Source organism: Oryx dammah, unplaced genomic scaffold, assembly GCF_014754425.2.
Source record: "Oryx dammah isolate SB20612 unplaced genomic scaffold, SCBI_Odam_1.1 HiC_scaffold_5, whole genome shotgun sequence".
In the NCBI taxonomy this organism is placed as follows: domain Eukaryota; kingdom Metazoa; phylum Chordata; class Mammalia; order Artiodactyla; family Bovidae; genus Oryx; species Oryx dammah.
The window spans coordinates 101151082-101222196 of record NW_024070189.1 but is presented as its reverse complement, the minus strand read 5'-3'; the positions used below and the strand labels follow the sequence as shown (position 1 = coordinate 101222196).

Below are 71115 nucleotides of genomic sequence, written 5' to 3'. Positions count from 1 at the left end.
AGGAATTGGGGTATCACCAGACACCAGATCCGATCAGCACCTTGTTCTTGGGCTTTCTGCCTCTACACTCTGTCTTATTTGTTGGTGCAGTGCCAGCAGGCTGAGCCGTGGCGCTCGCTGCTCCAGGTCACATCACGGTAGAGTCTCCTGGACAAAGCTTGGTGAACTGGGTTCCTGGGGGTGTTATAACAAAGTCCCACAGACAAGGTGGCTTAAAACAACAGAAATCTATTCCTTTTAAAAATATATGTATTTATTATTTATTCAATGATCTTGGTTGCACTGGGTCTCAGTCACAGCATGCAAGGTCATGCCAGACCTTTAGTTGCCAGTGGGAGCTAGTTCCCTGACCAGGGATCAAACCCAGCCCCCTTGCATTGGGAGTGCACAGTCTTAGCCACTGGGCCACCATGAAAGTTCTCAGAAATATATTCTTTTCCATTTCCAGATGCTGGAAGTCCTTCCTTGCCTCCTCCAGCTTCCAGGCCATTCCTTGGCTTGGGGCTGCATCACCCCCCCTCTGCCTCCATCATCACATGATGTTCTTCCTATGCGCCTGTGTCCAACTTTCCCTTTCCTTACAAGGACATGTCTACCCTAATCCAGTTATGACCCCTTCTTAACTTGATTAACATCTGCAAAGACCCATTTCCAAGTACGATCATAGTCACAGGTGACAAAGATTAGGACCTGAATCAAACAGCTTTATGAAGAGACACAATTCAACCCCCCATACATGGGTTTGGAGGACACACACAAGGTGGTTAATTCAGTTAGTGCTATGTATAAATATATATGACTTAGTGGGTAATGAACCTGCTTGCAGTGCGGGAGACATCGGAGACACGGATTCAATCCCTGGGTCAGGAAGATACCTTGGAGGAGGAAATGGCAACCCACTACAGTTTTCGTGCCTACGAAATCCCATGGAGCCTGGTGGGCTACAGTCCAAAGGGTTGCAAAGCATGGGACAAGGCTGAGTGACTAAGCACGCAGGCATGACTTTGGCCAAGCCCTTCCTTCTCTGAAACTCAGCTGCAGTATGGGGCTGATGACCAATACCTCCCTCCTGGCCCATCTGACTGGCCCCCACTTCTCCATCTCATTAATGGTCATTCACTCACTAAGCTGTTCAGGCCCCAAACCCAGAGTTATTCTCAATTCCTCCCCTTTGTCCCCAGTTCAACCCATCAGGAGCCTCCCACCCAGTCCAGGCGCTACCATCACCTCTCCACTCATCTTCCTGTCTCCACCTTGATCCACTGAAGTCTGTTTTCCACGTCTCAGCCAGCTGGTGGTATCTCTGGTTAAAAACTATTCAGTCTCTTCCCCCGACATTTAGAGTAAAATCTAGTCTCCTTAAAAAAAACCTTACCTGTCTCTTTGACACTCTATGTATCAGTCACTCTATGTATCATAGACTCATGGCAGAGGACTGAATAGAACGCCCCCCAAAAAAGGTGTGTCCAAGTCCTCACCCTTGGAACATGTGACTGTGACCTTATTTGAGAAAAGGGTCTTTGCAGATGTAATTAAGAATCTTGAATGAGATCATCTCCGATGTTAGGATGGGCTCTAAACCCAATAAGAGTCCTTAAAAGAGAAAGGCAAAGGACTTCCATGTTGGTGCAGAGGATAAGAATTCGCCTGCCAATGCAGGGGATACAGGTTTGATCCCTGGTCCAGGAAGATTCCACATGCTGTGAGCAACTGAACCCCAGTGCCACACTACTGAGCCCGCGCTCTAGCGTCTGGGAGCTGCTAGTCCTGAGCCTGTGTGCCCTAGCTTGTGCTCCACAGCTGGAGAAGCCACCTCGATGAGAAGCCCATGCCCCACAACCAGAGAGGAGCCTCTGTTCTCTGCAACTAGATTAAAAAAAAAAAATTTTTTTTTTAAGAGAGAAGGGCAGAATGGAATTTGGGAGGGATAAAGAGGAGAAGGCCCAGTGAAGACAAAGAGTGGGGTGATGCAGTCATAACCCAAGGAAGGCTGACGCCCCAGAAGCTGGAGGAGACAAGGAAACGTCCTCCCCTAGAGCTCTCAGAGGGAGCTCTATATACTAACGAGGAACAATTCTCAATAGACATAGTGGGGAAAACAAGGTACAAAACAGCAGGTATTTTTAAAAAAGAAGATGTGGGGACTTGTGGCGGTCCAGTGGTTAAGAACCTGCTTTTCAATGCAGGGCATGTGGGTTCAATCCCTAGCCAGGGAACTAAGATCCCACGTGTCACAGGACAACTAAGCCCATGTGTTGCAATTAGAGAAGCCCCATGGTGCAACAAAGCCTGCGTGCCCAGCACAGCCAAAACAAAATTTTAAAAACTATAGAGAGAGAAGATGGGGACACATATATGTATGCATGCTCACATATGCGGTGTTTAGTTGCTCAATCTTGTCTGACTCTTTGCAACCCCATGGACTGTAGCCCACCAGGCTCCTCTGTCCATGGGATTCTCCACGCAAGAATACTGGAGTGGGTTGCCATGCCCTCCTCCAGGGGATCTTCCCAACCCAGGGATCAAACCCAGCTCTCATGCATTGCAGGCAGATTCTTTACCAATGGAGCCACTAGGGAAGCCCTCACATGCTCACATAGGGAAAGAATATTTTTCAAAGGGAGGATAGCAAGAGGCCATGGTGGTGTCTGGGGAGAGAGACAGAAGTTGGGGATGGGGGAGGAGACAGGAACACTGCCCACCCTTTGAAATCTTTGCATCTTTTATCACAGACATAGTCTTTATTTTAAAATGCCAGTTAGGGGACTTCCCTGAAGGCCCAGTATTTAAGAATCTGTACTTCCACTCCAAGGAACACGGATTCCATCCCTGGTCAGGGAACTAAGATCCTCCATCCTCTGCAGCCAAAAAACATTTTAAATGCTGGTTAGAAAGCTTTTGGAGCAGTACTGCCCACATAGAATTTCCTGAGATGACGGAAATGTTCTCTGTCTGTGCTCCCCAATACGGGCAGATATCTACCACACATGGCAATTGAGTGCTTGAAAAGGAGTTAGTTCCATGGAGAAAGGAAACTGTCAGTTTTATGCAAGTGTCATCCGTTTAAATTTAAATGGCTGTCAGCTACCAAATTGGACAGGGCAGCTGTGTAGCATCGTGGACAACATCTTAGGATTAAATATTGGGTGAAAAGAGCCAGGTCCGGAAGTGGAGGTAGAATTTGATAGATATTATGTTTTTTTTTTTGTTTGTTTTTTGTTTTAAAGAAACAGCTAGAAGTACAAGGGCAGGGGGAGGGAGCGGGAATGACAAGAAATAGACTGAAATATAACTTGCATCTGGAATTAAGGGTTATTTTTCTTTCTCCAAATGTTCTGTAATGAGGTTACATTTTTTTTTTAGAAATATACGTATTTATTACTCTATATATAGTATGTTATGGGCTTCCCTGGTAATTAATGCAAGTGGTAAAGAACCCACCTGCCAATGCAACAGACAGAGAGACACGGGTTTGATCCCTGGGGTTGGAGAGATCCCCTAGAGGAGGGCATAGCAACCCACTCCAGTATTTTTTCCTGAAGAATCCCATGGACAGAGGAGCCTGACAGGCTACAGCCCATACGGTCGCAAAGAGTCGGACACTACTGAAATGATTTAGCACTCACCCACGCATAACATGTTATATATGATGAATGTATACAGTTTAGTAAATTATATACAGCATATTAGTTTAGTGTATGTTATGCTATAGTGTGTAGAAATTAAATGACATATATTTCTGTATGCTGTGTGATAGCACATAGCAAATTAAATGACAGATACTATGTTCACCATATGCTAATATAGTACATAATCAAATTATATATAATATATTAATTTATTGTACACTGCTAGAGTACATAGTAAATTAAATGGCATACAATACATTAGTGGGCTTCTCTGGTGGCTCAGATGGTAAAGAATCTACCTGCAATGCAGGAAACCCAAGTTCGATCCCAGGTCAGGAAGATCAGAGCCACCAACACTTTCACTTTTTCACAGTACATTAATGTACTTGTGCTATTTATTCAGTTCAGTTCAGTTCAGTCACTCAGTCATGCCCGACTCTTTGTGATCCCAAGAGTCGCAGCACGCCAGGCCTCCCTGTTCATCACCATCTCCCGGAGTTCATTCAGACTCACGTCCATCGAGTTGGTGATGCCATCCAGCCATCTCATCCTCTGTCGTCCCCTTCTCCTCCTGCCCCCAATCTCTCCCAGCATCAGAGTCTTTTCCAATGAGTCAACTCTTCACGTGAGGTGGCCAAAGTACTGGAGCTTCAGCTTTAGCATCATTCCTTCCAAAGAAATCCCAGGCTTGATCTCCTTCAGAATGGACTGGTTGGATCTCCTTGCAGTCCAAGGGACTCTCAAGAGTCTTCTCCAACACCACAGTTCACAAGCATCAATTCTTCGGTGCTCAGCCTTCTTCACAGTCCAACTCTCACATCCATACATGACAACAGGAAAAACCATAGCCTTGACTAGACGGACCTTAGTCGGCAAAGTAATGTCTCTGCTTTTGAATATGCTATCTAGGTTGGTCATAACTTTTCTTCCAAGGAGTAAGCGTCTTTTCATGGCTGCAGTCGCCATCTGCAGTGATTTTGGAGCCCCCCAAAAATAAAGTCTGACACTGTTTCTACTGTTTCCCCATCTATTTCCCATGAAGTGATGGGACCGGATGCCATGATCTTCGTTTTCTGAATGTTGAGCTTTAAGCCAACTTTTTTGCTCTCCTCTTTCACTTTCATCAAGAGCCTTTTTAGCTCCTCTTCACTTTCTGCCATAAGGGTGGTGTCATCTGCATATCTGAGGTTATTGATATTTCTCCCGGCAATCTTGATTCCAGCTTGTGTTTCTTCCAGTCCAGCGTTTCTCATGATGTACTCTGCATAGAAGTTAAATAAGCAGGGTGACCATATACAGCCTTGACGTACTCCTTTTCCTATTTGGAACCAGTCTGTTGTTCCATGTCCAGTTCTAACTGTTGCTTCATGACCTGCATACAGATTTCTCAAGAGGCAGGTCAGGTGGTCTGGTATTCCCATCTCTTTCAGAATTGTCCACAGTTTCTTGTGATCCACACAGTCAAAGGCTTTGGCATAGTCAATAAAGCAGAAATAGATGTTTTTCTGGAACTCTCTTGCTTTTTCCATGATCCAGCGGATGTTGGCAATTTGATCTCTGGTTCCTCTGCCTTTTCTAAAACCAGCTTGAACATCAGGGAGCTCACGGTTCACGTATTGCTGAAGCCTGGCTTGGAGAATTTTGAGCATTACTTTACTAGCATGTGAGATGAGTGCAACTGTGTGGTAGTTTGAGCATTTTTTGCATTACCTTTCTTTGGAATTGGAATGAAAACTGACCTTTTCCAGTCCTGTGGCCACTGCTGAGTTTTCCAAATTTGTTGGCATATTGAGTGCAGCACTTTCACAGCATCATCTTTCAGGATTTGAAACAGCTCAACTGGAATTCCATCACCTCCACTAGCTTTGTTTGTAGTGATGCTTTCTAAGGCCCACTTGACTTCACATTCCAAGATGTCTGGCTCTAGATTAGTGATCACATCATCATGATTATCTGGGTCGTGAGATCTTTTTTGTACAGTTCTTCTGTGTATTCTTGCCACCTCTTCTTAATATCTTCTGCTTCTGTTAGGTCCATACCATTTCTGTCCTTTATCGAGCCCATCTTTGCATGAAATTAAATCAAATTCCATATAAACCTAGACTATATCATAGTATACTGTTATACTAATGATACTAAATATAATTTAGCTCTCCTGAATTATTGGAGGCATCCATGCTCCGAAGTTTTACAGGCACTGGACTGTCCAGCTCCCTGGATAGTTGCACCTACTCTGTGTCCAAGCAGTCCAGTGTTTAAGCCTTTTCCTGTCCCTCTGGGCAGATGACTTCACCTCTCCAAATGTTAGTTTCCTCATCTGCAAAATGGGAAGGTTATTCATGCCTCCCAGGTGCTAGAAATCACTTCTCCAAATGTGTCCAGCACACCCCTGAGGTCCCCCAGATCTTTTCCAGGACTCACAATGTCAGACCCCCAATCATGACGTTAATGCTACACCATTTGCCTTCTTTTCTGGGGGGGGGGGTGCATTTACCCTAAAGGTACTCAGGCATCACGCTGGTGCCTTAGCAGAAATCAGCAACAGCACCAAATGTACTGGGTAGTGAACAGTTGTGATACTGTTCATCACAGCACCTGTGCAGAAAGAGGGGAGCCATTGTCCCTTGATTTTATCGCTGAAGCTTGGTGAAACAGTAAAAATTGTTAATTTAAGAAAATGTCAACCCTTGCGTATGTTTTCCCCCTCCTTCACTTTCTCATACTATTTTATAATTCATGTGTGGTTGAATTGACTCTTCAATGTGTAGGTCAGCAGACTTTGGTGCACGTGCACGTTAATATTACCATGGCCACAATCAGGATACTGACCCAACTAGCTTTATCATCCCCTCAAACTCCTCGGCAGAAAGTGAAGAACTAAAGAGCCTCTTGACGAGAGTTAAAGAGGAGAGTGAAAAAAGCTGGCTTAAAATTCAACATTCAAAAAACAAAGATCACGGCATCCGGTCCCATCTTTGCCACTTCATAGCAAAGAGATGGAGAAACAATGGAAACAGTGACAGACTTTATTTTCTTGGGCTCCAAAATCACCACAGACAGTGACCTCAGTCATGAAATTAAAAGATGCTTGCTATGACAAACCTAGACAGCATTTTTAAAAGCAGAGACATTACTTTGCTGACTAAGGTCTGTCTAGTCAAAGCTGTGGTTTTTCCAGTAGTTATATATGGATGGGAGGGTTGGACCACAAAGAAGGCTGAGGGCCAAAGAATTGATGCCTTCAAACTGTGGTGTTGGAGAAGACTCATGAGAGTCCCTTCGACAGCAAGGAGATCAAACAAGTTAATTCTAAAGGAAATCAGCCCTGAATATTCATTCATTGGAAGGACTGATGCTGAAGCTCCATTTAGCCACCTGATGTGAAGAGCTGACTCATTGGAAAAGACCCTGATCCTGGGAAAGATTGAAAGCAGGAGGAGAAAGGGACAACAGAGGATGAGATGGTTGGATGGCATCATCAATTCAATGGACATGAGTTTGAGAAAGCTCCGGGAGTTGGTGATGGACAGGGAAGCCTAGTGTGCTGCAGTCCATGGGGTCACAAAGAGTCAAACACAACTGAACAACACAAACTCCCTTAGGCTGTCTGTTTGGACATCCCTCCCCAAGTCCTGGCATCTTCCCATTCCTCTGTCAAGATAAGTTCTCTTGGAGACTTCCCTGGCATTCCAGGGTTACGATTTTACTTTTCAATGTAGGGAGAGTGGGTTCAGATCCCTGGTCAGGCAATTAAGATCTGACGTGCCTCATGGCCAGAAAACCAGAACATAAACAACAGAAGTAATAAGGTAACAAATTCAATAAAGACTTTAAAAATGGTCCACATTATGGTTTTTTTTTTTAAAGATAAGTTCTTTTGGAGAATGTCACATAAATGGAATCATGGGCTTCCCTGGTAGGTCAGATGTTAAAGAGTCTGCCTGCAATGCAGGAGACCCAGGTTTGATCCCTGGGTCAGGACGATTCCCTGGAGGAAGGAATAGCTACCCACACCAGTATTCTTGCCTGGAGGATTCCTTGGAGAGAGGAGCCTGATGGGCTACAGTCTGTGGTGTGGCAAAGGGTCAGACTTTTTGACCGACTAACACTTTCACTTTCTTTTCCATCAATCTCTATATACTCAGCATATTTGGATGATGGATTAGTGTCCTGGGCCTGCCTGGAGGGCTTAGAACAACACGGGTTTATTCCCTCAGGCTTCTGGAGGACAGAAGGCCAAAATCAAGGCATTAGCAGGGGCCACACTTTCTCCCAAGGCTCTAGGGAAAGAGTCTTCCTTGTCTTCGCCAGCATTTGTAATGGCTGTCAGTCCTTGGATGTGTCAGCTTGCACATCACTCCAGTTTCTGAACTCCAATGTCTGAGTTCAGACATTAAATGTGGCTTTCTTCTTCCTGTAAGGACACCAGTCTTACTGGATTAGGGCCCAGCCTGGTGGCTTCATTTTAACTCAATGACATCTGCAAAGACCCTATCTCTGAAGAAGTTCACCTTCTTAGATACTGAAGGTTAGGACTTCAATACACCTTTTGCTGCTAAGTCGCTCAGTCGTGTCCAACTCTGTGCGACCCCATAGATGGCCGCCCACCAGGCTCCCCCATCCCTGGGATTCTCCAGGCAAGAACACTGGAGTGGGTTGCCATTTCTTTCTCCAATGCATGAAAGTGAGTGAAAGTGAAGTTGCTCAGTCGTGTCCGACTCCTAGCGACCCCATGGAAAGCCTACCAGGCTCTTCCATCCATGGGATTTCCAGGCAAGAGTACTGGAGTGGGGTGCCATTGCCTTCTCCAAATACACCTTTTAGGGGGACACAATTCACCACACAATAGGTGAGTCCATGTCTCTTTAATATTTTGTGTGACAAAATGGGAAATACACATAAAGCCCTCCTGTTGAGCATTAAGTTCAATGATCATCCCCAAGAAAAGCACTTGAACAAATTTTGGCATCCAGCTGGCATCCTTTTTCAGGGAACACCATTTTTATTTGAAATATCTGACAAACTATGATTCAGCCTTGGCTGTTTGGCAGACTTTTTCTCAAAAATGAACAAAAGGAGCCCGTTCCTTCAAGGGAAACAACTGTCAGCTCTGTTGCCAATGACAAGATATAAGCTTTCAAGAGAAATCAAAATTTTGGAAATCCCATGTCTGCCACTGTGTGACCACTTCCTGACATTTTTAAAAGGCTTTTTTTCTTGTGACAGAATGGTGGTGATATTAACGAATGTAGCTTTCTGTTGTTGAATAAGAAAGCACGACAACCTCTGCATAATTCAGGGAACCGATATTTTCCAAGTGATCAATGCTACAATATTCATAGGAGGTCCATTCAGACAGACCAAAAATTTTAATGTAGCCAAGCCTATTGGGTAGAATGGGGACTGCCAGAAAGATATATTCATGCCCTAACTTCCAGAACATGTGAATGTGACCTTAGTTGGCAAAAGAGTCTTTGCAGATGTAATTAAGTTACAGATCTCAAGACAAGACCATCCTGGATTACCCAGATGGCCTCTAAATCCCATGACAAGTATCTTTGTAGGAGAAAGCTGAGAAGATATAAACACAGAGCAGCAGGATGATGGAGGCAGGAATTGGAGTAAAGCAGCCCCAGCTGAGGAATGGAGCCACCAGAAGCTAGAACAAACAAAGAAGTATTCTCTCCTTGAGGGTGGCACGTGCAAATGCCCTGGGGTGAGAGACACCATGGCATGTTCAAGAAACTGCATAGTTTGGAGAGGTTCCATATGATAATATAAGATACAACAAATTTAGATATAAGAAATAACAAAACAGACACTTTCTTGAAGTCCAGAGAGCAAATATTTTCAGTTCAGCCTGTGGCTCAACTATTCAGCTCTGTCATTGTTTGAAAGCAGCCTCAAACAGTACATAAACAGATGGTCATGAATGTGTGCCAATAAGATTTTATTTCTGGGCACATGAAACTTGAATTTCATATAATTTTCACATGGCACAAGGCAATTGTCCTCTCTTCCCACTCCTGTCATTAAACAAATGGAAAATCCATTGTTAGTTCAGGGGTTGTACAAAATCAGGTGACTCTAGCTTAAGAAATAGAACGTTTCCAATGCTTGAAAGACTCCTGTGCCCTCCGTCAGTTATGTTCCAAGCATGATTTTGCATCTCATCTTCAGAATTCTCTTTATCTGTGTTTTTTTTTTTTCTGTGTGTGTGTGGGGGTTGTTACCAAACCAAACTTGAGTATGCTCACCAGCACACAAGTCGTCAGTCTACTGACACCAAGTTAGGTCAAAGGAAAGTCCTGTGTTTGTTGCAATCACCAAGTGAGGAGTCTGGGCAGCTAATGCTCAACAGACCCAAACTCCCCAGTGTCTTTCAGGGAAAGGTTTTTAAGGACGGGATGAGGGAGAGGGTTTCAGGGTACGTGATCAGTTCACAGGCATTCTTCTGGGTGACTGATGGTGAAATAATAACAAGTCAACATGATCAGCCTTCTGGTTCCAACTGATCTGTGGGTCTATGTTTGTGGTCAACATACAGTTAACGCCTTCCTCCTGAATGCGGGTTTCAGTATCTGCAAAACAGCTCAAGAATATGGCCCAGAAATCTATAATCCTTGAGAATGAACTGAAAGTCTTTGACTTATTTTGGGCTTCCCAGGTGGTGCAGAGGTAAAGAATCCACCTGCCAATGCAGGAGACACAAGAGACGCGGGTTTGATCCCTGGGTTGGGAAGATCCCCTGGAGAAGGAAACGGCAATCCACTCTCATATTCTTGCCTTGAAAATTCCATGGAGAGAGGAGCCTGATGGGCTACAGCCCATAGGGTCACAGAGAGTCAGACACGACTGAGCAACTGAGAACACATCATTATCTCGTCTTGCTTGACTGTTTTTCTCTGGTTCTGCATTTTCTCGCTTTTCTGATTAAATGTGTTCTTTGGAACTTGGGGAAGGCCTGGAAGTCTAAGTTTTTTCTACAAACAAGAGGCAGGCAGAGGACATGAAAGTGGCTTCCTCTTTGCCATGTGAAAATACAAGAACACAGCTATTCACAGACTAGGAAGAGTGCTCATTAGACGGTGGGTCTGCTGACAACCTGATCTTGGACTTCCCAGCTTCCAGAATTATAAGAAATAAACATTGCTTAAGGAGCCCAGTCTGTGATAATTTGTTATAGCAGCCCAGTCTAATTATGGTCGATTTTTATTGAGGAAATGTGAATACTTGAGGGATGGTGAGATGCCCATTTGTGAGGTGGCACAGAGTTTGATAAAAACTGCTTTGGTTTTACCTAGTTAATTGTACTGTTCATTTTTTCTATTAATTATTAGATTTAGGGATTTAGACTCTTAAATCATCCAGTCCAGGGCTGTCAAACTTTTCCTTCAAAAGGCTAAAGAGTTCATATTTTCAGCTGTGCAGGGCGGTCTCTTTTGAAATTACTCCATTCTGCTGTTATAGCTCCAGAGGGACCATAACAATGTGTAAACAAATGAGTATGGCTCTGTGCCAATAAAACTTTATTGACAAACACAGGCAGTGGGCTGAATCTGGCCTATGATATAGTTTACCTCCCCCTGACCTGGTCCAACATTTTCACTTAAGAGAAGGTGAAAAGCATTTACTCTCAGAACTCATTCTCAGGCCTGGTGAACATCTTGTCTCTGTGCCTTCATTTTTCTCTCTCAGCTGGCTTCTATGGGCTCAATTAGGTGCTTGTATCCTCCGCTACGGAGAAGGCGATGGCACCCCACTCCAGTACTCTTGCCTGGAAAATCCCATGGATGGAGGAGCCTGGTGGGCTGCAGTCCATGGGGTCACTAAGAGTCGGGCACGACTGAGCGACTTCCCTTTCACTTTTCACTTTCATGCATTGGAGAAGGAAATGGCAACCCACTCCAGTGTTCTTGCCTAGAGAATCCCAGGGATGGGGGAGCCTGGTGGACTGCCGTCTATGGGGTCGCACAGAGTCGGACACGACTGAAGTGACTTAGCAGCTTAGCAGCAGCATGCTCTGCTAATTAAGCTGGGACTTTTCCCAGATACCTCCAGGCGGGTACCAATGAGAAAGCGCAAAGTAAACACAGTTATAACCACCCACGTCAGTGGTAACTGTTGATAATAGCCTTATCTTGGGGAAGCACTTGCTCAAGATTCTGCCAGCTCTTCCCATGTGTGTATCTTATGCTTCCCTAAAGGGACTGAGAGTCGTGAAGAGGACAAGGCTGCTCTCTTGGAATGACACAGGTGCAGATTTCAATTCTGCGCCCACTGTCAGCTCTATGTGACTGATGTCAAGTCACTTAGCCACTGAACCTAATTTTTCTCCCTTAGAATGTAAGCCACTTCAAAAAAAAACATACTGTTTAGAAAATACCTGCTTATGTGCTTGGCATGTTGCAAGTGCTTAGCAGAAGATTCTAGGTGTAACTGTGGTTTGCATTTGCTTACGAGAAATAGCAGATAGCTTCTAAAGGGACCCCTGTGGGTCTCTGCACCTGGTGCCCATGATTTTGTATAATTCCCACCCTTGATTCTAGGGTTCTTGGAATTTTCTTTGAATGAACATGATACAACAAAAATGATTGGATGTGATTCCTCTAATTTTTAAATATAGAATTACCATACGATCTGAAACTTCCCTATGAGTGCCTTCCTGGTGTCCCAGTATTAAAGAATCCGCTTGCCAATTCAGGAGACGCAAGAGACATACATTTCATCCCTGGGTCGGGAAGGTCCCCTGGAGTAAGAAATGGCAATCCATTCCAGTATTCTTGCCTGAAAAATTCGATGGATAGAGGAGCCTGGTGGGTTACAGTCCATAGGGTCACAAAAAGTTGGACGTGAGCACACACATGCATCAGAACGTCCACTTCTTGGCATATATCCAAAAGAGCACTGAAGAAAACTTTGTAGAAGTTCCGTATCTTAATTATGGCAGTAATTACGTGACTGTATCCATGTTTCAAAGCTGATTTTTAAGTGGTACACTTTAAATGGGGATGAGAAGTGATAAAATGTCACTTCCAAGATTAGGCTCTAAAAATCTATGACCCAGAAATTCCACTCAAAGGTACATAACTCAAATTCTGAAAACAGGTATTCAAACTGATCTTTATAGCAACACTATCTACAATAGGCAAAAGGAGGAAACAACTCAAGTGTTCATCCATGGATGAACAGATAAACAACATGTGTCGTACTACTCAGCCATAAAGAGCAACACAGTTCCAACCTACACTGCAACGTGGATGAAGCTAAAAACATTGTGAAAACGTTATTCTAAGTGAAAGAGACCAGACACAAAAGGGCACATATTGTGTGATTCCATTTATAAAACAGGCAAATCCATGGAGATGGAAAGCAGATTGGTGGTTGCCCAGGGATGCAGAACTAGGTATGGGGAATGACTGCTAATGGGCGTGAGGTTTCCTTTTAGGGGGATGAAAATGTCTTGCAACTAAATAGAAATGATGGGTATAAAGTATTGCGATTGTATTAAGTGCCACTGAACTGCTTACTTTAAAGTGGTCAGTTAAAACTAACTAACCACTGCTAAGTCATTTCTGTCCTGTCTGACTCTGTGCGACCCCATAGACGGCCTCCCACCAGGCTCCCCCGTCCCTGGGATTCTCCAGGCAAGAACACTGCAGTGGGTTGCCATTTCCTTCTATGTGATGTGAATTTCACCTCAATTAAAAAAAAAAACTACAACTTCCATTTTGCTAACAGGAAAGATGCTGGCTTTGATGAATTTTGCTGGATTGAAGAGGCTCTCATGGGTGAGAAACTGAGGGCAACTTCCTGCCAAAGGCCAGTAAAGAACTGAGGTCCTCAGTCCAACAGACCACAAGAAACAAAACTCTGCCAACAACCATGTGGGCTTGGAAAACAGATTCTTCCCCAGTCAAGCCTTAGGATGAGACCACAGCCTCCTCACCCTCAGTTAATTCTTAATATAGCCCATTGTAGAGGCAAGATGCTTGAATTTCAAGAGGTACACTTCTGGTGGTGAGGTGGATAAGAACCCACCCGCCGATGCAGGGGACACAGGTTTGATCCCTGGTCTGGAAAGATCCCACATGCAGTGGACAAACTAGGCCCGTGAGCCACAACTACTGAGGCTGAGCGCTGCAGCTACTTAAGCCCTCGTACCCTAGAGCCTGTGCTCTGCAACAAGAGATGCTGCAGTGAGTAGCCCCCACTGCCACAAGTAGAGAAAGCCTGCCCAGAGCAGCGCAGGCCCAGTGCAGCCAAAAATTATATTTAAAAAAATTAAGCTTTAAATAAAAGTAATAACAATTTTTTTTAAAAAAAAGAGATAAATTCATTGGCTTCAGGTCACATTTTTACCAAGTTTCTCTGAGACTGAACCCCTGTTCATGCCACCTAACATCTGTTGGAGGTACAAACACCTAATGTACTTTGCTTGATAAATGCTCTTTTGATTCCTCTCTCCCTTTCTTAGGCGAAGAGTGGGTAGAGGTATCACTTCATGGTTTGACAGACAAGATTTTGCAGGTTTCTCCCATTGGAGAAAACTACAATATACTCTGTGTGGCCGAGTGTTGTTTTTACAGTTTGAAGACCCGTGGCGACCTTGTTTTGAGCAAGTTGAGCAGCACCATTTTAACAACAGCATTTGCTCACTTCATGTCTCTGTCACATTTGGGTAATTTTTGTACTATTTCCGGCTTTTTGATTGTTATTATACTCTTCATGCTGATCTATGATCAATGATCTTTGACGATACTATTGTATTGGGCAGTGTCCTTAAAAAAGAAAGGGAAAGAGACAGAGAAAAGATCAGGTAAAGATGGAGACAGAGATATGAGTGATGGCGGCGGCAAGCCAAGGAGCCACAGAAGCTGGGAGAGGCAAAGAGAATCTTCCCCCAGAGCCCTCAGAAAGAGCACGCCCAGACTTCAGATTTCTGGCCTCCAGAACTGCGAGAGAATAATTTCTTATTGTTCCAAGCGACCAAGTTTGTGGTAATTTGTTACGGTAGCCACAGGAAGTTCACACACCCATCTTGGATTGCTGCAATGACCATCCCCTCGAAAAAAAAAAAAAGTACATTTCTAGCCAAAAGGTGTGGTACCAAGAAATAAAGCCCTTGTAATGTGGCCACTGTTCTCTTTCTTTGTAGAACTGGACTCTGGTACCCAGTGGCTTTGCATCCACCCCATCATCTTCGCTATAACAATCTTCCTCTTAATGGAAAGCAGGGTCTCAAAGAAACATCACTTTGCTGACAAGGGTCCATATTACTCAAAGCTATGATTTTTCCAGTGGTCATGTACAGATGTGAGAGTTGGACCATAAAGAAGGCTGAGTGCTGAGGGACTGATGCTTTCAAACTGTGGCTCTGGAGAGCACTCTTGAGAATCCCTTGGACTGCAAGGAGATCAAGCCAGACAATCCTAAAGGAAATCAACCCTGAATATTCTTTGGAAGGACTGATGCTGAAGTTGAAGCTCCAATACTTTGGCTACCTGATGCGAGGAGCCAACTCATTGGAAAAAACCCTGATGCTGGGAAAGACAGAAGGCAAGAGAAGTGGGCGACAGAGGATGAGATAGTTGGATGGTGTCACCAGTTCTTTGGACATGAGTTTGAGTAAGCATTGGGAGTTGGTGATGGACAGGGAAGCCTGGCGTGCTGCAGTTTATGGGGTTGCAAAGAGTTGGATACTACTTAGTAACTAAACAACAAAAACCTAAGAGGTATTTATCCACCAATATTTCAGCAGTACTTTTTCACAACAGCCAAAAGGTAAAAGCAACCCATAGTTTTCATCAATGGATGAGTGGATAAGTAAAATGTGGTCCATGTGCGTGTTCAGTCGTATCTGATTCTATGTGACCCCATGGACTCTAGCTGGCCAGGCTCCTCTGTCTGTGGGGGTTCTCCAAGCAAGAATACTGGAGTGGGTTGCCATTTCCTGCTCCAGGGGATCTTCCCGACCCAGGGATTGAACCCACGTCTCCTATGTCTCCTTTATTGCAGGTGGAGCCTTTACTACTAAACCACCAGGTATGTCCGTACAAAGGAATAATATTTATCCTGAAAAAGGCAGGAAATTCTGACCCACGCTACAACCTGGATGAACCTTGAAGACATCGTGCTAAGTAAAATAAGCCAGTCAGCAAAGGATAGATACTGTACGATCCCACTCCTGTGAGGTCCCTAGAGCAGCCAATGTCTTAGAGAAAGAAAGAACGGTGGGTGCCAGGGCTGGGGGTGGGAAATGGGATGTTCGTGCTTAATGAGGATAGAGTTTCAGCGTGAAAAGGTGAGCAAGTTCTGGAGATAGACAATGGTGGTGATGGCACAACAATGTGAGTGTACTTAATGTCACTGAACTGTGTACTTAAAAATTATTAAGATGGTGGGAATTCTCTTGTGATCTGGGCTTTCGTACTGAGGGTGTAAGATCCCCAAAGCTGCCCAGTGCAGCAAAAAAAAAAAAAAAAAAAAGGTTAAGATAGCAAATTTCATGTTTCAATTTTACAATAATGATAATACCATGTTGTGCATTTTACAGCAATAATAAAAAAAATTTGTGTATTTTACAATAATGACACCGTGTTGTGTATTTTACAATAATAATACCATGTTGTGCATTTTACAATAATAATAATACCATGTTGTGGATTTTATAATAATGATAATAGTGATGGAGGCTTCCCAGGTGGCGCTAGTGGTAAAGAACCTGCCTGCCAATGCAAGAGCCACAGGAGCCATGGGTTTGATCCCTGGGTTGGGAAGATCCCCTGGAGCAGGAAATGGCAACCCACTCCAGTATTCTTGCCTGGAGAATCCCCAAGGACAGAGGAGCCTGGTGGGCTACAGTCCAAAGGGTTGCAAAGGGTTGCAAAGAGTTGGTCATGACTGAGCAACTAAGCACATACAGAATAATAGTAATAGCAATGAAAGAACTTTCCTCTCAAGACCAAAGAAATTATGGAGCCTGACTCCTGCTGCTAAAATTACTCTGGACTTGAGAGCCGGCCATCGGAGTTCCCGCACTACCCCAGATGGCAGAGTCAGCTTGCCCAGCCAATCATCCCCCAGCCAGCTGGTGGCTTGCCCATCCCCCTCCCAAAATAGGCCTAGAGGCTATTTTGGTACAATCTGTTCTCTCATAAAATGAGATCCCAGAACATTCGTGCTGGACTGCAGGGAGCTGGCTTACTACCAGCACCCGGCAGGCGCTAGATGAGCCAGAGCAGACTCTCTCTGGGGAGTCTACAGAGCTGGCCTTGTGATCCAACCGTGGTGCCTCCTGCTGGTAGTCCTAGGAAGAAACTCAGAGTCTGAGAAGGGGGTTCACAATGCCCAAAGCCACGCATCCTTGAAGGTGAAAAGACAGGATAAGAACAGGTCTGAGAAGCTTCCGAGCCTATTCTGGTTTTCCTTTTCTTTTGGATGAAGTAGAATTCTCAGCATAGGTCCTGTGAGTTTTGACCATGATCAAGAATCAGGACAGTGCTGCCACCTTCTCCCCCCTGAAATGTCCCTGGTCCCTTTGAAGACAACCTCTCCTCCCACTCCTAGACCCTGGAACTCACCAATCTGTTTTCTGTCTCTATGTGTTTACCCTTCCTATAGCATCCTGCGGGGCTTCCCAGGTGACTCAGTGGTAAAGAATCTGCCTGCCGATTCAGGAGACACAAGAGTCTCAGGTTCGATCCCTGGGTCGGGAAGATCCCCTGGAGAAGGAAATGCCAACCCACTGCAGTATTGTTGCCTGGGAAATCCCAAGCATAGCAGGACCTGGCAGGCTACAGTATATGGAGTCACAGAGAATTGGACACAACTTAGCAACTGGAAAACAACATAGCATCCCACAAAGGGAGCACACAGGTTGTAGCCCCAGTCCGACTTCTTTCAGTGAACAAACGCATATGTGATTCGTCCACACCGCTGCATGTGTCAAAAGCCCCTTCCTTTTCTTGGCTGAGTAGTTTTCCGTTGTGTGATGGAGTCATTGTGTGATACTCATCCACTCACCAGCTGAAGGGTATTTGGGATATTTCCAGGTTTTGGCGATTACCCAAACCAGCCACTATAAATATTTCTTGTGTGAACCTGAGTTTTTGCTTTATATGGTCAGTGATGTTAAATTTTATACGAAACTACTGTCTTCTGTCTTCCACTAGCAGTGCACGAGCATTCCAGTGGTGCCAAATCCTTACCAGCATCTGGCATTTTCAGTTACTTCTATTTTACTCACTCTAAACAGTGTTGTATTCGATTGCTAGGGCTGACTTAACAGAACACTATTCACAGTCTGAACACCGAACACAGTTCAGTCGCTCAGTCATATCCGATTCTTTGCGACCCCGTGGACTGCAGCACTCCAGGCTTCCCTGTCCATCACCAGCTCCCAGAACTTCCTCAAACTCATGTCCATCGAATCGGGTGATGCCATCCAACCATCTCATCTTCTGTTGTCCCCTTCTCCTCCTGCCTTCAATCTTTCGCAGCACCAGGGTCTTTTTCCAGTGAGTTGGCTCTTCGCATCAGGTGGCCCAAGTATTGGCACTTCAGCATCCGTCCTATAGATAGGGTGACTTAACATAAATTTGTTTTCTGACAGTTCTGGCAGCGAGACATCAAGGCGTCAGCAGCACAGCTGGTTTCTGCCGAGGCCTCTCTCCATTCGCTGTGGAGGGCCATCTTCTCCTTGTGGCCTCGCAGGGTCTTTTCTATGTGCATGACTGTGTTCTAATGTTTTATATGGACGCTAATGTCATACATCTATTCTCCTTGGTGAACTGTCTGTTCAAATCTTTTGATCACTTTTGATCAAGTTTTTTTTTTTAATTTAAGTTTGTTTTACAGCTTTATTGAAATGCGATTGATATATAGCTAACTGCACAGGAGGGCTTCCCAGGTGGCTCAGTGGTAAAGAATCCAGTGCAAGAGATGCAGGAGACCCAGGGATTCGTTCCCTGGGTTGGGAAGATCCCCTGGAGAAGGGCATGGTCAACCACTCCAGTATTCTTGCTTGGAGAATCCCATGGACCGAGGAGCCTGGCAGGCTACAGTCCATGGGGTCACAAAGAGTCAGACACAACTGAAACAACTTAGCACGCACACTTGCACAACTGGTATACAGCCTCGTGAAACCATCACCATAATCAGGAAGGTTAAGACCTCCATCGCCTGGAGTTTTCTTCTACTTCATTGCCATCCCTCCCACCCCACCCCCATCTCTCTCTCTCTCTCTCTCCCCAAGCACCCATGACTAGATGTTACTACAGATGAATTTGCCTTTTCTATGATTTTTTTATGAAGGGAATCATCCCATACACATACTTTCTGGTACAGCTTTTTTCCCCCAATGATGCATTTGAGGCTCGTTCATGTTACTGTTTGTCCCTTGTTATTACTGAGCACCATTCATTCAGTTTGTTTCTTTTTCTTTCTGGCCACGCTGCGTGGCATGTGAGATCTTAGTTCCCCTTTCAGGGAGCACACCCAAGCCCCCCTGCTTCAGAAGCATGGAGTCTTAACCACTGCACCACCAGGGAAGGCCCCATTCACCTTTTGATGGAAACTTGTTCGTTGTTTCCAGTTTGAGGTTATTATCTAAAAGCTGCTATGAACGTTCATGTGTATATCTTTGTGTGGACACATATTTAAATTTCTCTTGGACAAATACCTAACAGTGGAATGTCTAGGTTATACAGTAATTTTTAAAGAAACTGCCAAACTCTCTTAACTTTACTTTTTAAGAAACTGCCAACCTGTCTTCCAGAGTGGTTGCACCATTTTAGATTCCCACCTGCCATGTATGAGAGTTCCAGTTGCTCCATGTTCTTGCTAACACTCAGTGTGGCCGGTCTCCTTAATTTTAGTCCTCTAGCGGGTGTGAAGTGGTATCTTTCCACCCATTTACCTGATGGCCAGGTATGTTGAGCATCTTTCATGCTTACCTCTAGCCATCCTCAATGTCCTTTGTGGCAAAATGTCCACCCAAATCCTTTGCTCATTTTTAAATTGAGTGGTTTCCTTGTTAGTGAGGCTTAAGAAGTCTTCATATATGCAGGATCCACTCCTGTTATCAGCTGTGTGATTTTCAAAGATTTTTTTCCTAGTCTGTGGCTTGACTTGCATTAGCTGGGTTTTGCACAGACTCTTAGCTGCAAATCCCAACCATTAATCCCATTACTCATCCAACCTATTTTGAAGGGTAGTGATAGTCATCATCCTCTTTTTTCCCAAGCAGCAAACAGGCTTAGAGAAGGGGAAGCCTGATGACCTGCAAATGGTACAGTGAGGATTAAACCTAAGTCTACCTAATCCAAAACCCTACAGACTTCACCCACTGCCTCCATCTCCCCCTGGTGACTAAGGGCTACAGTGAGGTTCATTCTCCTAGAAATTCCATGTGTCTCTAAGTTCACACACTCTCATTGTGCCCTGAGGCCAAAAGAGCAAGAAAGAATCAGACAAGCCATCAGGATTCTTTCACAACAAATTTATTTGCTGATCCTTCACACTGAGCCTTGATAGACATGCAAGAGGAGGAATTTGGGGGCCCTACAGCCTCAGAACCCACCAAGCTCCCGGGCATCACCAGATCAAGGCACTTTCCCAATAATTAGGAGAAACCTGGGACCCCAACAACCCAAGGCCTATGTGACACAGCCACAGGCTGATGCCCTGAGCATGCCCTGAGCACCCACATGCAAAGAACAGTCCCAAGCTGGCCAATTCTGGGCCCAAATCCCACCTGAGACTGGCCATGCCCAACCCACCCTCCCCTCTCAAATACCCTGGTGACCCAGGCTGAGGTGAGGGTGGCCAGGAGGGGCGCTCAGCTCCCACCCCCTTGCTCACCCCTAATCAAGTTCCCAGCCTGCCCAGTAGCAGCACGAGGTTTGGCACATAGTAGGCAAGTGTTTGTTGAATGACTGAGCGAGCGGCAATGAAGGACGCCAGCACTGAGGGAGGCCTCATGGAGCTTCTGGAGTCCGACAGTGAGGGCTTGAAGCCCCTGGACTAGAGCCAGATCTTGGAACCCCCACCTGGCCAGCTGCATTTCTTTGGTTTAGGGGGCAACCTGAAGCCAAGGATCAGAACAAGCCTCCCCCACCCCTCCAAGCTCTTAAGTCTGGCCTAGACACATCTACTGAAGGCCTCCTTTGTTCCAGGTAACTTGTGGGGTTCTCCAAGCCACAAACACAAAAGATCTAAAATGCAAAACTGTTTTTTAAGCACGATGAACACCCATCAAGGCCTCACCTCTGGACTGCATTGTGCTTCTGAGCTTACAAAGCTGGTTTGTCAGGTCCAGCCTCACAGTAGCCCTTGTGTACAGAATGGGGTGAGGGGCCGCTATACTGATGGGCACACAGAGCTCAGAGCAGGGGGCAGCTTGCCCAGGGATGCCCAGGAGAAGTTGACAGGAAGAGACGTGGAAATCACAGCAGCTACCTTACAGCAGACAGTAAACATCCATCAAATGGATGAGCCTCAACATGGCTTGAAATTCTTTCAGAGTCAAGGTGTCATTTTAGAGAGGGAGTAACAGGACCAAGAACGTAACTGCCAAGGTTTCTGGTTGGAGCTATTGCTGGGATCCTGTGGACTGCTCCCCCAAAGCTGTAACTCTACGGGAACCTGGCAGAAGGAGAAAGGGACCCCCCGTTCCTACAAATGCCCTGCACCCCCCATATCTCATTTAACCCCCCACATCAGCCCTGGAGGGTGGGCTGATGGCCCCAGTTTGCAGACAGGGAAGCAGAGGCCTGGAGAGGGGAGAACGGAGCCCAGGTCCTGGGTCTGGGTCCTCTCCCTGGTGCCCTGAAGGCCCCCTGGGCTGCCCCCTAATCTGCCTTCTTGGTCTTCTTCTTCCTGGAGCCCTCACTCAGCTCCTCTTTGGACTTAGTGGGCAGGGGTGAGTGTGGGGAGCCAGGCCCGCTGCCACCCTGGGATCCACCATGGTTGTTATGGTGATGGTCGCCCCCCGAGGCCGACCCAAACAGCACAGGGCAGACGTAGGCTTCCAGGACATCAAAGGGGGAACTGTGGGAGTGGGTGGCCGTCAGGAACACCTGAGGTGGGATGACAGAGGGACAGGAGGCAGCGAGAGAGCCAGCGGGAGGGTGAGGCGGAAGCCGATTGGGGAGGGCGGGGATAGAGAGAGAAGGTCAAAAGGTCAAGGACAGAGGGAACCTAGACTCAGATTTCTGGCAGCATGCACCCCCAGGAAGGTGATCAACTATCCTGCCTTTTCCAGGATGCAAAGATTTTGGTGCTTAAAATCCCAGCCACACCGGAACAGTTGGTTGCCTTTTCCCCAGGAATATTCCCCGCCACCACGCGTACACCTGGGCTCAGAGAGGAGCTATGCTTGGTCTGGGGTCACTCACTCCCTTTCTCTGTTCAGTGTGGTCCCCCCCTAGGGAGCCAGCAATGAAGGTCCCCAGCTCCACGGGGCAGGGAAGGGTGTGTGGCCCTGAAAGACCTTTCCTGAATAGGAAGTGACTCCAACTAGCACCATTCCTGGTCCAGCCCGCTCTCCATGCCCAAGGCACAGGCCCCATACTCCAAACAGACTCCGTACTCTCCTGCTTCCATCTTGGCCTTATGGGACCCTCTGCCTGGGAGACCTTGTTCTGCTCACTCTCACCCCCACCTGCTGGACCCTGGTCTTCTCATATCCTGCTCTCGGGCGTGAACCTGCTGACAAGCTCCCCGCCCCCCACCCCCGACCTCGACCTTAGGGCTGTCCTTTCCCCAGACCCTCAAGGTTATCAGCCCAGGAAGCATGGGTCCGCGTTAGCCAGGACAGGAGGACTTACCTTACACGATACCATGAACATGGTGAAGATGAAGATGAGGCTGGCTTTGGACACCGGGAGCCAGCGGGTCTGCTGGAGGGTGAAGAGGATGGCTCCGTACAGGCTGGCCTTGGTGGGGCTGCATGGGGTGGCTCTGGTTATCCAGAGGGTCTGCATGGCTCAGGGCTTTGTTCCTCTGGCCCAGAGCCCCTTCTCCACCCGCCCCTGCTGTGCCCAGCTCCCACCCCAGCTTCTCCAGGGTGCACGGTGGGAAGATGCCCATGTGACATGGACGAGATGGTGCCTCCCTGGGCAGTAAAGAGCTAACTTGGTGCAAAGAGAGCTCTCTCCTCTGGCCTGCTCCTGAGAGGTCCCCACGAAGTTCTGCCTGATCAGAATGTCTTTGTTCACCTGGGGACTCTGGGTCACACCGGATGATCGTGATGTGATTTAGGGTGGGGTCTAGGGCCACATGGTATCAGCTGAACCTCTGGAGGGACTGGAGACTGAGCTTGGCCATCCAGGGTGTCAGTTAGGTCCGTGTGACCAAGCTCCAGGAAAACTCCTGAACACCAGGGCTTGAGGGAATGCTACTGGTTGGCAATCTTAAATATAGACAGTCACACACGGATACCGGGAGCAACAGGTACTATCTACACAGCTCCTTGAAGAGGGGACAGTTGAAGCTTGCACCTGGCCTCTCCCTGGACACTATCCCCTGTGCCTTTTGTTTTTGCCAGTTTTAATCTGTTCCCTTTGACTCTAATAAACTATAACCCTAAGTATAACAGCTTGGCCAAGTTCTATGCCTCTTCCTAGCAAATCATCACACCTGAGAGTGGTCTTGGGGACTCCTGAACAATGCATCCCCTGGAATGTGAGATTATAACACATAATTTTTATTGATTTTCCTTTCCGTCTTTGAAGAATAGGCTTCCGATATTTTGACTTGCCCGTGAGCTGAGTGTGTGAACACATCCCTCATGAGGATAAAATGAGATAATGCCATGTTTTGCAACATATGACATGCGAGGTAGTTTTCACTGGCATATGTTGTTGATGTTCAGTTGCTAAATTGTGTCCAATTCTTTGCAATCCCATGGACTGCTGCAGCACGCCAGGCTCCTCTGTGCTTCACTATCTCCCGGGGTTTGCTCAAACTCATGTCCATTGAGTCAGTGATGCCATCCAACCATCTCGTCCTCTGTCATCCCCTTCTCCTCCTGCCTTCAATCTTTCCCAGCATCAGGGTCTTTCCAATGAGTCAGCTCTTCACATCAGGTGGCCAAAGTATGGAGCTTCAGCTTCAGCATCAGTTCTTCCAGTGAATATTCAGGGTTGATTTCCTTTCTGATTTAGGACTGATTTGATCTCCCTGAAGTCCAAGGGATTCTCAAGAGTGTTCTCCAGCACCACAGTTCAAAAGCATCGTTGGCACACGGGTGAGTCTTTTAATGTTGTCATATTTTAATGGCAACAGCTTTATGGAAGAAAATTTAACTAGCCTGATCCTTTCAGGTCTTTTAAAAATGTATTAGACTTAATGCCTCATGTGGGTCATAGGTTGAGTACTGTATATGACCATCTGGTCTTACCCTTTGTTCTCCACCTAACCCCAGCCACACTCCCCACCACACCCTCACTTCCCATCCAAAATCTGTACCCTGGCCCTGAAAAACCAGGCAGAATGTTTTCTGACTTGATAGTTGGCAGAAGCACTGGCCTCTGTCCAGAGTCTCCTTCTTTGCCAGAAAACTCCTACTCAATCTTCAAAACCCATTTCATGGGAGATGAAGGAGTGTCTTATCTCCCTGAAGCTCTGCCTACCCCCTCAGTAGTGTCAAGCCTCTGTCTCTGAGGTCCCCCAGCCATGGCCTCTGGAAGCTTCTGCAAGGAGAATCAGGGGACCAAGGCTTCTAAGTTACCAGAGTATCCAACCCAGGGTCGGGCCCAGGGAGTGGGGAGGATGGGATACTCACAAGGACATGTGCAGAATCTCGTTGGTTTCTGGCTTCCAGACCCCTCGGAGCAGCTGCTCAAGGTTGGACATGAGAGTGACACCAGAGCCTATGGGACAGGGTACTTCTGAAAAAGCCTGCCACCCCCAGCTTCCCATTCTTCTTGGCTGAATTCCCAAGCAAGAAGTTTCTGGAGTCTTCTCCAGAGGAATATTGAGCCTAAGGTGTTGCAGGTGGGGAAACTGAGGCCAAGAAGGGACAGTCTTCCCAAGGATCACAAGGCATATTCAGAGCAAAGCCAGCATGGAGTAAGGGGCGGGGGGTCATATCCCACCTGCAAGATATGTCTTGATCAGATCTGGATTGTCTGCCCTGATGTTTTCAATCCAGGACCTTGAACTGTCCAAGAGGCTTCCAGAGGGCTCCCCACCCCCAGCCTCTCTCCCGCCTTGGGTTTCTGAGCTTTCAACCTTTCTTGAGCCATTTGCCCTCTGGAAGGCATGTTATACCCTTGGGGACTTTTCTGTTTAGTACAGGCTTCCTAGAGAGACAATAAGGAGACCCATATCAAGATTTTTGGTTGAATTTCTAGAAAAATCTTCCCATTTACTCCAAATGTATTGGCTAAAGAGGCTTAGACACTCACTGAAGGAGTGGTTGTGCCAACTGGGGTGCCAATATGTACCACTGGACCAGGAGTTTGCTTCTGGGGTGTCTTTGCCCCAAAGAGTCTTTTGGTAATATTTTATTTCACCACTGGGGAGGGAGCTGCTACTGGCAACTAGCGGGTTGAAGCTAGAGATGCTGCTCAACGTCCTGTAACACGCAGGGCAGCCCCCACCAGAGCGTGATCCAGCCCTAAGCATCAAAGGTGCCGTAGGACACTGGCTCATTGGCGGGCGCTCCCAGGCATTTGGGAGTGCCCACCTTGGTTGGCAGGAAACGGGAATGCAGAACTTAGTGGTGTTCAGCACCTGCTCAAGCCTTCTCTCCCTGCCTCCTCATCACTCCCTGGCCCACCTCTGCAACCATCACGGTTGAATTGTCTGTTTCTCCTTTAACTTCCCTCGGTTTTTGCTTTATGTGTCTTGGTGCTCTGTTTTTAGGTGCATATATGTTTAAAATGGTTGTATCATCCTAGAGGATTGACCCACCATTATAAACCGTCCCTATGTAATTTTAGTAACTTTTTGTTTTGGTCGTAATGTTTATCTTGGTCTGCCTCTTAGCATAGATAGAGGAGGGGGAGGGGGGGCTTCAAAATAGTTTCTAATGTGAATGTTGAGTTCAGAGGACCAGGCGTCAAGCCCCAGCTGTGCCCCCACAGCCACATGACCTTGGGCAAGTCATTTTATTCCCCTCCTCAGCAGAAAGGGATGATGCTAACGTTCTGCTAAAGAAGGTCAAGTAAGATGCACAGTCAGCCCAACTCAAAACTTACCATGGATTGGGGATCTTAACCTAGAGTCTATGAACCCAGAGGGGAAACAGAATTACATTTTCATTTCCACATCCTTCACTGAAACACAGCCTTTCCTTTTATCATGAAGGGGGACAACTTCATCAACAGAACTCATGGATTTTTTTTCTTTTCACATTCTCATTGTTGTAGATGGTTTCAAATACCATTTGTGCTCAACACTGTTTCAAGAACATGAGACTTATTAGGAGTCAGTGGAAGGTCTGCTATTTAATCAATAGTAAATATGCATAAAGGGCTTCCCACGTGGCTCAGTGGTAAAGAATCCACCAGCCAATGCAGGAGACACAAGTTTGATCCCTAGATTGGGAGGACCCCCTGGAGAAGGAAACAGCAACCCACTCCAGGATTCTTGCCTGGGGAATCCCATGGACAGAGGAGCCTGGTGGGTTATGGTCCATGGGAGCAAAAAAGGGTCAGACACGACTGAGTGACTAAACAACAAACAGCAATAACAAATAGGCATAAAACCACTAAAGCCTATTTTAAAACACTTTATAACTACTTTGAAATAATAGGTTTCCTTTATTCTCCTATACATTTTATGTTATGCACTTAAGAAAACATAAAAAGGCCTGTAGGCTTTACTGGGCTGACAAAAGGGCCACAGTCCACAAAGCTTAACAGGGGTATGATTTCCTCTCTATGAGGCACTTGACGACGTCTGGAGACATTTCTGGTTGTTGCACTGGTGGTAGGTGCTACAGGCATCCAGTGGGTGGAGGCCAGGGACGTGCTCAACACCCTACAAGGCACAGGACGGCCTCCACACACAGAAGGGTCCAGCCCCCCACGTGAGTAGGGCCGCAGCTGAGAAAGCCTTCTCCAGAGGCATTAGCGACCGTGGTTTCATTGTCCTATTTACTTTTTTAAGAGAAAATCTCTGCTGAATTTGTTACAATACTGCTTCTATTGTTTAAGTTCTGGTTTTCCGGTCCCAAGGCATATGGGGTCTTAGCTCCCTTACGGGACCAGCTAAGGCGGCTGATAACGGCCACTGAGAAGGGACTCTCAGTGGGCTGACTTCCCTCTGCCCTGGTCACGGTCCTGTTTACCTTTGACCCACCCGGTGGCAATCATGACGAACCACCCATGGTGGTAGTGGTGATGGGCGTGATGGATGCCCACGGCGATCTTGCGAACTCTCACCACCTCCTTCAAAGCTACAAAGATGAGTTTCACTGGCAGGAAGCAGACACACTTGTAAAAGAGGTCCAGGGGGCAGAAGAAAATCAAGTACCTTTGGGGAGAGAATGCCAAGCATCAGGGGGGAGATAGACCCTGGGGGCCCCTCGGAGACGAGGTTGTGTCCAGACTCAGGACAGCTGGGTGGACAGGGTGGTGAGTCAGGGCTGACTGTGGAGGTTTGGCTGGCAGGTCCTCGTTCCTCCCACCTCCCGGGTGGTGGGATCGCCCTGCCCACCTGCTCTGCTCTCCCACATCCCGTGACCCATGACGCTCACCAGACCGCTGAGGCCAGCAGGATGCTGGAGTTGTTGCTGAAGTAGTCGATCACGGGCTCCCCAAGGAGCAGATCAGCCAGGATGTAACTCCCAAAGCAGTGCAGCATGGCACACAGCCAGGACGCCATGGGGTGGTGCCGGGACAGCTCAACTGCACCTGAGGGGCACCGGGGTGTCCCCACCATCACCAGGGCGCTGAGGGCATGCTTCACCATCATGCCCTCTGACCAGCCCATCCTAATTCAGCCGCCTTCTCAGAGTGTCCGCCCAAAGCCTTGCAGTTCGTCCATTTACAGAGGAAGAACCAAGGCTCAGAGAGACTGTACACGTGTCTGAGATCACACAGAGAGAAGGCAGAACCAGGTTGGGGCTCTTTCCTCTGAGCTCACAGAGGATGATAATTAAAACAAATCATATTTAGCAGGTCTTCTTGATAGCTCAGTTGGTAAAGAATCCACCTACAATGCGGGAGACCTGGGTTTGATCCTTGGGTTGGGAAGATCCCTTGGAGAAGGGAAAGGCTACCCACTTCAGTATTCTGGCCTGGAGAATTCCATAGACTGTAAAGTACGTAGGATCGCAAAGAGTCAGACACGACTGAGCTACCTTCACTTTCACTTTCATATTTAGCAAGCATTCCTGGGTCAGAGGTGGTGATGGTGGTGGTTTACTCATTAAGTTGTATCCGATTCTAGTGATCTCACAAACTGTAGCCCATCAGGCTCCCCTGTCCACGGGATTTTCCAGTCAAGAATACTGGACTGGGCTGCCATTTTCTTCAACAAGGGATCTTTCTGACCCAGGGATCAAACCCGGGTCTCCTGCATCGCAGGCAGATTCTTTACCGCTGAGCTATCAGGGAAGCCCTCTCAGGCACTGGGTTTCAGTGTTTATAGGAAGGACTCATTAAATCCTCATTGGTGGCTGCAGCCAAGTGATCACTGTTATTGTCCTGCCCAGGGAGACTGAAACTTGTTTTGTGTCGCTTGGCCATGCCTCTTGGCTCATGAGATCTTAGCTCCCTGACCAGGGGTTGAACCCGCGCCCCCTGCAGCAGAGGCGTGCAGTCTTAACCACTGGGCCACCAGGGAATTATGAGGAGACTAAAGCTTGAAGAGGGCATCACGCAGCTGAGAACGTCTGATGCAGCCTTGGGCGGATGCCAAGATCCCCGTAAGCCTACACCTGTACCTTTGGTCTTTCCTTATTTTAAAGAAAAAAAAAGTGGGTGTGGTAAAATATACATAAAATGTATCATTTAAACCATTTTAAGGGTATGGTTCAATAGCGTTAAGCACATCTATTTTATTGCACAACCATCCCCATCATTCATATTGATAGCTTTTTCACCTCGCAAAGCTGCAACTCTGACCCATCACACATTAACTCTCCATTCCCCTTTCATTCCAGCCCCTGACGTCTACCACTCTTCTTTCCATCTCTGTGAACTTGACTATACTAGAGACCTCAAGTAAGTGGAATCATACAGCATTTGCCATTTTTGTGACTGGATCCTTTCATTTTGCATAAAATTCTCAAGGGTCATCCATGTCATAGGATGTGTCAGAGTTTTCTTCCTTTTTAAGAATGAATAATATTTCCTTGAATGTGTCTACCCCATTCTGCATATCCATTATCTGTCAGTGGACATTTGGGTTGCTTACATCCTTTAGCTATTATGAATATGGCAGCTAAGAACAAGAGCGTACGAATATCTGTGAGTTCCTGCTTTCAATTCTTTGGGACATAATTCCAGATGTGGATTTGCTGGATCAAAGGTTAATTCCATCTTTAACTTTTTGAGGAATTTTCCCACTGTCTTCCACAGCAAGCACCCCATTTTACATTCCCACCAGCAACGCACAAGTGTCCCAACTTCTCCACCTCCTGGGTAACACTTACTGTTTTGTTTTTTAGGAATAGCTATCTTGATGGGTGTGAGGTGGTATCTCATTGTGGTTTTGATTTGCATTTCCCTAATGACTAGTGATACTGAGTTCTTTTTTCAAATACTTATTGGTCTTTTTTTTTTCTTCTCTGCACCACCATTGTTTTAAATATTTTAACTTATTTATTTGGCTGTACTGGGTCTTAGTTGCGGCATGTGTATCTAGCTCCCTTACCAGGAATTGAATCCAGACCACTGGATTGGGAGCACGGAGTCTCAGCCACTGGACCAGCAGGGAAAGTCCTTATTGGTCATTACAATATCTTCTTTGCAGAAATGTCTATTCAAGTCCTTTGTGCATTTTTTAAAAAACTGGGTTGTCCCTCTGTTGTTGAGTTGTGCTCTTATGGAGAATGTTTATTGGCTTTGATTGGCCCCAGATAGGAAGGTACAGGAGAAATTTGAAAGGAGAATCTGAAGTCTTGCTTCCAAGTCTCATCTTATTGCGAGAGTGCCATCAGGGCAGAGGGAAGTCACCAGATACTGGTACCAAGACGGAGAGTGCAGGCATGCCCAAGTGTGTGGAAGGGTACAGAAAGAGCAATGAGCAAAGCTGCATAAGGGAGTCCTTGAATATAGAATTATACTGACAGAGTGGGGAGGGAGAGAGAGCAACCCTATTAGCAGCACAGAAGGAACAGAGACACAAAGCAAAACTGGATAAGCACAGATGCCACTTCTTCCAGGAAGGCTTCCTTGCTCTACTGAGCCAGTCACTCCTGAGGACTTCCACTACGCTGTGGACTCCCCTCTATTGGTACTTTATGCAATTTTTTCACATCAAATAAGAGAAAGGAGCTTAGTGGTTGCTTAGGGATGGAGGGGTGGAGAAGGCAGTGGCACCCCACTCCAGTACGCTTGCTTGGAAAATCTCATGGACAGAGGAGCCTGGAAGGCTGCAGTCCATGGGGTCGCTGAGGGTCGGACACGACTGAGTGACTTCACTTTCACTTTTCACTTTCATGCATTGGAGAAGGAAATGGCAACCCACTCCAGTGTTCTTGCCTGGAGAATCCCAGGGATGGGGGAGCCTGGTGGGGTCACACAGAGTCGGATGCGACTGAAGTGACTTAGCAGCATTCAACCCAAGAAAGAAAATGTGAAACAATGGACTTACTTAGCAAATAGAAATAGGGACCCCACCCCTAAGGAAGATGGCTTAGTGCATTAGTTTCCACCTTGACTGTACATCAGGATTACCTGGGGACTTTACAAACACCTGATCCCTCTGCCCCAGCCAAGTGTCTCGGTTGGTGGGTCTGGGGTGTGGCTGGGCTTGTGGATTTTTTAACGCTCTTGAGTGATTCCTCTGTGCAACATAGTAGAGCACACAGAGATAGGGGAATGAGCTGGTCCATGTCCTGACATCCTGCAGCCTGGATAACCCCAAACCTTCCAGCCAAGGCTGAGAGGTTGGGCTTCCAAGAACAATGGTTTTCAAACTGTGTTCCTGGGAACCGTGAGGGTTTGCAGGAGGAAAGGTGAAATCAAGTGGGTATGCTGGAGTTGAAATGGAGCACAATTTCATTTACTGCTTCATCTCAGACTTCGGCATAGGTTTTGTTTGAAAAGGAGAATCTGGTATTCACATAGTCAAGCATACAAATGTTCATAGCAGTTTTTATTTGTAAACAACTTAAATGGCTTCAATGGGTGAATGGATCAACAAACCAGTACCATGGAATACTATCCAATAATGAAACAGGAATGAACCAGGGACGCAAAAACTATCCGAACAGATCTCAAGAGTATAATGCTCAGTGAAAACTGCCAATCTCAGGTTATATACTGTATGATTCCATTTATATAACATTCTCCATGGGATAAAACCATAGTGATGAGTGGCAGAGAGCAGATCAGTGGTTACCAGGGGTTAGGCTTCTAAAGAAGATCCAATTATAGAGGGCTTCCCTGATAGCTCAGTTGGTAAAGAATCTGCCTGCAGTGCAGGAGACCCTGGTTTGATTCCTGGGTCAGGAAGATCTGCTGAAAAAAGGATAGGCTACCCACTGCAGTATTTTTGGACTTCCCTTGTGGCTCAGCTGGTAAAGAATCTGCATGCAATGTGGCAGACCTAGGTTTGATCCCTGGGTTGCAGTATTCTGGCCTGGAGATACAACTAAGTGACTTTCACTTTTTTTTCACAAGGGAGTTTTCATGGGATGTCAGAACCATTCTATATCCTGACTGTGGTGGTGGTTACTCAAATCTACACGTGTGATAAAATTTCAAAGGACTATATTTTTTTAAAGTGCAAGGAAAAATACCTGAATAAAGTCTATAGTAGGTGTTAATGGTATAATACTGGTGTCAATCTCTAGGTTTTTTTTTTATTTTTTAATATGTATTTGGTTGTGTCTGATCATAGTTGGGTACACAGGATCTTTCATTGTGGTTAGCCAGTGGGGTTAGCTGTGGGGCCCAGCCTTAATTGCCCTGTGGCATGTAGGACCTTAGTTCCCTGACCTGGATTGAACCTGCATGCTCTGCATAGGAAGACAGATTAACCACTGGACTACTGGGAAGTCCCAATTTTCAGCTTTTTTTTTTTCCCCATAATGAGCTATCATTGGGTAAGATGTTATCATTGGATGAAGCTGGGGAAGCTGGAAACTCTTTGCTTCATTTTTGCAACTTCTGGAAATTCCCTGGTAGTACAGCAGTTAGGGGAGCTTCCCAGGTAGCGCTAGTGGTAAAGAACCCGCCTGCCTGGAGAATCCCATGGACAGAGGAGCCTGGTGGGCCACGGTCCATGGGGTCATAAAGAGTCAGACACAGCTGAAGCGACTTAGCACAGCACAGCATAGCCACAGCCAAAGTGACTTAGCACAGCAGAGCATAGCCACAGCCGAAGCGACTTAGCACAGCACAGCATAGCGGTCAGACTTGGTGCTTTCACTGTGGAGCATGCAGTCCCTGATAGGGGAACTAAGATCCTGCAAGCTGTGTGGCATAGGCACAATAAATAATAAATTACTTATGAGTCTTGAACTTTTTCAAGATAAAAGCTATTTTAAGATCCCAAATTAAAATGAAGGTGTGGGGGTCTAGTTCTTTAAAAACACGTTTACAAAACCACTACAGGTACAAGATTGATGACTATTGGTCAAACTGTATACTTTGTACTACCCACTGAAAGTCTTGCAAATCTTTTGAAATAGTTCAGTTCTATCTTTATACTGTTATTGTCATAATCTTCCAGTCACCACCCCCATCTTGGAACTCGGGTGTATTCTGGTGTCTTCTGGTGTCTTCTTGATTCCTTCCCTCCCCCACTAGCTTCATTTTCCAGAGAATGAATTTAGAATGAAGTTGTAAGACACAGTTACTTAGCTCTCACAGCCGGAGTTGGTACCAATGACTATCTTAATTATTTATTTTGTAAATTTTATTTTAAACTTTATTGAAGTATAGTTGATTTATAAGGTTGTGTTAATTCCTGCTGTACAACAAAGTGATTCAGTTATGCATACATATACATTCCTTTTCATATCCTTTCCCATTATGGTTTGTCATAGGATACTGAATATAGTTGCCTGTGCTAGATGGTAGGACCTTGTTGTTTATCCATTATATATATATGGATATTCATCCTCTTACAGTTTGCATCCGTTTATCCCCACTTCCCATTCCTTCCCTCCCCCACCACCCCAGCAACCACAAGTCTGTTCTCTTTGGGTGTCTTTTTCTGTTTTGTAGCTAAGTTTATCTGTGTCATATTTTAGATTCCATGTATAAGTGATATCACATGGTATTTGTCTTTTTCATTCTGACTTACTTCACTTAGTATGATAATCTCTGCTGCTAAGTCACTTCGGTCGTGTCCGACTCTATGTGACCCCATAGACGCCAGCCCACCAGGCTCCCCCGTCCCTGGGATTCTCCAGGCAAGAACACTGGAGTGGGTTGCCATTTCCTTCTCCAATGCATGAAAGCGAAAAGTGAAAGTGAAGTCCCTCAGTCGTGTCCAACCCTCAGCGACCCCATGGACTGCAGCCTACCAGGCTCCTCCATCCATGGGACTTTCCAGGCAAGAATACTGGAGTGGGGTGCTCTAGGTCCATCCATATTGCTAAAAATGGCATGATTTCATTCTTTTTTATGGCTGAGTAGTATTCCCCAGTAGCTCTCTTCAAATGGTTTACTTAAATCCAATGAACACGCCAGTCAATGTGGATTCGAGATAACAAGGTTACAATATATGATCTGTTAATCAAGAGACTAATCAAAAGATATAATCAGTCTAGCTCTGGGGATTTTGAAGGGAAAGCTTCTCTTTATATCTAGAGATTGGATGACTTTTGTCTCTAAATTGTCAAATCTAGGACTTCCCTGGTGGTCCAGTGGTTAAGAATCTGTCTTCCAATACAGGGGATGAGGGTTCAATCCCTGGTCAGGGAACTAAGATCCCACATGCCTTGAAGTAATTAAGCCTGTGTGTTGCAACTACTGGGCCTGCAGGTCACAACTAGAGAGAAGCCCGTGTGCTGCCACTAGAGAAGCCTGCACGCTACAGCGAAGGCCCCATGCAGCCAAAGGAATAAAAACAAATGAAAATTTTAAATTGTCAAATCCGAAAGCTTGACCTCTTTAGGCCATGTACCAAAATCACTGCAGATGGTGACTACAGCCATGAAATTAAAAGACGCTTACTCCTTGGAAGAAAAGTTATGACCAACCTAGATAGCATATTCAAAAGCAGAGACATTACTTTGCCAACAAAGGTCCGTCTAGTCAAGGCTATGGTTTTTCCAGTGGTCATGTATGGATGTGAGAGCTGGACTGGGAAGAAGGCTGAGCGCCGAAGAATTGATGCTTTTGAACTGTGGTGCTGGAGAAGACTCTTGAGGGTCCCTTGGACTGCAAGGAGATCCAACCAGTCCATTCTGAAGGAGATCAACCCTGGGATTTCTTTGGAGGGAATGATGCTAAAGCTGAAGCTCCAGTACTTTGGCCACCTCATGTGAAGAGTTGACTCATTGGAAAAGACTCTGATGCTGGGAGGGATTGGGGGCAGGAGGAGAAGGGGACGACCCAGGATGAGATGGCTGGATGGCATCACCGACTTGATGGACGTGAGTTTGAGTGAACTCCAGGAGTTGGTGATGGACAGGGAGGCCTGGCGTGCTGTGATTCATGTTGTCACAAAGAGTCAGACATGACTGAGCGACTGAACTGAACTGAACTAAGTGTGAAGCTATTGATATAAATAACTGTAGACTATTGATACACTCAACAAGTTGCATGCATGCGTGTTAAGTTACTCAGTCATGTTCAACTTTGTGCAACTCTACAGACTGTAGCCCACCAGGTTCCTCTGTCCATAGAATTCTACAGGCAAGAATACTGGAGTGGGTTGCTGTGCCCTCCTCCAGAGATTCTTCCCAACCCAGGGATTGAACTCATATCTCTCACATCTCCTGCGTTGGCAGGCAGGTTCTTTACCACTGCCACCTGGGAAGCACCCCAACAAGTTGACTTGATCTTAATCCTTCGGTGAGTACAAGGACCTTATCCATTTTATCTGCTGCTGAACCCTCCATCCCAGCCTCCTCCCTTCCTCCATGCTGGGCACTGTCCTGATACATGGTAGCTAATAATAATTGTGAGTGAAAGAACTCCTGTCCACCTAGAGCTTACATTCTAGCAAATGTGGACTGAACACTCTTAAGCATTGCAGTTATGTTGGGCACTTTTAGTTACATTATAACAACCTCCCCTGCTCTCTTTACTTACTGAGTTCCTTGTTTTAATTTAGTTACTACTGTATCCTAGGCAAATACATACCTTCATAGCATCCTCAAGGCTTCAGCCTCAGACCCCAGGTTTCCACCCCAGATAACATAGGGATTGATATCCCTACCTACAGTGAGTTACAGGAGGGACCAGTACTCCCCTCCCCGCTCAAGTTCATGTCCATCAGAACCTCAGAAAGTGACCTCATTTGAAATAGGGTCTTTGCAGATGTGATTAAGGTAAGGATCTCAAGATGAGATCATACTGGAGCATCTGGGTTTGTCCTGAATCCAATGAGTGTTCCAGTAAAAGGCAGAAAAGGAGCCACAGACACAGATAAGAAGGTGTTGTGAATTAAACTCACAAAGAGATATGTTTTCACATATCACAAAGAGGTAAGTCCTAACCCCTGGTATCTGTGAATGGGGCCTTATTTGGAAACACGGTCTTTGCAGATGTAATTAATTTAAGGTGAAATGACTATGTTGGTCTTAATACAGTGTCTGGTGTTCCTGATAAGAGGAGATGGATCACGGAGGGGGGGGGGGGAAGGCTGTATAAAGAAGGAGACAGAGACTGCAGTGACGCAGCTGGAAGTTGTGGAACTTCAAGGACGCTAGCCACCTCCGGAAGCTTTGCCTAAGCGTCCTTCCTGGAACCATCAGAGAGAGGATGACCCTGCTGACACCCTGATTTTGGATTTCCAGCTTCCAGAATTGCTAGACAATACATTTCTGTTGTAAGCCACCCAGTTTGTGGTACTTCATTATGGCAGCCAAAGGAAATTTATACAGATGAGGGGGATTCCCTGATGGTCTAGTGGTTAAAACTCCATGCTTCCAATGCACGGGGTGCAGGTTTGATCCTTGGTCAGGAAACCAAGATCCTACATGCCACATGACCAAAAAAAATAAATAAAATAAGAATAAATAAAATAATTTTTTAAAAAGCCATATGAGGTCAGAGGCAAAGATTGGAGTGATGTATGTACAAGCCAAAGAATGCCAAGGATGGCTGGAAGACACCAGAAACCACAAGAGGAGCATGAATGGTTCCTCTCCTGAAGCTTCTAGAAGGACCCAGACACCTTGACTTTGGACTCTAGACTTCAGAACATGGAAAGAATAAATGTCTGTTGTTTCAAGCCCTCTAGTTTGTGGTCATTCATTATGGCAGCCCTAGGAAACTGACATAGCGCCTGACGGATGAGGCAACAGATCCTGAGTGGCTGTCTGAAGATCACCCAGGCTTCAGTGAGGATTTATGAGTTCTGACCATGTGCCAGGCTCTTGCTAGGCACTAGAGAAGCAGCCATAAGCAAGAGTTGGTTCAGGGGTTACCTTTATGGGGTCCGTAGTCTGGTAGGGAGGCAAAATGGTTAAATAATCCCACAAATGGAGGTCGAAACTCATAAGGGAGAGGCACATGGTGCTTTGAAGTGTTTAATTCAGCAACTATCTTAACTGAGGAGGTCAGACTTCATTTAGGTAGCGGTGCTTAAGCTGAAATCTGAACAATGAGCAAGGATTTCCTAGAGGGTGAGGGGTAGAAGAGAGAAGATGATCCAGGCAAAGGGAGCACATGGGAGAAGGTCGGAAGGGGAGAGAGGGAAGCTAAGAGCAAAGGGACACTCGGCACAAGATACAGTGTTCAGGGAACTCCCTTGGGGGTCCAGTGAGTAAGACCTCCTTCCAATGCAGGGGGTGTGGGTTCCATCCCTGGTCAGGATCTAAGATCCCACATGCCTCTCAGCCAAAAAACCAAAGCATAAAAAACAGAAGCAATATTGTAACAAGTTCAATAAAGACTTAAAAATTGGTCCACATCAAAAACATCTTGGAAACAATGAAACAAACACACCCACACCCACACAACCAGAACAATACACTGTCAGCATCCAAGCCTCTTTCCCGGGTCCTCTGTCTAGTGTTCTAAGCTCATGTTGGGGAAAGAAACACGAAGTTCACTCTGCTCTATAGGAGGAGCTGCCTTCTTTTCAGATCAGTCAACCTCGGAGAGAAGGCTGGAGAGGAGGAATATCGGCCCCTCCTCCAGAGGAAAAGAGCCCGAGTTTCCCTTGTACATACACAGTTGGGAGGATCAATAGGCAGAACCAGCTGAGAGGCAATTTGGCAACACTGAGGAAATGAGTCACCTGTGAGTCACTTGGCCCCAGCAATTCCATTCCTCACTATTTACCCAAGAGAGAAGCTCATGCACGTGAACCAAGAGACATGGGGGAGGGGGCGCATTTCACTGCCACACTGACAGCAGGAGAAAAGCAGAGTCTGCGGACTCTTGGTGAGGGGTGAGTCACACCAAGGGCTTCCCGGGTGCTGCTAGTGGCGAAGAATCCACCTGCCCATGCAGGAGACCCCAGAGACGTGGGCTTGATCCCTGGGTCAGGAAGAGCCCCCTCTCCCCGGAGTAGGATATGGTAACCCACTCCAGTATTCTTGCCTGGCAAATCCCATGGACAGAGGAGCCTGGGGGGCTACAGTCCATGGGGCAGCAAAGAGTCAGATACGACTGAATGAGTGAACACAGAATCACACAAAATGGAATACTACAGAGTAGTTATTTTTAAGTGGACTAGGAGCTTCCCTGGTGGTCCAGTTGTTAAGAATTCACCCGCCAATGCAGGGGGCAAGGGTTCAATCCCCAGTCTGAGAAGCTTCCACATGCCAAGCCTGTGTGCCACAGCTACAGAGCCTGCACACCTCGAGCCTGGGTCCTGCAACAAGAAAAGCCCCCCACAGTGAGAAGCCCAACACCTCAATGGAGGGTAGCCTCCCTGCTCACTGCAACTAGTGAGCTTGCCTGCAGCAACAAAGATTCAGTGCAGCCAAAAATAGACAAATCAATAAATCTTAAAAACAAAAATGAACCAGAGTTAGGGAATTCCCTGGTGGTCCAGTGGTTAGGACTCCAATCCCAAGCTGGGAAACTAAGATCCTGCAAGCTGTGTGACACGGCCAAAACAAACACCAGCAACACACTAGATCCAGATCTGAGCTCCTCAGCCTCAGTGCTGCTGACGTGTGAGGCTGGATCACTCTCTGCTGTGGTGGGGTCCATCCTGTGCACTTCAGGATTCAGGGAGCATCCCGGGCCTTGTCTCACTGGATGCGAATAGCCCACCCCCAGTCTGAAGAAGGAGATGGCAACCCACTCCAGTATCCCTGCCTGGGAAATCCCATGGACGGAGGAGCCTGGCGTGCTATAGTCTATAGGGTCGCAAAGAGTCAGACACTTCTAGTGTGGTGGGGACTAAACCACCACCTCACCCTGGTTGTGACAACCAAAAATGTTTCCAGATATTGCCAAACATCCCCAGAGGACAGATCTGGCTGAGAATCCCTCCTCTAGATGCATCAATACTGATAAATCCCATAAGGCTGCTGCGGAATAAAAAAGTTAGGTTGCAAAATGATATGTTTATGTATATTCTATGTATAATATATACGTAAAACAACACAAACTGCTCCATGCAGTTCATAGGCATATACACATTGGTGAAGGTGTACATACAGGCATGGGAATAATATAGGCTGATTTTAGGGCAGTGATCATATCTAGAAGACTCCTGAGAGTCCCTTGGACAGCAAGATCAAACCACTGAATCCTAAAGCAAATCAACCCTGAATATTCATTGGAAGGACTGATGCTGAAGCTGAAGCTCCAATCCTCTGGCCACCTGAAGCGAATAGCTGACTCACTGGAAAAGACCCTGGTGCTGGAAAAGACTGAAGGCAAGAGGAGAAGCAGGTGACAGAGGATGAGATGGTTGGATAGCATCACTGACTGAATGGACGAGAATTTGAGCAAACTCCGGGAGATGGTGAAGGACAGGGAAGCCTGGCTTGCTGCAATCCATGGGGTCACAAAGAGTCGACTTAGCGACTGAACGACAACAATATATCTAGAGAGGGAAAGAGGGGAAGGGAGGGGACTGGCTCTGTCATTATTTCTTAAAAAAAAAAAGATCTGAAGCAAATCTATGTTCACATCTGGTAAGTGTGTAGTGAACACAGAGGTATCTGTGTCATACATACTCTGTATGTTTGAAATATTTCATCATCAAAACTAGAAAAAAAAACAAGGGTCCACCTAAAAGTTGATAAGCAAGAAGGACTTGGGGTGCTCTCCTGCCTTACCACAGCAAGCCCCCTGGGGGGCCCCCACTGCCTGCCCCCGTCCCAATGGTTGTGAACGGGGACCCAGGAACAGGAGGTCTCACAGCCTAGGGTGGGGCAGCACGCGGTTTTATGCACCACAACCCACCAGTAGGTTCTAGAAGACTCTCAAAAGGTCATGTTCACAGAAGCACTATTCACAATTGCCAAAAGGTGAAAACCACCCAAATGTCCATCAACAGATGAACGAGCAAAATAACATGGTCCATCTGCATAATGGAATACTACTCAGCCTTAAAAAGAACTGAGGCACTGACAGGAGCCACAACGGGGCGAATCCTGAAATCACGCCACGTGAAAGAAGCCAGGCACAACACGGCACACACTGTGTGACCCCACTGACGTGAGATGTCCGGAAAATGAAAAGCCATCAAGACAGAACGCAGATTACTGGTTGGCAGGGGCTGAGGAGCGGGGTGGGGAACGGCTGCTAACGGGGACCGGAGTTCCCTTTTCAAGCGATGAAGATGGTTCTTGAACTTATACATTCCATGTGCGTGCATGCTCTGTTGCTTCAGCCGTGTCCAGCTCTTTGCAACCCCATGGACTGCAGCCCGCCAGACTCCTTGCCCATGGGATTCTCCAGACGAGAATACTGGAGTGGATTGTCATTCCCTTCTCCTGGGGATTTTGCCAACCCAGGTGTCGAACTCAAGTCTCCTGCACTGCAGGTGGATTCTTTACCGTTGAGCCACCGGGGAAGGCCCACATTCCATACAAGTGGGCTCATATAATATGGCCCTTTGCATCTGGCTTCTTTTACTGAGCTCAGCATTTTCAAGGGGAATATTCATTTCCACTGCTGTACTGTATTCCATCACAGGAACAGATCACAAGTTATTTATTCATTTTCTGGCATATATTAATACATACTATAATCAGAAACCTGCCTCATAAAAGTCGTTTCAGATTAAATCAGCAACACACTTCCCTTTCTCTTTACACCCTCATTGACTAACCACATGTTCTTGGACAAACCATCTTTTTCTTCCCCATCTCTTTCCTTCTGTCAGGTGGGAACCCTAATCCCCTCTTTGCCTAACTCCTATCAGGGGTTGGAATCAAATTTTCCCTCCTCCATCTCACCCTGAAGTCACAAGCCCTAAGTACATCCTCTCTGCATCTACTAAGCTCCTCCATTATGAAGCCCAGTGCCCTCTTCTCTCCTCCGGGCATCTATTTAAACCGCTGCCAGCTGAGATTTAATCCTTGGGAGCAGCTGGTGGGTCCTATAGGGGCTGGGTCAGGTGAGGCCCCCATGTTTTGCAGAAATGGATACCTCTGCAACTAAAAATAACCCCCAGGGGTTGAATTCTTTCCAGGATCTTTCCTTTGCCTGCTGGGATGATAAGGTGGGGTGGAGGTATGGGGAGCTTGGGTTTGCAGGAACTCCGTAGGCTTCTCACTATGGGGGAAGCCTGGTAGAAAAGTCACACGTCTGGGGTTTGGCTCTGCGGCTCACTCTCCACTGGCTTTGGGCAAATGACCACCACCACCCCCTCTCACCTCCAGCCTGTTTCCTCTTTTGTTAAAGGGAGAATGAGAGCATTCCCTTCACTGAGTTATGCTGATGAGTCAATGCTGTTTATTATCATCATTATGCTTTTTTAAAAAAATTAAAGGGCATTCCCTTGGCAGTCCAGTGGTCAGGATCCTGTGCTTTCGCTACCAAGGGCCTAGATCAGGGAACAAAGATCTTACGAGCCATGTAGTGTGGCCAAAAAAAAAATAAATAAAATTGAACTATAGTATCTTGATTTACAATATCATGTTAATTTCAGATATATAGCCAAGTGATTCAGCTATATATATATATATATATAAATACATACTTTTTCAGATTCTTTTCCATTGTAGATTATTATTAGATATTGAATATAGTTCCCTGTGCTATACAGCAAACCTTTGTTGTTTATCTATTTTATATATAGCAATATGTATCTGTGGCTTCCCTGGTAGTAGTAAAGAATCTGCCTGCCAATGAGGAGATGCAAGAGACACGGGTTCGATCCCTGGGTGGGGAAGATCACCTCGAGAAGGAAACGGCAACCCATTCCAGTATTCTCGCCTAGGAAATCTCATGAACAGAGGAGCATGAAGGCCTACAGTCCAAAGGGTCACAAAAGAGTCAGAAGTGACTTAGAGACTAAACCACAACAATGTGTATCTGTTACTACCATACCCCTATTTTATAGTTCCCCTTTCTGCTTGGGCAATCACAATTTTGTTTTCTATGTCTGTGAGCTTTTTATCATTTTCACTACTCTCCCAGAAACCCTAGAAAGACAGGATGAGTCTCCCCATTACCACATGAGAAGACTGGGGCTGGCGGGGACAGTCTGCCCTGAGGATCCACAGCAAGGCAGTGGTGGAGAAACTGTCCCCCTGGCTCTTTCCCTTTGCCATGCTTCATTCTAATTTCTTTTGCTGGGTCTTAGAGCAGCACCAGGAAGCAGAAAAATGTGGGTTTCAATTCCAGGTCTGCCACCAAAGCACTCCCCTCTCAATGGGTGAGCTCTGGCGGCTCACTCCCCATCTGGGCCTTGATATAGTCATCTGTAGAATGGGGATGCTGTCTAGAGCAACCAACTGTCGCTGTTTGCTTGGGCTGAGGGGTTTCTGGGGCTTTGGATGTCTATCTTGGGCAAACCTGGGTGAGGTGGTCACCCAGGGCTATTACTCATTTCAAAGGGCTATTATTCATTTCATTTGTGAAAGATGAAAAGAAATTGAGCTTAGTGCTTAGCAATTATGTGAAGGTTATTTCTGGAACTGGGCTGAAATGGAAAGCACCTGTGGGTGGAGATTTTAGTGGATGGACTGATGATAAAAATCAGATCTGCCTAAGGAAGAAGCACTGATTCTGACCCTATTTCTGATCTGTGATGGGCTCCACACATTCCCTCTCTGGGGGTTAGTGTGCCGTCTGTGGATGGCTGGGAAGTGCTAGAAGATTCCCCGGTGTACTTTTTTTTTTGCTGTACCAGGTCTTAGTTGCAGCATGCAGGATCTAGTTCCTGGACCAGGGATTGAATCCAGGCCACCTGCATTGGTAGCAAGGAGTCTTAACCACTGGATCACCAAGGGCGTCCCCACAGGGCACTCTTAGCACTGCTACCATTCTGTGCTATTTAGTGTGAGATCCAAACATGGGAGGTGTGCTCACAGAGTTTCTCTAAGACAAGTCTCCCTCCCCCAAGCCTTTGTGCTCAGCTTTCTTCCTCACTTGTGGTTCTCTTAAGCTCCCCCACTAATTTTTAAATGCTCAAACTGCAACGAAGATGTCCTTCAATAGGTGAATAATTAAACCGTGGAACAGTCATGCCATGGAGTATTATTCAGCACTAAAAAGAAATGGGCTATCAAGCCACAGAAAGACACAGAGGAGCTTTAAATGCATATTGCTAAGTGAAAGAAGCCAGTCTGAAAAGGCTACATAGTGTATAACTGCAACTCTGTGACATTCTGGGAAAGGCAGAAGTATAGAGACAGTAAAAAGATCAGAGGCTGTCAGGGATTTGGGGAGAAGAGGCAGGAGAGACGAATAGGCAGAGCTTGTGGCATTTTTAGGTTAGTGAGGCATTTCTGTGCAATACTACGATGATGGACGTTGTTGTTGTTTTAGTCACAGAAAATATTGTCTGACTCTTTCCAACTCCATGAACTGTGGCCTGCCAGGCTCCTCTGTCCATGCGGATTCCTGGGCAAGAATACCGAGGTGGGTTGCCATTCCTTCTCAGGGGATCTGCCTGACCCAGGCATCGAACCCACTTCTCCTGCATTGGCAGGCAGATTCTTTACCACTGAGCCAGCAGGGAGGCCCCATAGTGATGCATACATGTCACTATATGTTTGTCAAAATCCATAAAATGTACAACACAAAGGAACCCTTATGTCAACTACAGACCAGTTGATAATGATGTTGATAATGCAATACAGTGATGCTGATAGGACAATAATGATGCTGACAATAAGGCTTGTTCATCCACTATAACAAGTGCTCCCCTCTGGTGCAGAACCTAAATGGGAGGCATGGCTGTGTGTGGAGGAGGTAGTCAGCCTATATGGAAACTGCTTTCATTTTTTTGTTGTGGATCTAAAACTGCTCTAAAAAAAACTGTCTATGAATTAAAAAAAAAAAAGAATGAAGATATTCAAACAGCTAACATAGAAACATTGTTGCAAAGGAAGCTGCAAATCATATTTCTAGCTTCCCTTGAAAAATTAGTTCTGCTAGTTCCAGCCCCAATCAGGTGGCGATGCACGTGGCTGGATCTCACCTGGGGACTGTCCTCGCCTGGCTGTCTTTCTGCTTTCTATATGTGACCTGCCAGGCCCTTGGAAGCACAGGAGTTTAAGACTCTGTCTAGATTTATGATTCTTAACTGGAGGTAACTGTGCCCCTCTGAAGGGACACTGGCAATGTCTGAGGACATTTTTGGTTGTCACAATTGGGGTGTGCTGCTGGCTTCTAGTGGGTCAGGCTAGGGATGCTGTGAAACATCCTGAAACTCACAGGATGGCCCCCACCACAGAGGATGACGAGGCTCTAACTGTCACTAGTGTTGAGGTTGGGAAACACTGGTGCAGAAAACTGGATCTCATCTGGGCAACCTAAAATATTGATGCTGGTACCATCCCCTGCAATTCTGATTTTCATGATGAAGGGGTTCTCCCTGGACAACGAGAAGCTTCAAAGCTCTCCAGGTGACTCTAATGTGTAGTCGTACTTGAAAACCACTAGTCTGGAAGGCTCTTTGCGTGGATCAGGTCTTAAAGTAGCCATTGATCATCATTCACTCATTCCCTCATTCCTTCAATCATGCAGCCAACATCCACAACTTTTTCCTCTCTTCTTGCATAGAGCTAGGAGTCTTAGGGGTGACTCAGATTTGGCCCTCCCTGCCCTATTGAGCTCCAGGTTCTTTTAGTCCATCATTTCTCACATGTTAGTAAGCTTGCAGGGATCCTGTTCAAATGCAGAGTCTGTTTCAGGAGGTCTGAGTGGGGAGCTTGGCATTCTGCTTTTCTTAACCCAGGGGTCACAGATGCTGTTCACCTGAGGACCACACGTTGTGCTTCATCCTCATTCAGGATTCTCATGAAAGTCTGACCCAGAAGATGCCTGCAGCCCAGGAAACACATTGCCTCATGCCTTACAAATCGTTCTACTATCTCTCACAAGTGCCTTAGACCTGACCACTGACCAAATTCTCTACAGATCTTCATAAGAGCCAGGTAAGGGAACCCAGATTATTGTACCAATGAGCCCATTTCACAGATGAGCAAACTGATGCTCATGTAAGCAAAACAACCTGCCTGGTGTTTAGTCACTGCTGAAGGCAGAACTGACTTCCAGTTTGAAGATTATTCCTTAAGCCAGATTGGCTCTCAGGTTCACAAAATTCCTAGGGGCCCATGCATTCTCTAGCTGGCCCTGCAAACAGCACTCAGACTCTGCAAAGAAACCTTTACAGAGGCTTAGCAGGAACACCAAACTGGAGGGCTAACAGCTAAGCCCAATGCCTCCCTTTTCTAAGGGTAGGCAAGTCCTCCAGAACAATTGTAGTCATTCTTGGGGTCCAGCAGACCTGGCTTGGAATCCCAAGGCTGTCATCTACCAGCTATGGGACCACAGGTTCATTGCTTATGTAAATTAGCTTAGCCTCTGTTTCCTCAGCATCCCTAGGGTAGGAGAGCTTGAAACAGGAGCATGCCAGGTCTCTATCCCAGACTTTCTGTTCAATTGGCCTGGAGTAGAGATGAGATAGGGGAAGGAGGGCCCCCAGGAGCGTCTAAGGCACCCTCTCAACCTTCAAGAACCTTCAGGCTCCAGCACTTCAAGTCCAGAACATTTACTCTGTGACTCCAGCAGGAATGTCTCAACCCCTACTGCATGCTCCCAGCCGGCCCAGAGACCGCTTTCCTTCCCGACACTTGTGTCCTACATCACTACCGGGCTCCTGCCCTACACAATTTTAGATTTCCCAATGTGTGCTAGGTTCTGTACTTGCCCAAGAGACCTGGTATGAGCCACCAGCAATTCATCTGCAGACAGGAAATACAGCCCTGTGTTCGGGCTAAGACAACACAAAGCTTATTTTGCTTTGCAAAGTAACTGCTTCCCAAAAGCGCTTATAAAGAAATAGGCTCTGGCATGTGGAGGAGCTAAAATAAAACAGAACAGAAACACTCCGCAGGCAGAGTATGATCCTATTTGCATAAGACTGTGCATTTACATCCATAACTACAGGGGTATAAATGCAGAGAAGTGAGGTCTGGAAGGCAGCCACAACATTGACTGTAATTATCTCTTTTTTCTTTAGGCTTTTCAATTTGATTTTTCTCTTTAATGTACACTAGCACCTATCTTTATCATCTTTAAAAAAAAAGAAAGAAAAGCTATTTCTGAGAGGATACAGGAGTAATTTACATCTAAGTGGGAGAAAAGATCACAAAGTTTCAGGTGATTGGTCTTTTTTCTAAATCTAAAATTCTATTGTCCCTTCAGTTTGCTGTTGTGCTAGAGTTATTAAAATAGGAGGAGATGAATAAGAAACACTCCCTAAGCCTTGTATAAAAATAGGCTGCATTCTAAGGAGGCCATTTACCATTACTGAAAAAAAAAAAAAAAAAATCCAAGACTCTGGGTCTTCCCCCAGCGATTCTCCAAAAGGGTCTGGAGCTGGTGGGAGGAGGCTGACCCCAAATTACCCTGCCCTGGGGCCGGTCCTGCTCAATAAGTGGAAAGGATCCGGGCCACAGCTGGAAGAATTCCCGCTGGGCTCCGAGATCCAGCACAGCCTCGGCCCAGGCAAAGGGAGAAGAGGTTGCCCCAGAGCCACAGCAGGGAAGCGACATCGGTGTCACTTTCTTTGAACCTGATCACAGCCCCCAGCACTGCCGGCCCTTATATAGACACTCAGCTGCGGCTTTGGCTCCGGCGCCAAGGGCAAGGAGAGAGGTCAGGGCTGCAGGCAGCCAGGACTTGTGACCTGGCCAGCAGAGCCGACCCCCGCCTGAGCCCTCACCACGACCTAGCCCCTCGCCCAAGTTCATGAGACCTTCTCCTGCCAGGATCCCTGACCTTCTCTCTCCCCGCATCCTCCCCAGCACCTGTTCCCCACTCCTTTGAACAATCGCGTTCCTCTCCTGCATCTGCTTCCCCTCCCCCCAGCCCACAATCCCAGGGGCTTCTCTCCTTGCCCTTGCTCACATCTGTCCCTTCTGCCCGCCCCCACGATACCAGAACCTGCCGGCGTCCCCGAACCGACCCCTGAGACTGTTTCCTCACGATCCAGGCCTTTCCCCTCCTCTAGACCCCTGGGTTTCGTGCCGTCTCCCGCCCCGTAATGCCAGCCCTCTTCAGCACCCCGGCCCTGGCTCACCTGGCTCATACTTGAGGTAGAGGATGGAGACGATGAAGTAGCTAAGGTCGAAAACAGGGAAGAGGGGCACCCGCGAGAAGCTGAGCGCAAGCTCGCCCAGGCTCAGCGCCGAGAGCAGCTCCATGGCGCCCACCGGGTCCCACCCCAGCCCCCGGCCCGGTGCGTCCCGTCGCTGGCAACTGCGCCCCCGCCGCCGGACCCGCCCCCGCCCGCCAGGCGCCGCCCCAACCCGGCCCCCGCGGGAGAGGAGGAGCGACCGCTGGCCTCCGGGCGGGTCGTGGGACCGTCCTGTCCCATGGAGCTCGGTCGGTCCAGCATCCCACACTCTGTCTCTCGAGCCATCATGACCCGATACAGCCCAGCCCGGCAGAGTGGGGTGGGTGGATGATGCCGGGTGCGGGGTCGCTGTGGAGTGTGAGTTGGACACGGAATCTATCCTTGGAGGGGGGAGATATCCGTTCCTCAAGGAGCCCACTCAGGCAGGACGGATCATTCAGGACCCCACTCCTGTGGGGCTCGGTTAGGACCCAGGTCCTCTGTGGAGCCCTTGGATCGAGACCTCCATCCCCCCGTGGGACCGGATCACTTGTGAACCCCATACTCCCGCGCCCCATAGGGTCTTTTCGGTCAGATCCCTAGTCCTCTAACGATCCGTCATGATCCCAGCTCTCTCTAGGTCATAACTTCTGTCCCCCGCGAGGAATCACGTCCTCCGAGGGAACTGCTCAATGGGAACCCCCGCCCCCGACAGTGCCCCCGGCTAGTGGAGATCTTGCCTTCCGTGGGGCCCAGGAGGAGGCCCTTTGGAACCCAACAGTCGGGATGTACATGTCAGGGAGAGCCCACTGCGTCGGGATCCATTCCCCTACGCAGTTTAATTATCAAAAGATCCCGTTTTTCCAGAGGCCGCATCCTTTGAGAGCCTAGCCCAGCAGAAGGAAAAGCCGCTGCGCTAGTGGTGTGGAGCGATAGGCTTCCAACCCGTGACCCAAACCTGCCCGCAAATGGTTCCTTCCCGTTGGATGACGTCATGTTCTCGCCCCGCCCTTTCTTGGTTACGTTCAAGGCCTGGGGGCTCAGATGGTGAAGAATATGCCCGCAATGCGGGAGATGTGGGTTCAAGCCCTGGGTCGGAAAGATTCCCGGAAAAAGGGAATGGCAACGCACTCCAGTATTCTTGCCTGGAGAAGTCCATGGACAGAGGAGCCTGAGGGGTTACAGTCCATGGGGTCGCAAAGAGTGGGACACGACTGAGAGACTAACACTTTCATTAACACTGGCTCTTCCTTTAAGGGGCTTGGCCTGGAGAAGGCGGGACCCTGCCCGCCTTGGTCTTTGATTGGCTCAGCCCTCGCCAGAGCTGCTTCCAGATTGGTCGGTTCATGTGTCTCTCCCCTCCCTCCCCGCGGTTTCCGCTTCCTGTTCTGACGGACGCGCCTGCCGTAACGATGATCGGGGACATCCTGCTGTTTGGGTAATTAGGGGGACCAGAGGATGGGACGTGAGGGCCCTGTACGGTGGGGGGCGGTCTAAGTAACCGTATTCTTCCTCTGCAGGACGCTGCTGATGAACGCCGGGGCGGTGCTCAACTTTAAGCTGTGAGTAGGCCGCGTTGGACCGTGGCTCCATCCGCGGGAACTGTAGCCCCGCCCCTGCGAGCGTGAGCCTGCCCTACGACCCCGGCCCCGCCCCTAAGTCCAGGACTCTAGTTCCGCCTCCGTTCCGGTCCGTCCTTCCCCGATCCTCTGCGCCACCGCAACTTGAAATCCAGACTCTCAGTTCCCCCAGTATCCCTCTGCTCGCACCCGTGAGAGCCTCAGGCCCATCCCCCGAGAATCTCTTAGACCTAACGTGTATCCTCAGCCTCACGTCTGGCACCCTCGGACCGCCGCCTCCACCCCGTCGATGGCTGTAGTCATAGCTATGATTTGCGGGGCAAGTGGTGGTCCAGGGAGGATCACTGAACTGCTCGAAGTCACAGCAAACCAGCGGTAGGGCTAGAACTCTCCTCTGAGCTGGGGATCAGGGCCTGGGGACTAAGTGATGGGTTTGTCCTATTGAAAGTGGATGCTTCTACTTCTCTTTGTAGGAAAAAGAAGGACACGCAGGGCTTTGGGGAGGAGTCGAGGGAGCCCAGCACAGGTAAGGCCTCCTTTCAGGACTCTGAAATTGGTACATTTCGGAGAGGACAGTTTTTTCTCATCAGTTTTAAGTGTGTGTGGTGAGGGTGGCCTGAGTTTGTGCTGTTCCTTCTACCCACCTTTGTATCCACTTGTTTCTCTTACCAGGCCTCCTTGCATAGGTCAGCACTCATATCACTTTTTACAATTATAATTTTCTTCTGTGTGTGCTATCATCTGGCTAATATCTACTTCTCACACTTGATCTTAAGCTCCAGAAAAGAGGCTCCACCTTGTTTTGGCTTCCTTGTGTCCTTGAAGTTCCAACATTCCAGTGTGAATGAATGAATATCCTCACAAATAGGTTTTATCTTCAGAATGCTGTTGTTTTTGTTCAGTCGTTCAGCTGTGTTCAGCTCTTTGCAACCACATGAACCAGAACCCCCACAGGGCCCCTACAGGCTTCTCTTTTCATGGGATTCTCCAGGCAAGAATATTGGAGTGGGTTCAGAATGCTGTAGACCTGTTTAATTTTCAATTAGATTAATTTAATTTTCAATTAGATTAGCTTTCAAATAAGCCAGAAGGTATCATATAAAAATTCAGATGTAAATCAGAACATTATACAACTTGGAGTTCAAGAGACCTTTTGGCATCTGTTGAATGGGAGTTGAGAAGCAGGACCCCATTGAAGTGGAGCCTGTGGACTCTAGCTTATCCCAGTCTCCGCCCCCTTTATAGCATTTTACCCACCTGACCCCTGGTGGCCCTTTAATATATACTTGCAGCTAAATTGACTCATGTAACTATTTGGAGTCTAAAGGGACCTGTACCTGTCTATTATACCCATTCATCCATTCATTCACCTAGCATTTATTGAGCTCCTGTTGTATACTAGCTACTCTGCTGGATGCTGGGAACACAGCAGGAAACAAGACAGAGATAATTCCTGCCTTTGGGTTGTAGTCACACAGAGTGGGACAAACAGTTCCTCAACAAAGAACAGACAGTAAAGGAGAAGATGTAGGATAGCAATGGGGTTGCTGCCCCAGCTTCCTTGTATGGAGGGAAGGCCCTCTGAGGAGGTGGCGTTGCAGCCAAGGTCCTGGGTGCTGTGAGGGAGCATTGCATGGGGACAGCAGGAACCCTGAGGAGCTGTGAATCTGAACAGACAGTCTGACAGCTCTCCTTTATCAGGGGCTTGCCTGGTGGTGGCTGCCTTGTTAGGGTCTTCCTACAGGTATTTCATTCCACCTCTGTTTCCAAAAGGTAAGGAGCATTTTCCTGTGTTAGGAAACTGAGGCTCAGAAATGTAGCTCAGCTTCTTTGTGACCACCGAGCAAATCAGTGACAGCATGAGGATTTGAGCCTGGGTTTTTCTGTCTCCTGAGATTGTCCTCTCAATCACTAGACCATTCATCTGTCAATCATTCACACATGTATGCATTCATTCAGCAGTTGTGTACGCTGCTTACCCACTGTGTGTAAGGCACTATTCTAGCTTGGAGGTAGCAGGAGCATTGATGACAAGGATGGTCGGAAGAGTCACTTTCCTCTGATTGGGGGTTTCTTGGAAGGCTCCTTCAAACTAGGACTCTGTGTGGGCTGGTGCCCCTGCAGAGAATGCTCCTCTCTGTCCATCGTCTGCTTGGTTGACCCCTAATATCATAGTGACTTCATTTGTCGAGAACATCCTATATAATGGGCACTGTGCAGCAGCCTTCCCAGTCCCCCATCATCCCTATTTACACCAGAAGAAACTGGGGCACACTTAGGCCCAAGTCACCTGCGCGGAAGGGCAGTAAACTTCAGCCCATATTTAACATCCGAGCTTATGCACTTTCTCAGTGAGACTTCTGACCCCACCCCACTCCTGACGCATGCCAGGTTGGGTACCCCATTATAGCTCCCACGGCACTCATAGTGAATTATCAGTTATGTGGTTACTTGTTTAGTATTTGTCCTCCCTGTGAGCTCCTTGGGGCGGGGATACCCATCTCATTCCTCCCTGTACCCCCTAGACTAGTGGCCTTTAATCAGCCTTTGTTGAGAGGGAGAGAGGCCATTTTTGTGATCTGGACTCAGAGAAGGGCCTCACCAGGCAGTGTCCTGCAGACATCCTGGGGATGGACCTGTCTCTGACATTTGCAGTCCGTGCTGGGCCAACACTATGGAGGGTGTGTTACATGTCACTAACCCCATGACTTGGACAACACTGTTGTTTAGTCGCTCAGTTGGGTCCGACTCTTTGCAGCCCCATGGACTGCAACCCACCAGGCTCCTCTGTTCATGGGATTTTCCAGGCAAGGATACTGGAGTGAGTTGCCAGGCCCTCCTCCAGGGGATCTTCCCCACCCAAGGATCAAACCTACGTCTCCTGCGGCTCCTGCGTTGCAGGTAGGTTCTTTACCGCTGAGCCACCAGGGAAGCCCCTTTGGACAGTGCTGGACTTGTCTAAACTATGTTGAGCAAGACCTTGTGCTGCTTCTGTGCTTGGATGGTGCAGCAGCGCCAGGTGGCCATCATGTTGGATTGCTCTAGAAGTTTCCGAGCTCCCACCTGGTATTCCATACTTCCCGGACAGCCCTGATCTGTGGATGGCACTTGGGGTGCCACCCTTGTAGAGCACCTCATCTGGATGCCTCATCTCATTCTGGAGGCCTTAAGAGGCTGGGCAGTCAACTCAAAACTCCAGAGGAAGGTTCTGGAACCCAGATCTCTGGAATCTTTTTTTCCCCTAATATTTATGTTTTGTAGTTGTGTCAGATCTTAGTTGTAGCACGCAAGATCTTCATTGTGGCATGTGGGATCTTTCGTTGTGGTGTACAGGCTTCTCCTGTGTGGTGTGTGGGCTCAGTAGTTGCAGCTCACAGCCTTAGTTGCCCTGAGGCATGTGGGATCTTCTTGCCGCAACCAGGGATCTGAGCTGCATCTCCTGTATTGGAAGGCAGATTCTTAATCCTTGGACTGCTTCCATCTGGAGTCTTCATGTACCAAATTCCCTCTCCTTGGAGTGGTTTCTATTCCTTGGCATCAGTGTGTACTAGAGTAAGTCATCACCAAAGCAAAACTCTTGTTTTACTTGCCTGAATTACTATGCTCTTTCAGTTGTAAGTGGTTTCCCTGGTGGCTCATATAGTAAAGAATCCGTCTGCAATGCAGGAGACCAGGCTTCAGTCCCTGGGTCGGGAAGATCCCCTGGAGAAGCACTGGCTACCCACTCCAGTGTTCTTGCCTAGCGAATTCTATGGAGAGAGGAGGCTGGCAGGCTACAGTCCATGGAGTCACAAACAGCTGGACATGACTGAGCAACTAACACTGTCACTTGAGTTGTAAATCCTGGAAACCAGCTCAAAATGTGTAAAGCGAATTGAATCATCCAAGGGTAGCATGGTCTTCAGACGCATGTGGATTCAGGGCTTAAACCAGACCTATAGCACGTGGCCCTCCCCAGCACTTCTTCCTCCTGGGTTGGCTTTACTCTCAGGCTGGCTTGTGTTAATAAAGATGACCCTTGACGCACATTTTTTCTGTGGAGGGCCAGATCAGAAATAGTTCAGGCTTTGTGGGCCATCAGTCTCTGGTGCAACAGTTTACCTCTGTGATTTGGAAGCTGCCATGGACAATATGTAAATGAATAGGCATGGCTGTATTTTAGTAAAGTTTTATTTACAGATATTAAAATTTGAATTTCATGTAATTTCTTGTGTGTCACTAAAAGCTTTGTTGATTTTTTTTTTAATCATTAAAAAAAAATTTTATTCACTCATGGGCTATACGGAAGTAGGTAGCAGAGGCCAATTTTGGCCTGTGGACCAGCCATGGTTTTCCAGCCCCTGCCTTAGAGAATTGGGCTTCCATCTTCACAGCCCAGCAACCCTGGCAGAAAGCAGGTGCCTCTTTCCCAGTAGTTGGGGCCAGAGTCACAGGGCCAGCTCTCACTGGACAGATTTGGGTCATGTGCTCTTCCCTGAGCTACTCAGAGGCTGGGGGCTTGGTCCTCTCTGGGGGTTGGTCACTGGCAGCTATAGCCTGAGTGCTCAGGTTGGGGAACAGAGGTGGCCCAAAGGACAAGCCATGCTGCTGCTGGGATACGGGGGCAGTGGGTGTGGGGCGGGCAGGGGCCACAGCAGCGCACTGCAGTGCTGAAAACAAGTGCTAGCCCTGCTTGTGAAAATGCTTTCTGACTTCCCAGGTGATAACATCCGGGAGTTCCTGCTGAGCCTCAGATACTTCCGAATCTTCATCGCGCTGTGGAATGTCTTCATGATGTTCTGCATGATCGTGTAAGTCCAGCCCGCCTGTCTCCTCCGTCAGTAGTGTCCTCGGCGTCATTCTCTAGGACGATCCTCCTGATGGTCATTCTCTGTCCGCCCAGTCTGCACTTCCGTGTCATGCTTTCTGCTTTCAAAGTAACTCTCTGCGCTCGAGAGGAAACTGGGGTCTACAGGAGTTAAACTATGTCCCTGCAGTCCAGGCTGAAGCTTTGATTAGAACATGGCATTCTCCAAGTCCTGGCTGTGCCCGGGGCCTTGGCGGGAGCTGTCAAGAGATGCCTTCCCTGGAGCCTGTGGCTCCGTCACCTCTTGCCAGCTCTGTTGTGCTTAGCCTGTGCTTGGCGTTGGCCAGAGTGGAAAATATGGCTTGAGAGACCAGTGTGCTGCTGGGTTTTGCTCCCACCCTGCTGGAAGCCAGCAGAAGTGTATTCAGAAATTATTTCTGGTTTTTATGCCTATTTATATTTATGTTTTTCTCATTAGGTGAAAAATACCCAGTTGGATTGGTTTTCCTTTCAGGGTCGGGGCCATAATTCCAATACTGCTGTTAATGAATTATGACACTCAGAGAAAACAGACTCAAGGGCAAAAAAACAAGAGAATCAGGGGTTCTGGAGCATGCTGGGCCCATCCCTGTGTCCTTTCTCTAAAGAGGAAGAGAATGAAAAGTTGGCTGTCTTGAGTCATTGAGATGCTGAATTTGGGGTTGCTAGGTGGTTCTTGTGTCAACCAAGTAGCTGTTTAAGGGGATGATTCCAGGATGTAGGAGGTCAGGTGAGCAGGGGTTTCTGTGCCACTAGAAGGTATTTTAGAGCCCAGAAAGAGGACTGTAAAGTATGCCTGACAAGTATTAATTGCTCACTTGTGTCTTGACTCTCTGCAGTCCCATGGACTGTACCCTGCTAGGTTCCTCTGTCCATGGAATTCTCCAGATAAGAACACTGGAGTGAGTTGCAATGCCCTTTTCCAGGGGATCTTCCTGACCCAGGGATCAAATCCAGGTCTCCTGCATTGCAGGCATATTCTCTAGTGTCTGAGCCACCAGAGAAGCCCAAAAATATGCCTGGAAAGGCCCCTTTGGGGAGTTTAGATGAGGCCTACCTAGGTACAAAGAGGGCTCATGAAGAAATCAAAGAATTTGCAGGAGTGTAGGAAGTATAATTAAGTCTTCACAGAAAGTAGAAGTGTTGGGGAGCTCCTCCTTCATTCATTTATTAGTATTTATTCACAAGTGTCTGTTGAGGGCTGTGCTCCAGGATTACAGTTGAGTCCGAAGCAGCCACAGTCCCTGCCTTCAGTGAACGCACTGGTCGCTCAAATGGTTAAGAATCTGCCTGCAATGCAGGAGATCCAGGTTCAAACTGTGGATCAGGAAGATCCACTGGAGAAGGAAATGGCTACCCACTCCAGTATTCGTGCTGGAAAATCCCACAGATGGAGGAGCCTGGTGGGCTACGGCCCGTGGGGTCGCAAAGAGTCAGACACAACTGAGCGGCTAACGTTTTTCTTGCAGTGAATGCACAGAATAACAGGGGCATAGCAAGAAAATAGGAAAAAAATCAGTTGCAAGGTGGAGAATTGAAGGGGGAGGCTCCCAGTTTAGGATGGTCAGGGAGAGGCTAAGAAGATGCCATTGAAATCAAGACCTAAAGATTGAGAGGAAATCTGCCATTTACAGAGCTGGAGAGAGGCATACTAGTGCCAGAAGTAGCATGTGCAAAGGTTCTGGGGCAGAGGAGAACTCATTATGTTCTCATTTTCTCTGTCCATCGGCTTCATCATCCTTTCTTACCGGACCAGCTTTCTTCACTACTTGTCTGCTGGCTTGTGACCATCAGGATGGTAGCCTCAGGCTTCGTAACCTCTCAGCTCAGCCCAAGGCTAGCTTAGCCAGTAGCCCAAGATCCTGATTTTGATTGTGACTTTCCATAGCTCCCTGACCTAGGCCAACTCTTTCAGCCTGTGCTCTGAGTGAGGAAAGCTTCCTTCCAGAAAGGGCTCTGTCAGGGAGGTAGTGACCGGCTTTTTCAGGATGTTAAAAAGTGGAAATCACCTAAATCTCCAAGAATAGGAGAAGAGGCAGGTACCTCAAAAGATACTCATATGACCAATGGTGATGACATCATCACTGATAACATGTCTACACAGAATTTTCTTTTCTTCTTTTTTGTCTTTTTGGCCATGCTGCATGGTTTGTGGGATCTTAGTTCCCCAACCAAGGATAGAACCTGGGCCCTTGGCAGCGAGAGTGTAGAGTCCTAACCACTGGACCGTCAGGGAATTCTGCCTCCCCACTCCCACCCACATGCACACCCAGGAAAATGTTTAGAAAGTAAAAAGGTGGGCTGTCACCTGTAGGCACACTCTGGCGTCACACTCTGGTGTTGTGACTCACACACAGTAACACTGACTGAACACTGAATGAGAGAGCGAGGGAAGTGACTGCCAGTGTGGAATCGGGAGGATCTAGCCCAGCCTGTCCACTGAGGTGACCGTGCTGTGACTGCTGAGGGAGGCAGCGGGTCCAAGGCGACGATTCACTATTCTGTCCACTCACTTTTGTAATTGTTGGAGCTGAGCTCAGTTGGAAATTTTTTAAAAGTCCTAAAAAGCTTGAACCAACCCTGAATTTTCATTGGAAGGACTGATGCTGAAGCTGAAGCTCCAATACTTTGGCCACTTGATGCGCAAAGCTGACTTATTGGAAAAGACCCTGACGGTGGGAAAGACTGAGAGCAGGAGGAGAAGGGGGCGACAGAGGATGAGACGGTTGGATGGCGTCACCGACTCGATGGACATGCTGCTGCTCCTGCTCCTGCGTCGCTTCAGTCGTGTCCGACTCTGTGCGACCCCAGAGACGGCAGCCCACCAGGCTCCCCCGTCCCTGGGATTCTCCAGGCAAGAACACTGGAGCGGGTTGCCATTTCCTCCTCCAAGGCATGAAAATGAAAAGTGAAAGTGAAGTCGCTCAGTTGTGTCCGACTCCTAGCAACCCCATGGACTGCAGCCCACCAGGCTCCTCCACCCATGGGATTTTCCAGGCAAGGGTACTGGAGTGGAGTGCCATTGCCTTTTCCTAATGGACATGAGTTTGTGCTAACTCCAGGAGATAGTGAAGGTCAGGGAAACCTGACGTGCTGCAGTCCATGGGGTCACAAAGAGCCAGACATGGCATAGTGACTGCACAACAACAACAAAAAGCTTGAAATATAAGGGAGAAATGGAGAAGGCAATGGCAGCCCACTCCAGTACTCTTGCCTGGAAAATCCCATGGATGGAGGAGCCTGGTGGGCTACAGTCCATGGGGTCACAAAGAGTCAGACACGACTGAGTGACTTCACTTCACTTCACTTCACAGGGAGAAAGGTGTCTGAATGTTTAGAGACCAAGGGCACTGATACCTGCAACTTTGAAACATATCCAAAATTATGTAGATGGATAATTGGGTGGATAAATGGATGGATACATGGTAAAGTGAAGTGTTAATTACAGAATGTAGGTTGTGTGTTTGTGGGTGTTTGCTGAACTGTCCTTTTAACTCTTCTTTATGTTGAAATACTCGTCAAAAATTATGGGCAGGGGAAGATAGGGAGAAAAGGAAAGTATCAAACCATGGAAAAAGATTAAGTAGAAAGTGGAAGTCAGTCTTCACAATTCAGTATTTTGTAGTATTTTCGTATGGTTGTGCAGCTCTCACCTCTAGTCCGAGAATCTTTTCATCCGCCACAAGGGAAACCCACTACCCACTCATTAAGCAGATTCTTCCCGTTCCTCGCTTTCCCACCCTCAGGCAGCCACTGATCTCCTTTCTGTCTCTACTGGATTTGCCTGCTGCGCATATTTCACACGGATGGCGTCATATGTGGCTTTTTGTGTCTGGCTGCCTTCATTCAGCATAACGTCTTCTGCGTTCTTCCATGATGTAGTGTGTGGCACTATTTCATTTCTTTCTGTGACCGAACAATAGTCCATTGTATTGATATGCCACAGTTTGCACATCGGTTGGTGGATATTTGAGATGTTCCCACTTTTTGGCTATTTTGAAGAATGCTGATACAAACATTTGTGTACAAGTGTTTCTGCAGACTTAAGTTTTCAGATCTCTGGTATATACCCAGGAGTGGAATTGCTGGGTCATACGGTAACTATATTTATCCTTTTGAGGAACCGCCAGACTCTTTCAAAGTGTCTCAGCAATTTACATTCCCACTAGCAGTGTCTGACGGTTCCAATTTCTGCATGACCTTGCTAATGCTTGTTATTGTCAATCTTTTTGATTATAGCCTTCCTAATGGATGTGAAGGTTGATTTACATTTCCCTGACAGTTAATGACATTGAACTATTGACCATTTGTATATTTTCTTTGGTGAAATGTCTGTTTAGATCTTTTGCCAGTTTTTAGTTGGATCATTACTCAAGTTGTAATTGGAGGGGTTCTTTTTACATTCTGGATACCAGTCCCTTATCAGGCAAATGATTTGAAAGTATTTTCTCCCATTTGGTGGATTGTCTTTTCAGTTTCTTGATGGTGTCATCTGAAGCGCAAAATTCTACAAATTTGATGAAGTCCACTTGTGTCTGTTTCTTTTGTCGCTTGTGCTTTTTGTGTTATAGCGTCAAAGTCATTGCCTCATCCAAGGCTTCCCTGGTGGCTGAGACGATGGCTCAGACGATAAAGAGTCTACCTTCAATGCAGGATACCTGGTTCGATCCCTGGGTCAGGAAGATTCCCCTGGAGAAGGGAATGGCAACCTACTCCAGTATTCTTGCCAGGAGAATTCCATGAACAGAGGTGGGTCAGAGGAGCCTACAGTCCATGGGTCGCAAAGAGTCAGATACGACTTTCGCTTCACTTTTCAACCCAAGGTCACAAGGACTTTCACCTAAGAGTTTCTTGTAAACATTTTATAATTTTAATAATTGGGTCTGTGATCCATTTTGAGTTAACTTTTGTGTATGGTGTGAAGTAGGGATCCAGCTTCTTTCGTTTGTATGTGGTGTGACTCAATTGTTCCTGCCCCATCTGTTGTTAGTTTTTCAAATAACCTCTTTATCTTGGAAAGAGTTAGGTTTATAGAAATGTTGCAAAGATAATACAGAGAATTCCCTTATACTATTAATTGACAGCACAAGGGTTAGGGGAGTCGACTGTCCTCGAAGTTGAAAATCCAAGTGTAACTTTACAGTTGGCCCTCCATATCCGCAGTCCTGCATCCACAGATTCAGCCAGCCTTGGATTGTGTAGTACTGCAATATTTACAGTTGAAAAAAATCCAGAGTCAACCAGCCTTGGATCGTGTAGTACTGCAGTGTTTCAGTTCAGTTCAGTTCAGTCGCTCAGTCGTGTCTGACTCTTTGCGACCCCATGAATCGCAGCACACCAGGCCTCCCTGTTCATCACCATCTCCCGGAGTTCACTCAGACTCACGTCCATCGAGTCCGTAATGCCATCCAGCCATCTCATCCTGGGTCATTCCCTTCTCCTCCTGCCCCCAATCCCTCCCAGCATCAGAGTCTTTTCCAATGAGTGAACTCTTCACATGAGGTGGCCAAAGTACTGAAGCTTCAGCTTTAGCATCATTCCTTCCAAAGAAATCCCAGGGTTGATCTCCTTCAGAATGGACTGGTTGGATCTCCTTGCAGTCCAAGGGACTCTCAAGAGTCTTCTCCAGCACCACAGTTCAAAAGCATCAATTCTTCGGCGCTCAGCCTTCTTCCCAGTCCAGCTCTCACATCCATACATGACCACAGGAAAAACCATAGCCTTGACTAGACGGACCTTAGTCGGCAAAGTAATGTCTCTGCTTTTGAATATGCTATCTAGGTTGGTCATAACTTTTCTTCCAAGGAGTAAGTGTCTTTTAATTTCATGGCAGCAGTCACCATCTGCAGTGATTTTGGAGCCCCCCAAAATAAAGTCTGACACTGTTTCCACTGTTTCCCCATCTATTTCCCATGAAGTGATGGGACCAGATGCCATGATCTTCGTTTTCTGAATGTTGAGCTTTAAGCCAACTTTTTCACTCTCCTCTTTCACTTTCATCAAGAGGCTTTTTAGTTCCTCTTCACTTTCTGCCATAAGGGTGGTGTCATCTGCATATCCGAGGTTATTGATATTTCTCCCGGCAATCTTGATTCCAGCTTGTGTTTCTTCCAGCCCAGCGTTTCTCATGATGTACTCTGCATAGAAGTTAAATAAGCAGGGTGACAATATACAGCCTTGACGTACTCCTTTTCCTATTACTGTTGAAAAAAATCCAGTTAACCAAACCTTAGATCTTGTAGTACTGTGGAATTTACTATTGAAAAAAAAGACAAAATCCACGTATAAGTGGTCTGGTACATGTTCAAACCTGTGTTGTTCAAGAGTCAACTGTGTATATTTTTAACAACTCTGTAGTTTTCCCCTGTAGGCCTGTATCATAACCTGTATACCCATTCCCAAACTTCGTGAACATTTATACAGTTTCTAGGCCTCTATTGTTCCAGATTTTTTCAGTTAGCAGGTCTCTAATAATTGTTTACTCAAAGGTCTTTTTCATTTATGATAAAGTCACCACTGACTTGCAGGGATAGAGCATGGGCTAAAATAAGATGTAGATACTTTTTAGAAGAGTTACTTTTTTTAACGTGTACAGTTGAGTGTTGTGTGTTTACATTGTTGTGTAATAGAGTTACTTGTAAAATCAGAAAATGGTGCAAAATAATCTTAGTAATAGTATGTGTCTGACTCCTTGCGGTCCCATGGACTGTAGCCCACTGGGCTCCTCTGTCCATGGAGTTTTCCAGGCAAAAGTACTGAAGTGGGTTGCTATTTCCTACTCCAGGGGATCTTCCTAACCCAGGGACTGAACCTGCCTCTCTGAGTCTCCTCCATTGGCAGGTGGGTTCTTTACTACTGGTGCCACCTGGGAAGCCCATAGTAATGGTAACCAGAAAATATTTCCTGACAGCATTTTCAAGGCTACAGCTTCCCACCCTCATGGAGGTTTGCCCTCTAACTTTTCCAGGCTGTTTGGTTCCTGAGCTCCAGATGCAGAACCGAGAACACACCTTCTGAGTCTCTCTTCTTCCGTTCCTGACGACTTCGAGAATGTTTCTGACCGGAAACTGAGTGACCTTCCCAGAAAGTCCAAGCTTGTGGTGGGTGGAAAAAATGTTTGCCAAGATGCACATGGTTTCCCAGCCACATCACTGTTTTCTTTTCAAAGATATTTTCACTTTGATCGCTGCCTTGAAATGCTGTCTACTTAAGGAGTCTGAGGAGAGTGTATGTAAAGGGCTGGGATAATGTTGCATTCCCTAAAGATAAAAGAACCTATTTAATCAGAGCAGAATCTCTCTTCTACCAGGCTTTCCCTGGAAACCCGTTTCTGTGTCTTTCTTGGTTTATTTTTAATAACCATCCTTTTTTGGTTCGAGTTATATGGATTTGTAAAAATCTTTCTTATCCAGGGATCTGAAGCAGAAAGGTTGGCTTTTTGTTTTGATGCAGCCTCTTATTGCACTGTGTTTGTGATGACTGAGCAAGTTCATTGTGGCTGGGTCAGTGTCCAGATTCCTTCCCCATCACAATGGGCTGTGCTTGGCCACACGGTGCCACTAAGGTTGCCCCAGGACTTTGAGGGTGAAGTATTATGGGTTCCCATGGAAAAGAGGTCCAGAGCAGTTGGCAGGGTGGATGGGGGTTTTATGAGAAACTTTGCCTTGCCTGGAAGCCCTCTATTAAAGTAACTTTTGGGGACCATTAATTATACAGTCTTTAGAATGAGCGTGATTTATGTGGTGGTACTGGGATCCAGTTCTGAAAGCTTGGGTTTTGGGGTCTGCTTTTTAAGTGGATGATTTCAAGATTGACTAATAGTAACCCTCATTTGAGGAAATACAGCATTTTGCACAGAAGCTTCTTTGAATCTGAGTCCGAATTTTATCACCAATGTGGTCAGCACCTGGATCCTGCAGGTGTTTGATTTATTTGTTGTGATGTGTGAAATCCAAGCTTGTACGTAACCTGGTGGGAGGGAAAATTAAATATGAAGGCTTTTAGAACTAAGTAGGATTGAAAATAAAGCTCATTTCTAAAAAGGGCCTTTTGTTTACACATTTTTTTAACCAAGAAGTTGACTTTCTTATTTTACTCATTATTTTTTTGTTACTGTGATTGGGTTGTTTAAAAATTATTTTATTGAAGTAGAGTTGATTTAAGATGTTGTGTTAATTTCTGCTATAGAAGTTGACTTTCAGTTTGAGTTGTTGCAGGTTACGCTGTGGGGAACACCTAGGGTTTGTTTTATTATGGAGGCTTTCAAAAAGTTAGAGAAGCATCATCATTAGATATTCCTTTTCAGATTTTGTTCAGTATATGTTGGGCAAGAATTGGGCAATTAAGATTTTGATGGGCTGCACCTGGGAGAATAGAAGGAGTGAGAGATAATGGAGGGGTTTTGCTAGGCAAGGTTCGCAATCACTTATCCTGTTGCTCAGCTAATTCATTCTGTTGGGTTGGCCAAAAGTTTCTTTCGGGTTTCTCCATAATATCTTACAGAAAAACCCAAACAAACCTTTTGGCCATCCCAATACTTCATTGCTTCCGTCATTTATTCCCTGATCAAATCCGGGCTGAGCATCGTTCCATGGTTTGTAAGTTGCGGGGAATGGGGCTGCTGAATTGAACTTCACCCAGCCTGGTATTCTCGTCAGCAGGAACAGACGTGCCAAGATCTTGGCTGGTCAGTCCTCGAGCCATATGAATGGTGTGAGGAAACCTCTCTGCCTTATTCAGACTCGATGCTGAGGTTTCAATGAAGCGAGGCATTTGTGCATCGTGGAGATGAATCGAACTCAGAGAAGAGAATGCTGTCATCGAGATTTTGCTTCAATAGTTGTATTTTTCTCTGGAGAACTATTATCTCATTGTTCAGTTCTTATAAGCAATGGAGCTTTGGGGGACGCACATCAAAGGCTGTTATACATTTTTAAAGTGGCAACTCGTGGATGTGTATCTTTAGGAAGCTCTTCAGGAACCCACATTGGCACCAAAGGTTACCTGAGTTTGAGTTTAGGGTGCATAGGATCCTACAGCATGCAAGTGCTGGTATTCTGAGTCTAAAGATGTGGGTTCAAATCCAATCTCTCTGTCTTGCTAATGGAGCCTTGACTGATTGCTTCTTCCATGGAAGCTTCCCTGTAAGCTCCTTCTTCCTTGACTGATTGCTTCTTTCCTGTAAGCCTTCCCTTAAGCCATTTTAAAGAGTTTTTGCACCTGGAAAATGGGCTTGGGGGAAGGAAACAGGGAGGAGTTTCTTGGTGGCCTAGTGGTTAAGACTTCTCCACTTTCTCCACGTTGACCACTTTCAGCGCTTTCACCACTGTGCCCCCAGGTTCAGCCCCTAGTTGGGGAACGAGGGTTCCCCCAAGCCATGCGGTGCCACCAAAAAAAAATGGGCTGAAAGTCAGAGTTCTCAGGTTAGCTGTACGGCTCGGTCACCCTGAAGGCGGGCCGAGTGCTGGACTGGGTGGCACCGTCAGCACTCAGCGCTCGAGTGCCCTCGCTGCCTGAATTTCTCCCTTCTCGCTTCATTCATTCAGACTGTCCCCACACAGACTGGGAAAAGAGCACTCACATGATTTCAAACATTGGAAACAGCGTCCAGCATGGAAGACCTTTCATGTCTTCCCATTCCTTTTCTAGCATTTCCCTTATACATATTGGTAGTTTCTACAGTGGATAAGGCAGTTTGGGTTCTGCTGTTTTCTTTTTTTTAGTGGAAGTATAGTTGATTTATAATGTTACAGGTAGATAGCATGGTGATTCAGTTGTATACATATCTATACATTCTTTTTCTGATTCTTTTCCATTATGTAGTTCTCTGTGCTATACAATAGGGCCTTGCTATTTATCTCTTTTGTATATAGTAGTATGTATCTGTTAATCCCAAACTCCCAATTAATTCCTTTCCCCCTTGATAACCATAATTTTGTTTTCTGTATCTCCGAGCCTCTGCTGTTTTCATTTCAGCATCATTTCCTTCATATTTTCTGGGCTGCCAGAGAGGTTTCATCGTTCTCGTTTTTAATTCCCGAGGAGTGTCGATAAAGCTCTCTGACCTTGGCCCTTTCATATGTACTTTGAACTTGTGCTGTGTCCGCTGGTATAATGCCACTGTGGGCACCATGGTTGTGGCCTCCGCCGGCTTCTCTCGCTGGAAATTCCCAGAGCTCCCAGGGAGGCTCCATTGTCAGCTGCCACCCCCGTAGCTTTTGTTTGTTTTATTTTCTTTTAAAGTTTCTTACTACCAATGCCTGTTCATTGTACAAAAATTATGAAGTGCAGCTTTGCTATAGGGGGAAAAATCACCCATAATCACTTTGCCCAGAGAGTGTCACTCGGCACACATTCTTCGGGCTCCTGTTCCCACTGTGCGTTGGGTATGGTAGATAACTTTTCTCTGCACGGATGGTATTTGTGTATCTTCTGGCCCGCTTTCCTTACCTAATGATATGACCACATTTCTGCATTTTTTTCCCCTATGATACCATTCTTATTAATTGCAAGTAAGCCATTGTGTGGACATACCGTAATTAATTTAACTGGTCCCCAGCTGATGGAGACTTGAGTTGTCTTTAATTTTTGAGTATTATAAATAACACAGCAGTGGACATCTCAGTGTATCATCCCTAGTGGCTTTTTGGAGTCACTTTAAAAAAGAGTTTCCACTCCATATCTTGTAATAACTTATGATGGAAAAGAATCTGAAAAAGAATACACTCACAATAACACACAAATATATATATAATGGAATCACTTTGCTGTACACTTGAAATTAACACAACATTGTAAATTCACTATACTTCAATTAAAAAAAACCCAGATATCAAAAAAAGATATGATGGTAAAAGGACTAAACTTATTATAGCTGCTGCTGCAACTTACATATAAAAAAACACATTTTGACAACTTTAGGCTAAGAACTGCCCCCACCCCTGGAAATGAATTTTAGGCACCTTACTTCTTGTCTTTGTTAATATTCATTTGCTCCTATGGTATGTATTATTTATGCATACATACATAATACTTAATTAACATACATACCAAAGAACTTGGTTCTAAGTCCCTGTCATCTGTGACTGGGAACAGTGTCTGGCACTTAAGCAGATTAAATTTGCTTAATCTGTGAGCAAGGATGAGGTTTTCAGCTCCACCCAGATAACTGTCTTAGGCAACAGCAGCTGACTTAATACCAGCTGGCTTTCCACCTTAGCCTTGATAGTTAACCATCCTCGGTTCAGTTCAGTTCAGTTCAGTTCAGTTCAGTCGCTCAGTCGTGTCTGACTCTTTGCAACCCCATGGACTGCAGCACACCAGGCCTCCCTGTCCATCACCAACTCGCGGAGTTTATTCAAACTCATGTCCATCAAGTCAGTGATGCCATCCAACTGTCTCATCCTCTGTCGTCCCCTTCTCCTTCTGCCCTCAATCTTTCCTAGCATCAGGGTCTTTTCCAGTGAGTCAGTTCCTCACATCAGGTGGCCAAAGTATTGGAGTTTGAGCTTCAACATCAGTCCTTCCAATGAATATTCAGGACTGATTTCCTTAAGGATGGACTAGTTGGATCTCCTTGTAGTCCAAGGGACTCTCAAGAGTCTTCTCCAACACCACAGTTCAAAAGCACCAATTCTTCGGCACTCAGCTTTCTTTATAGTCCAATTCTCACACCCATACATGGCTACTGGAAAAACCATAGCCTTGACTAGATGGACCTTTGTTGGCAAAGTAATGTCTCTGGTTTTTAATAAGCTGTCTAGATTGGTCATAACTTTTCTTCCAAGGAGCAAGTGTCTTTTAATTTCATGGCTGTAGTCACCATCTGCGGTGATTTTGGAGCCCCCAAAAATAAAGTCTGACACTGTTTCCACTGTCTCCACATCTATTTGCCATAATGGGACCAGATGCCATGATCTTAATTTTATGAATGTTGAGTTTTAAGCCAACTTTTCCACTCTCCTCTTTCACTTTCATCAACAGGCTCTTTAGTTCTTAGCTTTCTGCCATAAGGGTGGTGTCATCTGCATATCTGAGGTTATTGATATTTCTCCTGGCAATCTTCATTCCAGCTTGTGCTTCATCTGGCCCAGCATTTCTCATGATGTACTCTGCATATAAGTTAAATAAGCAGGGTGACAATATACAGCCTTGACGTACTCCTTTTCCTATTTGGAACCAGTCTGTTGTTCCATGTCCAGTTCTAACTGTTGCTTCCTGACCTGCATATAGGTTTCTCAAGAGGCAGGTCAGGTGGTCTGGTATTCCCATCTCTTTCAGAATTTTCCACAGTTTATTGTGATCCACACAGTCAAAGGCTTTGGCATAGTCAATAAAGCAGAAATAGATGTTTTTCTGGAACTCTCTTGCTTTTTCCATGATCCAGTGGATGTTGGCAATTTGATCTCTGGTTCCTCTGCCTTTTCTAAATCCAGCTTGAACATCTGGAAGTTCATGGTTCACGTATTGCTGAAGGCTGGTTTGGAGAGTTTTGAGCATTACTTTACTAGCACGTGAGATGAGTGCAATTGTGCAGTAGTTTGAGCATTCTTTTGCATTGCCTTTCTTTGGATTGGAATGAAAACTGACCTTTTCCAGTCCTGTGTCTATTGCTGAGTTTTCCGAATTTGCCGGCCTGTTGCGTGTAGCACTTTCACAGCATCATCTTTCAGGATTTGGAATAGCTCAACTGGAATTTATCACCTCCACTAGGTTTGTTCGTAGTGATGCTTTCTAAGGCCCACTTGACTTCACATTCCAGGATGTCTGGCTCTAGGTGAGTGATCACACCATCATGATTATCTCGGTCATGAAGACCTTTTTTGTACAGTTCTTCCGTGTATTCTTGCCACTTCTTAATATCTTCTGCTTCTGTTAGGTCCAGACCATTTCTGTCCTTTATCGAGCCCATCTTTGTGTGAAATGCTCCCTTGGTGGTTCACAGAGCAGACCCAGTTTTGCTTCCCTGGGTAGTTGGGGGAGGAATCACTGCTGGGTTCCTTGGGACTCCTCTGAAGCAGCTGCAGGAGATGTGATCACGAGACTGGCCCTCCTCTGAGGGGGTTAGATTTGAAAAGCCAGGAAGGCGTTTCCTGTACATGTCAAGCATTTTCATTAGCTCCTTCTTAACCAAGTCTGAGTTCATGAAAGATTTGACAAACTACCTGATATTTTCCTATGTTGATGGAAGACATGTGCTATTTGTGTATAAAGCAAAAGGCATGCTATTTAAAAAAAAGAGGTGGGGGAGGGGGACTTCCCTGGTGGTCCAGTGGCTAAGACTCCATGCTCCCAGTGCAGGGGGCCTGGGTTTGATCCCTGGCCCAGGAACTAGATGACACATGTTTCAGCTAAAGCCCAGCATAGCCATATAAATAAAAATAAAACATAAATATTTTAAAGAAAAGATATAAATTCTACTTGGGGGTTTGTTTTCACCATTCCCTTGATTTTCATTATGCAGAGGAAGGCACTTTATCCCCTTCAAGCCCATTTTTGGCACTTCAGAGTTCCTGGAAAGGAGTCTGGTTAATAGCAAGTATTCCTGGATGAGAAATTGGGCGAAAGGATCTGTGGCAAACTGGAAATTCAAAGTCTACATTTTTCAGTAAGAAAACAGCAAGAGCTCATCAGTGTCTAGCCCTGTGGCTTGCTTTCTGATCAGTTGATTGGTTTGGGATTGGACCAGGGCTTGGCAAGCTGCTTCCCACATCTGGCTTCCCTCTTGTCTTTTTGCTGCCCGCCACCTGTCTCTTCGTGGTCTAGGAGGTGGAATGGTATGTTTTTAAGTGGTTGAAAAGCAAATCAAGATGAAAATGGAAAGGAAATTCATGTTTTTTCATCCATAAAGTTTTATGGGAACTTCATCGCACCCATTTGTTTGTGTATCATCAGTGGATGCTTTCAAACTGCAAGGACAGAACTGCGTCCTGGAGACAGAGACCATTTGACCCACAAAAGTGAACGTGACTGGCTGGCCATTTACAGAAAGGTTGCCTGCCAGTCCCTGGACTGGACAGTTAAACACAAAAAGGATGTATTATGGGTGGACCTTACTCGTTTGTGTCTAGTATGCATTCGTGTCAGTGGCTGTTAGTGGTGTAGATGGGTTTCCACGTGGTGCTAGAAGTAAAGAACCCACCTGCCCATACAGGAGGCGTAAGAGACTTGGGTTCAGTCCCTGGGTCTGGAAAATTCCCTGGAGGAGGAAATGGCAATCCACTCCAGTATTCTTGCTTGGAGAATCCCCATGGACAGAGGAGCCTGGTGGGCTACAGTCCATGGGGGCTACAAAGAGTTGGACAGGACAGAAGTGACTTTGCACACATGGGCCACAAGAGTGACTGTGCTGGAAAGGTTGTAGAAGTTATTTTAGGGGGAGTAAAGCATGGTGCATTTAGTTAGAGTTTATTGTGTGAGTCAGAGAAAAGATGGTAATGAAGGTTGCAGCGGAAAGCGCAGTGGAGATCTGGCTGAGCCCCTGGCTCTGGCACTGACAGACTGTGACTCGGGGCTGCATCTTGGCTCCTCTTTGCCCCCATGTCCTTGTCTGTGATACAGAGACAGCAAAGGAGAGAGCTTTGACTGTGTCTGTGACCTGCCTGATGTGGGGCAGGCACTCAGTGAAATGCTGTGGTCATCTCATTAGGGCCAGTACATTTTAAGTTATCGTTTTAATATTTATATATTAATTTGGTTTTCATTACTGCAAGCGGTCTTTTCTCTAGCTGAGGGGAGTGGGCTTCTCACTGTGGTAACTTCTCTTACTTGCTCTAGACACTTGACCTTCAGTAGCTGTGGCACAAAGGCTTGCCCCACGGCATGTAGAATCTTCCCAGACCAGAGATCAAACCATTGTCCCCAAGACTAGCAGGCAGATTCTTAACCACCAGGGAAGTCCAGTACATTTATCAAAAGACATCCTCAACAGGGTTTTGAGAGGCTTGAGATGAGGTCTTTGTCTTCTCTCCCTGCCGTAACGAAATGTCACAGATTGAGTGGCGTCAACAGCAGACACTTCTTTTCTCATAGCTTTTGGAGACTGCAGGTCCAAGACCAAGATGTCAGCAGTGTTCTTCCCAGTGAGGCCTCTTTCCTCAGCTTGCGGATTGCCACATTCTTGCTGTATCCTCACACGGCCTTTCCTTTATGTGTGCTTCTTATAAGGGCACCAGCCGTATTAGATCAGGGGCCCACCCTTATGACCTCTTTTAATGTTAGTTCTCTCTTTAAAGGGTTTGTCTCCACATACAGTTCAGTTCAGGGTTACAGCTCTAACATGAATTTGGACAGGGGCACAGTCCAGTCCCTAATAGATGGTCAAGGGTCTGGGCTGTAGTAGATAACCCAGTAGCTATTAGTTCACCTACTTGGCTAATAGTATGCTTTGAGGCATTAAAAAAAAATTTTTTTTTTTTTTTAAGAATTTTTTGATTGGGTTTGTTTTTCTGGTGTGTTGACCAACAACCCAATCAAAAAAAATGGGTAGAAGACGTACTTAACAGACTTTGCTCCAAAGGAGACATCCAGATGGCTAATAAATACATGGAAAAAAATGCTCAATACTGCTTATTATTAGAGAAATGCAAATCAAAACTACAGTGAAGTTATCACCTCACACTTATGAGCACAGGCCTCGGAACTTGTGGTGCACAGGCTCAGCTGCTCTACAGTGTGTGGGATCCTCCTGGATCAGGGATCAAACCCATGTCTCCTGCATTGGCAGGCAGACTCTACCCCTGAACCAGCAGGGAAGCCCTAAAACAGCACATTTATTATCTCACAGTTCAGTTCAGTTCAGTTCAGTCGCTCAGTCATGGCCAGCTCTTTGCGACCCCATGAACCGCAACACACCAGGCCTCCCTGTCCATCATCCACTCCCAGAGTTTACTCAAACTCATGTCCATTGAGTCGGTGATGCCATCCAACCATCTCATCTCCTGTAGTCCCCTTCTCCTCCTGCCCTCAATCTTTCCCAGCATCAGAGTCTTTTCAAATGAGTTATCTCTTCGTATCAGGTGGCCAAAGTATTGGAGTTTCAACTTCAACATCAGTCCTTCCAATGAATATTCAGGACTGATTTCCTTTAGAATGGACTGGTTGGATCTCCTTGCAGTCCAAGGGACTCTCAAGAGTCTCCTCCAACATCACAGTTCAAAAGCATCAATTCTTTGGTGCTCAGCTTTCTTTATAGGCCAACTCTCACATCCGTACATGACCACTGGAAAAACCATAGCCTTGACTAGACGGACCTTTGTTGGCAAAGTGATATCTCTGCTTTTTAATATGCTGTCTAGGTTGGTCCTAACTTTTCTTCCAAGGAGTATGTGTCTTTTAGTTTCGTGGCAGCAGTCAACATCTGCAGTGATTTTGGGGCCCCCCAAAATAAAGTCAGCCACTGTTTCCACTGTTTCCCCATCTATTTGCCATGAAGTGATGGGACTGGATGCCATGATCTTAGTTTTCTGAATGTTGTTAGAAGTCCAAAATGAATCTCGCTGCGCTGAAATCAAGGTGTTGGCAGAGCTGGTTCTTTCTGGAGGCTGTAGGGGAGGATCTGTTTCCCTTCCTTTTCCAGCTTCTAGAGGCTCCCTGCATCCTTGTTTATGGCCCCTTCCTCTGTCATCCCAGCCAGCAGGGAGGGACTGGTCTGATCTTTCTCATGATGCCTTCTCTCTCATTCTGATTCTTCTCCTCCCCTCTTCCCCATTTAAGACGGCTGTGGCTACACCGGGAACGTCTTTCCATCTTAAGGTCAGCAGAGTCGCAACCTTCCTTTCAGACATGTGTGCAAAGTTGCTTCAGTCATGTCCAATTCTTTGCAACCCCGTGGACTGTAGCCCACCAGGCTCCTTTGTCCATGAGATTCTCCAGGCAAGAATACTGGAGTGGGTTGCCATTCCCTCCTCCTCCTCCATTCCCTCCTCATCTTCCCAATCCCAGGGACTGAACCTGCATCTCTCATGTCTCCTGCATTGGCAGGCGGGTTCTAGCGCCACCTGAGAAGCCCTGTTCCTTCCATCTCCAATCTTAATTCTCCCTTGACATCAAACACTAGGTACAAGTTCCAGGGATTAGGACCGGGCTGTCTTGGGGGCTGGCTTCCCAGGTGGCTCATCCGTAGAGAATCTGCCTGCCAGTGCAAGAGACACAGGTTCAGTCCCTGGGGCGGGAAGATCCTCTGGAGGAGGAAAGGGCAACCCACTCCAGTATTCTTGCCTGGGAAATTCCATGGACAGAGGCGCTGCTGTCCATGGGTTTGGTAAAAGACTCAGACAGGACACATCACATCAAATCTATGGGGGCCTGAGGCATGGGGTGTTACTCTGTCCGACAGTAAAAATTTTTGGTTTTGCAGGCAACACCATCTCTTAACTACGCAACTTGCATTTGCCACACACAAAACCACACAAACACATGGGCCTGGGTGAGTGGTTTCTTCTTTCCCTTTTTTTGTCTTAAACTCATGGAAAATTTCAAATGCACACAGAAGTAGACCAGTGCAGAGATTCCGTGTACCCATCAGGGGATGATTTTTAAGTCTTTCTCATATTTTGGTGTACTTGACTAATTGTCTATACTGCAAATATCTATTACTCATGTAATCAGAAAAGAAAAGAAAAACCACAAAGAAGTAAACATCCGTGCATCCAGGAAACATGAGGAAAACCAACACTGCGTTTTGAGGTTAAAAAGGAAAAAGATGCAAATAGACCTTATTAGAACCTCCATCCTTTTCTGCAGTCATCACCCGTGAGCCTGAGTGGTAGGCAGAGATCAGGACGTTCTCAGGGCAAGCGAGATCTCAAATCATATAGGCTTGGGTAGGTCAGACCCTTCCAATAGAACCTGCTTGCGCTTGTCTCCTGACCTTTCCCCCTTAAAGTTGCATTGAGATAAGAGATTCTTGTCTGGGCCATCTGATGCAATAATCCAGTTCTGCTTTGAGGCAAGTAGACTATAGTTGCCTGGATGGTGGGTGGGGGTAGGGGGTGGGAGATCCCAGGGTTGACCACTTTGCATCTTCACTTGGGAGTTTGTGCTTCAGTGACCCTGAAAAGCTGAAAAG

The 71115-nt window shown here is 46.6% G+C and overlaps 2 protein-coding genes across 3 annotated transcripts; one reads left to right on the top strand and one right to left on the bottom strand.

Annotated features, from left to right (window-relative positions):
• Positions 1 to 20113: 20113 nt before the first annotated feature.
• On the bottom strand, positions 20114 to 46822 carry TMEM38A (transmembrane protein 38A). Its single transcript, XM_040241141.1, has 6 exons — positions 46608 to 46822; positions 27340 to 27496; positions 26932 to 27116; positions 24418 to 24505; positions 22460 to 22577; positions 20114 to 21709 (listed from the first exon to the last, which is right to left on the bottom strand). Exons 1-6 carry the CDS (start codon positions 46729 to 46731, stop codon positions 21482 to 21484), a joined length of 900 nt encoding a protein of 299 aa, XP_040097075.1. The 5' UTR covers positions 46732 to 46822; the 3' UTR covers positions 20114 to 21481.
• Positions 46823 to 47677: 855 nt separating this feature from the next.
• On the top strand, positions 47678 to 61090 carry SMIM7 (small integral membrane protein 7). 2 transcript variants are annotated; one of them, XM_040241162.1, is made up of 5 exons: positions 47678 to 48081; positions 48164 to 48205; positions 48697 to 48749; positions 52923 to 53013; positions 60016 to 61090. In XM_040241162.1, exons 1-5 carry the CDS (start codon positions 47990 to 47992, stop codon positions 60029 to 60031), a joined length of 294 nt encoding a protein of 97 aa, XP_040097096.1. In that variant the 5' UTR covers positions 47678 to 47989; the 3' UTR covers positions 60032 to 61090. The 2 variants fall into 2 exon arrangements, with proteins under 2 accessions (XP_040097096.1, XP_040097095.1); XM_040241161.1 differs by lacking the exons at positions 47678 to 48081; positions 48164 to 48205 and adding an exon at positions 48312 to 48598.
• The last annotated feature ends 10025 nt before the right edge of the window (positions 61091 to 71115 follow it).

Coding starts and splice junctions, on each gene's coding strand:
- SMIM7 (XM_040241162.1), top strand. CDS start 47,990: ATGTGTCTCTCCCCTCCCTCCCCGCGGTTTCCGCTTCCTGTTCTGACG. Junction 48,206..48,696: donor GCGGTGCTCAACTTTAAGCT/GTGAGTAGGCCG, acceptor TTCTCTTTGTAG/GAAAAAGAAGGACACGCAGG. Junction 48,750..52,922: donor GTCGAGGGAGCCCAGCACAG/GTAAGGCCTCCT, acceptor CTGACTTCCCAG/GTGATAACATCCGGGAGTTC.
- TMEM38A (XM_040241141.1), bottom strand. CDS start 46,731: ATGGAGCTGCTCTCGGCGCTGAGCCTGGGCGAGCTTGCGCTCAGCTTC. Junction 22,578..24,417: donor GAGATTCTGCACATGTCCTT/GTGAGTATCCCA, acceptor CACCCCATGCAG/CCCCACCAAGGCCAGCCTGT. Junction 21,710..22,459: donor TGTTCATGGTATCGTGTAAG/GTAAGTCCTCCT, acceptor ATCCCACCTCAG/GTGTTCCTGACGGCCACCCA.